Source organism: Phascolarctos cinereus, unplaced genomic scaffold (assembly GCF_003287225.1).
Source record: "Phascolarctos cinereus isolate Bilbo 61053 unplaced genomic scaffold, phaCin_HiC Scaffold_5;HRSCAF=322, whole genome shotgun sequence".
Taxonomy (NCBI): domain Eukaryota; kingdom Metazoa; phylum Chordata; class Mammalia; order Diprotodontia; family Phascolarctidae; genus Phascolarctos; species Phascolarctos cinereus.
Genome location: NW_027555958.1, coordinates 59,062,728 through 59,133,285, shown reverse-complemented (window position 1 = coordinate 59,133,285; position 70,558 = coordinate 59,062,728). Strand labels below are relative to the sequence as shown.

At 44.8% G+C, this 70,558-nt stretch overlaps 3 protein-coding genes across 3 annotated transcripts; 1 reads left to right on the top strand and 2 right to left on the bottom strand.

Moving 5' to 3' along the window:
* Positions 1–17,555: 17,555 nt before the first annotated feature.
* Positions 17,556–25,732, top strand: LOC110218243 (glutathione S-transferase Mu 1-like). Its single transcript, XM_021000822.2, has 8 exons — positions 17,556–17,654; positions 18,022–18,097; positions 18,751–18,815; positions 19,103–19,184; positions 19,539–19,639; positions 22,802–22,897; positions 23,005–23,115; positions 25,499–25,732. The coding sequence occupies exons 1-8, from the start codon at positions 17,619–17,621 to the stop codon at positions 25,586–25,588; spliced, it is 657 nt and encodes a 218-aa protein (XP_020856481.1). The 5' UTR covers positions 17,556–17,618; the 3' UTR covers positions 25,589–25,732.
* A 4,054-nt stretch (positions 25,733–29,786) lies between these two features.
* LOC110218250 (glutathione S-transferase Mu 5) lies at positions 29,787–35,148 on the bottom strand. Its single transcript, XM_021000846.2, has 8 exons — positions 35,039–35,148; positions 34,216–34,291; positions 33,146–33,210; positions 32,894–32,975; positions 32,704–32,804; positions 30,898–30,993; positions 30,704–30,814; positions 29,787–30,207 (listed from the first exon to the last, which is right to left on the bottom strand). Exons 1-8 carry the CDS (start codon positions 35,072–35,074, stop codon positions 30,112–30,114), a joined length of 663 nt encoding a protein of 220 aa, XP_020856505.1. The 5' UTR covers positions 35,075–35,148; the 3' UTR covers positions 29,787–30,111.
* A 9,105-nt stretch (positions 35,149–44,253) lies between these two features.
* LOC110216457 (epidermal growth factor receptor kinase substrate 8-like protein 3) lies at positions 44,254–50,496 on the bottom strand. Its single transcript, XM_078156746.1, has 7 exons — positions 50,361–50,496; positions 49,966–50,050; positions 49,653–49,717; positions 49,218–49,292; positions 48,281–48,432; positions 46,839–46,938; positions 44,254–44,870 (listed from the first exon to the last, which is right to left on the bottom strand). The coding sequence occupies exons 1-7, from the start codon at positions 50,469–50,471 to the stop codon at positions 44,661–44,663; spliced, it is 798 nt and encodes a 265-aa protein (XP_078012872.1). The 5' UTR covers positions 50,472–50,496; the 3' UTR covers positions 44,254–44,660.
* Positions 50,497–70,558: the final 20,062 nt, after the last annotated feature.

Genomic DNA, 70,558 nt, shown 5'->3' with positions numbered 1-70,558 from the left:
GAAGTAGTGCCCTCAAGGAATTTACAGCCTAGTGGAAAGAGACTAAAGAGGTAAAGAACAAGAAAAGGGGGCAGCTAGGTGGCACAGTGGCTAGAGCTCCCGCCTTAGAATCAGGAGGACCTGAGTTCAAATCCGACCCCAGACACTTGACACTTACTAGCTGTGTGACCCTGGGCAAGTCGCACTTAACCCTGATCGCCTCACCAAAAAAAGGAAAAAAAAAAGAACAAGAAAAGGCAAAATATAATCAAGTACAAAATGAATTATAAGGAAAGTCTGTAGGCCAGTAAGGACAGCTAAACCCACCTTTGCCACGTACTAGCTAGGTGACCTTGGGTAAGTTATTCAACGTCTTGGTGCTTTAGGCAGCTCTCCAATACTACACACTGTGTAGGGGGTATTCACCTATATTGGTAAAAGTAGTTTCTTCCTCTGAGAGTTCCCCATACCAAAAATAATAGCCAGCATTTATGTAGGTTTGCAAAGAACTTTACAAATACGATCTCATTTTATCCTCACAACAACAAATAGCAGGTACCATTATCATTTACAAGATGCTAGATGACTTGCCCAGGGTCACACTGCTAGGAAGCATCTGAAGCTGGATTTGAACTCAGGTCTTCCTGACTCCAGGTTCAGCGCTCTACCCACTGAGACACCTAGTTGCCTTAACGAAATCCTCTGTACAGGCCCTGTACCTATCCTTTGGATGGGAAGGAGGTAAAAGGGAAGAACATGCCAGCTGAGGATCTTGCCCAGTGGCATATGATGTCTTGTACACAGTGCTTACTCAATAACAGCATTCTCATGGTTCAGGATCAATAATAATAACAACAATAGTGGGCATTTATGCAACACTTTACAATTTGCGAAGCTCTCGTCATATGCTATTTCACTTGATGACCCTCGACAAACTTGGGAGGTGAATGCTCTTATTAGCCCCATTTTATAGAGAAGGCAACTGAGGCTGAGTGAGGTCATGTATGTGACTTGCCCAGAGTAAAGGCGTGGCACTCAGGTGTTCCTCACTCCAAGTCCAACCGTCGGGGTCACTGGGCCACCTAGCTAGCTGCCTAAGTGTCTGTACGGGGCAGAGGGAAAGGATGTAGAGGCAAGGGGGAAGGGGAGGGAGGAAAGGGTGATGTCAGTCCCACAGGTGTTGGCCAGCGAAGGCTCCTGGCCCCCTTCTTGCCCTCTTCCTTTGCTACCTTCAGATGACTTTTGTGGATTTCTCCGTGTGTCACATTCTTGATCTGAACCAAAAGTTTGTACCCACGTGCCTGGACCCTTTCCCAAACCTGCAGGAATTCCTCACTCGGTTTGAGGTAATAAATGCCTAAACAACCCCTGATTGGGTCTTCCCTCAGGAAGGAAATGGGAATGGGGGACGTAGGGGCTGCATGCAGAACTGTAACTAGGAATTCTTGTGCCAACGGGAAATTCATTTGGGGAAGGGTGGCAGTGCCCGAGGCCACATGTGGCCCTCTAGGTCCTCAAGTTTGGCCCTTTGACTGAATCCAAGTGGATTCCACACCCCTGGTCTAACCAATAGTTTCATCCTGCCAGAGGAGGGCTTGGCTCATCCCACAGAAAGTCTGCCCCTGCAAGGGCTGGGGTGACAACAAGGGCCTAGGACAGAGGAGAAGGGCACCAGAGTGATGGGATGCTGGTGGTGGTAGCCTATTGTCTGCTGGTGGCCAGTGGAGGACAGGGAAATGAAGCTTGGGCATAATAATTGTTTTTGGAAGGAAGCTCCTCCTTCACGGAGGAAATGAGTACTCCTGGAGAGGAAGTGTGCTCCCTCCTCCCCCACTAGGAGTTGGCTGGCATCCTGGGTCAGAGCCCCAGCTGTCTCACACTAGTTATAGCTCTAGGTGGATGTGAAAAACATGGAGGTAGAATGTCAAGGTAGACTTGCAACTGATTGGATGCAGGTAGTGAGGAGAAGGGAAGAGTCAGAGATGACCCAGAGATTGGAAGATGCATAAATGAATACATGAAAAAGCAGTTATTAAGTGCTTCCTTACTATATGCCAGGCACTATATGCTCAGTGCCCGAGACACACATGTAAAAAGCGAGCTATTCTTGCCCTCAGGGAGGTTGAATTCAAATGGGGAGTCTCTCTCTCTCTCTCCTCTCTCTCCTCTGTCTTTCTTTCCCTCTCCTGACTTCCCCTCCCTCCCTTCTCCTCCCCTCCCCTCCCCTCCTTTCCTCTCCTCTCTTCTCTTCCCCTCTCTTCTCCTGTCTTCTCTTCTCTCTCTCCCTTTCTCCTCTTTCCCTCTCTGTTTCTCTCTCTCTTCCTCTCTCCTCTTTTCTCTCTTTGTGTCTCAGTCTCTTTCTCTCTCTCTGTCTCTCTCTTCTCCTCTCCTCCCCTCCTTTCCTCTCCTCTCTTCTCTTCCCCTCTCTTCTCCTGTCTTCTCTTCTCTCTCTCCCTTTCTCCTCTTTCCCTCTCTGTCTTGTCTCTCTGTTTCTCTCTCTCTCTTCCTCTCTCCTCTTTTCTCTCTTTGTGTCTCTGTCTCTTTCTCTCTTTCTGTCTCTCTCTTCTCTTCCCCTGCCTTCCCCTCCTTTCCTCTCCTCTCTTCTCTTCCCCTCTCTTCTCCTGTCTTCTCTTCTCTCTCTCCCTTTCTCCTCTTTCCCTCTCTGTCTTGTCTCTCTGTTTCTCTCTCTCTCTTCCTCTCTCCTCTTTTCTCTCTTTGTGTCTCTGTCTCTTTCTCTCTCTCTCTGTCTCTCTCTTCTCTTCCCCTCCTCTCCCCTCCCCTCTCTCCTCCCTCTTTTCTTTCTCTTTTCCTCTGGGCTTCCAGAGACAACTGGATTGTTGATCCACTGGGCCTACAACTTTTGTGCTGGTGGTTAGCTGTGCTGTTTCTGTGGGTGAGGACAAACTCACCTCCTTTGATCTAGCTAGCTGGCCTCAGGCCATGCTTCACATCCCTTCTAGCCATCCAGAAGGAGACTGAGGCTTGCCTGGGAACCTTGCCATCTACCCCATAGCAGCCCTCCTTCTCTTCCGTCTCTGGGAGCATTAATCAAATTAATACTATCATTGCTAATTGAAAGACTGTGATATATGATCATGAATTTAGAGTTGAAAGGGACCTTAGAGACCATTAAGTCCAAAACTCATTTTTTCAGATGAAAAAGCTAAGATTCAGATAGGTTATATAGTGATTATAATCCAGGATTACACAGCCAGCAAATATGGGAGGTAAAATTTGAACTCAGGTCTTTATGACACCAAGTCCAGCACTTCATAGAGTGCTGGATCTAGAGTCAGGAAGACATGAGTTCAAATCCAGCCCCAGAAATTTATTAGCTGTGACCCTGGGCAAGTCACTTAACCTCTGCTTGCCTCAATTTCCTCAACTATAGAATGGGAATAATAACACTTACCTCCCAGGGTTGCTGTGAAGATCAAATGAAATAATATTTGTAAAAAGCACTTAGCACAGTGCCTGGCACATAGTGGGCGCTCTAGAAATGCTTATTCTCTTCCTTTTCACCTATACTACACTGTCTCTGTGCCCCCCTTTGTCACCCTCCCTATAATTTCTCAGACCTAAACTTAGATCAAAAAGCAGAAGAAAGAGGGCCAGGCACATAGTAGGTGCTTAATAAATACTTTTTCATTCATTCTTTTATTCAACAAACATCTGTGTGCTGGCCCTGGTAATAGACATACAAAAATTAAGCAGTCCCTGACCTTGAGGAGTTTACATTCTAGGGAATGGGGGGAAGGGGGAGGATTGAATTACATATAAATAGAAAACTAAACACAAAACATATCAAAGTAATTTTCTGGACTGAGGACAATGACAGCTAGAAGAATCAGGCTAGATTTCTTGTTTTTTTTTTTTTTTTTAGCTAGGCAATGGGGTTAAGTGACTTGCCCAGGGTCACACAGCTAGTAAGTGTTATGTGTCTGAGGCCAGATTTGAGCTCAGGTCCTCCTGAATCCAGGGCCAGTGCTCTATCCACTGTGTCACCTACCTGCCCCTCAGGCTAGATTTCTTGTAAGACATGGTTCTTGAGCTTTGAAGGAAGCTAGAGATCCCAAGAAGCAGGAGAGTGAGGAAGGGGGTACATTCCACACGTTCTAGGAGACAGCCAGGGCAACGCCTTGAAGATGGGAGATGGAAGATGGGATGTCATGTGTGAGGAAGAACAAGGCAGCCAGTCTGGCTGGAATGTGGAGTTCAAGAGGGCCAGGAATAGGTGATAAGCCTGAGAAGGGAGATTGGAGCCAGTCTGGAGAGGGCTGTAAAGAACTAAGAGAGGAATGTGTATTTTATCTTAGTGCAAAGCAAGAAGGCGCTGTGGAAGCAGCCGTGCCTTCAAGATATCAATCTGGCAGCTGTGTGGAGAGAGGATAGAAAAAGCTGGGGCAGTGAGAGCAGAAGCAGCAGAGCTCGTTAGGAGGCTGTTCCCATAGTCTAGAGGAGAAGAAACGGGGGCCTCCCAGAATCCCATCATCTCAGCATTAGAAGGGAACTTCTGCAGTCACGTAGCCTAGCTGGTCTCCCTTCTACAATATTTCAGCACTTAATACAGTTCCTGGAACATAGTAGGTACTTAATGCAACTTAATGGTGAAGTTAGTTGTGATAGAGCCCTGGGCCTGGAGTCAGGAAGATTCAACTTCATGAGTTCAAATCCAGCCTCAGACGCTTACTAGCTGTGTAACCCTAGGCAAGTCACTCAACCCTGTTTGCCTCAGTTTTCCTTATCTGTAAAATGAGCTGGAGAAAGAAATGGAAAATCTGCCTCTCTTTAGCTTCCATCCGAACTAAAGTGCAACTAGGGTGGCTGCAGGGTAAGTACAGGAAATATTGAGGAGGTAGAGGGCTTGGCAACTGTTTGGTTATTCGGGGCGCCAGAGTTGACAGTCAAAGGCACCTCTGAGGTTTTGAGTGAATGAAAGCTTCCTGAGGGCAGGGACTGGTTCACTTTTATCAGGAAAACCTGAATTCAAGTATGGCCTCAGATGTTTAGCAGCTTTGTTGACCCTGGGTTGTTCACTGAACTTCTGTTTGCCTCCATTTCCTCAACTGAAAATGGGGATAATAATAGCACCTACCTCCCAGGGTTGTGGTGAAGATCATAATAGATGATAATTGTAAAGCACTTAGCACAGTGCTGGGGCACATAGTAAGCACTATATAAATGTTACCTATAGTATTGTTACTACTACTGCTTCTACTACTAGTGTTGCTGCTGCTGCTACTATTATAATCCATAGTGTCTCACACAGGACTGGGCCTGGTATATAGTAGGCACTTAATAAAAGCTTGTTGATTGCCTGATTGAACCCAGGTGACTGGGAGGATTATGGTGCCATCAATAGAAAGAGAAAAGTTAAAGAGAGAAACAGATTTGGGTGTGGGGGCAAACTGAAAGGCATAAGAATTTAACTTTCTGCGTTTAGATTTTAAGGTAACAGTAGTACATCTGGTTAGATACCCAAGGAGGCATATGGAAATGGAGGTAGAGATTAGAGATACAGATTTGGGACTCACTTACAGAGGGGCGGTCACTGAAGCTATGGAAGTAGATGAACTCACTAAAGGAGAAAGTGCAGGGAGAGGAGAGGAAAGAAGGGGAGGGGAAAGGATAAGAGAAGAGAAGAGAAGAGAAGAGAAGAGAAGAGAAGAGAAGAGAAGAGAAGAGAGAGAAGAGAAGAAGAGAAGAGAAGAGAAGAGAAGAAGAGAGAGAAGAGAAGAGAGAGAAGGAAGAGAGAGAGGAGAGGAGAGGAGAGGAGAGGAGAGGAAGGAGAGAGAGGAGAGAAGGGGAGGGGAAAGGAGAAGAGAAGAGAAGAGAAGAGAAGAGAAGAGAAGAGAAGAGAAGAGAAGAGAAGAGAAGAGAAGAGAAGAGAAGAGAAGAGAAGAGGAGGGAAGGGGAGGGGAGGGGAGGGGAGGGGAGGAGAGGGGAGGGGAGGGAGGGGAAGGGAGAAGAGAGGAGAAGAGAGGAGAAGAGAGGAGAAGAGAGGAGAAGAGAGGAGAGAGGAGAGGAGAGGAGAGGAGAGGAGAGGAGAGGAGAGGAGAGGAGAGGAGAGGAGGAGAGAGCACAGAGGGTAAGGAAAGGTCCAAATCTTCTATAAATTGCTCCAGCCATGGGTTGGGGCAAAGCTGGAAACTTTGAGACAAATTGTGAAGCAGATGAGATTGAACTTCCTCCTCCACCTCCCCAGGACAGCTTTCAATACGGAATCCTCCACCCCTACCTCTGCTTTCTGTGCTCTTCCCTGGCCTCCCCTTTATGTCCTCTTACCCAGAGACTCCTAGAACATTAATACTGGAAGACACCTAGAGGTGGTTGTAGCTTCACAGATCTGGAGCCAAATGGGTTCTCCAAGGCTATCTACCTCATTCCCTCATTGTACAGTTAAGGAAATGGATAGAGTGCTGGAGTCAGGAAGACACGGTGTTCACATCTGGCCTCAAACATTTACTAGCTGTGTGACTGTGTAAGTTACTTAACCATTGTCTGCTTCAGTTTCCTTATCTGTAAAACAGGGATAATAGTAGCATCTATCAGGGTTTTTGTGAAGATAAAATAATATTTGTTAAGTGCTTTTCAAGCAGTAAAGTAATAATAGTGAATATTAATAACTATAACAATATAGTATTAATAATAATATTAATACATAATTATTATCATATTAAGTGACTTGCTCCAGGTCAACAGCTCTGAAGTGTCCATTGCTTTCAAGTGCCCAAGCAGAACCTTGTGCGGACCTAAAATAGCTGATAAACCAATTCATAATGAAATTTATATAGAGGTTTTAAGGTAACAGAATGGTTATATACATTATCTTATTTGAAGTTCAAGATAACCCTGTGAGGTAACTACAGGTATTACTCTCCCCATTTTAGAGATGAGAAAACTGAGTCTCAGGGAAGTTAGGTGATTGGTACACAGTTTATACAAGCCAAAAATGGGGGCCAAATCTAGGCAATCTGACTTCAGGTCCAGCACCCCTTTCCTCTACTCTAATATTCATACTCACATTTTAGGGACGTAAGGAGTCCACCTTTCAGGTGTTTTGCATTTTAAAGGTATGGAGCCCCAACTAAATCCAAGGAATTGAATTGTTAATGGCAGATGTCAGGTGACCATGTGGGAGAGTGATTAGTCGGGAGACTTCTCAGTGTCTTTCAGGTCACATCATGGGCCCTGGATCCTGGTTGCTATAAATGGCCAGGGTCAAAATCAGGTACTTTGATGTTGATGGCCTCAGGCCTGGCTCCAAATCTAATCATCAGCCTGGTGACCCTGGGCAAAGTTTGGATGGAGCTCAGGTTTCCTCGTTTGTGAAATGGGAATAACAACACTTTTCACTAACTTGCTTCTACTCTGCTATCATGAGGGAAGAACTTTATCGAGCTTAAAGTCATTATGAATTATTCACATTTATTACGTATGAGAATTAAAAGGATAAGTAAATGAAAAAAGAATTTATTGGGCACTTACTATGTGGTAAGTATTGCTCTAAGTGCTAGAGATACAAATATTCTTTTGGGAAAAAAGGAGAGTCTCTGCTCTCAAGAGACTTATATTCTAACAGGGGAAGACTTAATAGATAATATGTTTAAGGGAGTGGCCAAGGTCTGAATCCATGGACCCTTGCCCCTTCCCCATTCACTCTCTAAAATAAGAGTTTTTAATCTGAGGTCCACAGACCCAGGGATAAATTTCAAGAAGTATATGAACTTGGGTGAAAAAAATACACACATACACATACATATATGTGTATTTCACTAGCCACCAACTGAAATAATCATTTTTAAGAATTATAAAATTAAAAAAAAAACATTCTGGGGCAGCTAAGTGGCACAGTGGATAGAGCACTCAGGAGGACCTGAGTTCAAATCCAGCCTCAGACCAATCACTTGACACTTGACACACTAGCTGTGTGAACCTGGGCAAGTCACTTAACCCCAATTGCCTAAAAAACCAAAAAACAACCCCCCCAAACAAAAAAAAACATTCTGAGAAGGGGTTCATAGTCTTCACCAGATTGCCAAAGGGGTCTATGACCCAGAAAAAGATGGAGGACTTTGCCCTAAGAGGAGATGGGCAAGCCCTATAACTAGGATGCAACACTGAGCCCACCAAGCTCACAGTAGGGCTGCTGGGGTCCTGTGTCTAGGTGGGAAAGATGAGCCAACAGGACCCTGGGCTCAGATCTCTTCTTTCCCCTTGCGTCTCCCTGGGGCCTAAGGAAGATCTCGGCCTACATCGAACTCTCCACGCTATCTCCCCAAACCACTGTTTCTGAAAATGGCCAAGTGGGCATTCAGTAGGACTCAGGAAGGTCCAGAGGCTGGAGGAATGACCCTGATTCTGCTGACTTTCAAAAAGTCAGAGACACCCTGGACTTTCTCCTGGGATCTGCCCAAATCAGACTTCCCCAGTAAAGTGTATTGATCACTGCTCTAGTTCCTTCTTCCTCTCTGTCCTTTTCTCCTCAACATTTTCCCAGGTTCCTGGGTTCTCTGAGGCTCTGATGCTCCTTTCTTACCCCTTTCCGCTTACCTCTCCCCAGGTCCTTTACCCCACTCCTCATCTGCAAGATTCTGCCAGTGTTTCCACCTCTGCCTGACCTCTAGTATCAACCAGGATCAAGCTGCTGAATGGAGCTCTTGAATTAACTCTTCCCATCCCTCAACACTGTCAATGGAGAACCAAGGAGGGAAGGCACATGGCCTGGTATGGAGGCCTACCAACCCCCCAACCTCTCCTCCCTGGACTGGCATCCAAATTCCCTGAGGTAGTCAATCAATCAGCCAATAAATCAACCAACAAACATCTGATGAACTGCTATTCTGCTAAGCTGCAGAGATACAAAGACAAAAATTCAATGGTCCCTGCCCTCAAGGAGCTTATATTCTAACAGGTGAAATAGCACATACAAATATAATTATATTTGGAATAAATAGAAGGCAATCAAATACAAAGTAGTTGGGAGAGGGGGAAGAATCAGGAAAGGCTCCATGTAGAAGGTGGCATTTGGGGGCTTTTCTCTTGTAAGAAATGGGAGCATTTTGGACTCAGCCAATGTGGGAATTTGTTTTGCTTGACTAGGTCTATTTGTTATAAGGGTTTTTCTTTTGTATATGTGCTGGGGAGAGGGGAAGTGAGAAAATTGTTAACTGGAAAATACAATAAAATTTAATTTAAAAAAGAACAAAAGTAACAAGGCCTTCTTGGAGATGGAGGGGAGGGGAAGGGCATTTAAGGTGAGGGGAGATGGCTTACAGGAGCAGAGAGTGTGTCAGGAACAGACAGAAGGCCAATTTGGCCGGCCAGAGTAAAATATAAGAAGGCTAGAAAGATAGGTTGGGGCCAAGCTGTGAAGGGCTGGCTTCCCTTATAGGTTGTGCCAGATCAGATGTGCCTTGTCTCTGTTCTAAGTACTCCCTCCCTCCCTGGCCTGAATCAGTTTGAGAAGGTGTACAGTAACGGGGTGGGCAGTGTGGAGGCCCTAGGAGTCCTTAAGGGAGTCGTTAATTAAGCTTGTGCCTGCATTGATGGATGGATTTCAAATAATAGGAAGCCCTAAGTTGTAGATGTATTTTGGTTTGAACCAGCGGAGGGAGCTACTCTACTGAGAATTCCTTCACTTTTGAAATCCTAGGTCCTTGGCACACTGATCATACCAAGAAAATTCATGCAAGGTAGACAAAATCCATGAGTGCTACCCAAAGCCTATCGATCAGCCACCATCAAAGCCTTCCTTGATGTTTTAGAAAAGAAGTGTGGTATAGAGAGAGTCAGCATGATAGATGTGGAGTCTGGAAGAGGAATCCAAGTCCCGTCTCTGACGCTTGTTAGCTTTGTGATCATGAGCTAGCCAATTACATTTTCTGAACTGGAGAGCTCACCAGACACATACATATGCCTTCTGTTCCAATACTGCAGCTGCGTGAAACTGGGCGAATCATTTGATTTCTCTCACTCTTAGTTTGGTCATCTGTAGAACGGGGCATCAATAGCACAGAGTTGCTGTGCGGATCAAATGTCATGGATATAAAGCACTATATAAATGCAATCTACTCTTATTTTAGTTACTTAGGTCAAGAGAAAATTTTAAATGTGGCACCAAACAGACTGTATTGGTCCTGAAAAGCAGCGCTATAAGACATGTATATCTGTATGGAAATGCATGTTTTGCATGACTTCATATATATAATAGATATAAAATTGCTTTGCCTTTTCAAGGAGGGGGGAAGGGAGGGAGAGAATTTGGATCTCAGAATTTTAAAAAATGAATGTTAATTTCTTCTATATGTAATTGGGAAATATTTAAAAAGACATGTATGTCTGTGTGGGTTGTCCAAATGTATCCATGTAGCTCATAAGTGGTGTGGATAGATATGATCTGAAGTCTGGCCTCCCGTGAAGAAGAGGGGAGCCAGGAGCAGAGCCTATACTGTCAGCCCAGTAATAGCTGGGGAGGAGCTAGCAATCCTCAAGGAATCACTATGGCTGAGCACTTTTTTTTCCTTCCAATTTCCAAGAGGAGTGTTGAGGAAGAATTATATTTATCTGCCACACTTCATATATCTGGCTAGTTTAGAGATAGGAAATTCAGAACAAAAGAGAACAGAAAAAAACCAAAACCAAAACCTACTATATCCCTAATTGCTCTTATGGGGGAGCTTACTCTCATTAGCCACTTACACTCACTCCCACCAAATGCTGGTTATACAAAAGACCATCACAAATAGTGAATAATCCAACTATTCAGGCAAAACAATGAACAGAAATTGAAGTTATTCCTATTAGAATGTATCAAAGAACACACAATAATGAATGAGCTCTTCAGCCGTGAATGAGATAAGATCTCAGCTCAAACCAGGAGAGCCCTGACGTCACCTAAGGGGAGATCCTCTCAAGTCTTCAGGGTGGCAAACTAAAAACCAGGGATGTGTTGAAGAGCCAGCTTCTCCTACATATCTGCAGATTCCAAAATCTTTCTCTCTTCTTTCCCTGGAGTGTCTGTCCTCCATCCACGTGTCTCACATCAAAGAATGTCTGGAACCACTCCAGTAAGTTCCATATGCAGACACCCAGCTTGGAGCTTAGCGCTCTCTCAGTCATTGAGGAGCAACATTTGTCTCCATGAACGGCATACAGTACAGGCTCCCCTTCCCTTCCTTGGTTATTTGGTAGATGGGTTACAGGGCTGACAGAGATAATAATGTGAGACTTCGGCCAGCTACATTCTATAGAAAGCTTTGCCAATTGAAGCCAGTTATCTAGTTACCTAAGTCTTTGGCAAAGGGGTACATAGATTTCTTGCCTCTGGAAAGGAACCAGAAGAGTGTGATCAGCGTCTTGGTAGTGACGAATTACTTTACCCAGAACCAAGAACCATAGGGTTTGCGTGATGAACAGTATTATGGTAGAAATATCACTCTATTTATAACTTCCCTCCCAGGATCTATTCCAGTCAGGGTCAGGCTTATGAAAACAGGTTACTCAGAGAAGTGTTTGTCCTGGCAATAACTGAGAAACCTTTACGAATCTTTACCATACCCAAGGAGATTCCCAGGCAGAATCCTTCAATCACACCTTGTTAAATATCCTTGGAAAAGTCAGGCCAAAGCAGAAGCCTCAGTGAAGCCAGCATCTTCCATTTCTGGTATGTGTTCATAACACCACCAGGAATGATGATGCAGCAATCACCCCATGTTTATTTGTGTCTGGGAAAGAACTTCAGCCATCTTTTCATCTGTGTTTAGGAGTGTCAGAGGATGGAAGAGACCTGGAGACCCATAACCAGTATGCCATATGCTTGATAGGGTAGTTGATAAGGTCCTACTGCCTACTTACAGCTTCAGCATATAAAAGAAAATTGGGAGAAACAGTTATGTGATAGTCAAATTCATTGTTAGGAAGTTCAACTGAATCCTGTTACACAATCTCAGTCACTGGAATGCATGAGATAATTGACTGATAAAAAGCAACTTCATAACAGGTAATTGAGAGATTAGTTAGTCTAGTAGATGACAGTATAGTACCAGACAGTGGCCTTAGATCACCAAAATTCAATGCATTGTCAATGAGTCAACTAGCATTTATTAAGTACCTATTATGTGCCCCACGCTGTGCTAAGTGCTGGGGATATAAAGAAAGAAAAAAAAAGTCTCTGCTTTCAAGGAGTTCACAGCCTAATGGGGGAGACAACATACAAAAAAATTATAGACAAACAAGCTATAGAAAGGAGAAATTATTGGTTGGACCACCAAATGAAGGTGGGATGTTGGTAAGACTGAAACTCAGTTCTTGCTTCAGACACTTACTGGCTTTGTAACTGTGGACAAGTCACTTAACCTCTCTGCACCTCAGTTTACTCATCTGTAAAAATGAAGAAATTGAACATGACAGCATCTTCCATGCCCTCCAGCTCTGACTCTATGATCTTATGAACAGGACCACAAGAAAGCAAGAGCCAATGATGAGGCCAGCAAAGGTGTGATTGCAGCCAGCCACCTATCAACCAATCAACCGATCAACAAGTATTTATTTATTTGGAGGCAATCAGGGTTAAGTGACTTGCCCAGAGTCACATAGCTAGTAAGTATCTGATGCTGGATTTGAATTCAGGTCCTTCTGACTTCAGGGCCAGTGCTCTACCCACTGCACCACCTAACTGCCCTTCAACAAATACTTACTATGTGCCAGGCACTGTGCTAAGCTCCAAGGATATAAAGAATTGCAAAAGACAGTCCCTGCCCTCAGGAACTCAGAGATTAATATGATAGGAGAGACCCTGCAAACAACTATGTCCAAACAAGCTCTATATGGGACAAAATGGAAATGATCAACGGAGGGAAAGCCCTGCCATCAAGGGAGATTGGGAAAGGCTTCTTGTAGCTGGGACTTGAAAGAAGTCAGAGAGGCCAGGAAATCGGGAGGAGGAGGGAGAGAATTCCAGGCATGGATGATGGCCAGTGAAAATGGGAGAGAGAGAGAGAGAGAGAGAGAGAGAGAGAGAGAGAGAGAGAGAGAGAGAGAGAGAGAGACAGAGAGAGACAGAGAGAGAGACAGAGAGAGAGAGAGAGAGAGACAGAGAGAGAGAGACAGAGACAGAGACAGAGAGAGAGAGAGAGAGAGGGAGAGAGAGAGAGAGAGAGAGAGAGAGAGAGAGAGAGAGAGAGAGAGAGAGAGAGAGAGAGAGAGAGAGATTTGGAACTGTGATTTCATGTGTAATCGGAACTCTCTATGTAGAAACTCCCTTCAGATGCATATTGATAACTTATCTGAGACTTAACACTCAGTTCACAGTCTTGGAGAGTTGACTAGGGCCCTGAGTGTTTAAATGACTTATCCACGGTCACATAAGCTGGTATATATCTGAGGTGAGAAGGCAGGACAAGAACCCAGGTCTATCTGAATCCAAGGTCAGTCCTCTAGCCACAATAACACATCGCTTCTCATTGTACCTACTATATGTCATATTAATAGTATTCATGGTATCTAGCCCAATTTTCAAGTAATTAAAGCCCCCCTCCTTTTTTTCTTTTTAACTAGAGGGAGAAATGTAGCAAACCTTGGGATATCTGTCTCTCCTCTTTCCTTCTCCATCTGAATGACTAGGGGAGATAACACATGCTGCCAAAGGCTATGCACAGGGATGATTACTGCTAGGAATTGGAAGGGATTGAAGAAGTCATTGAACAGAAAGGGTCTGAAGCAATGGTAATCTGACATTAAAAAGACTGGAAGTTTTGTCATCATTTTAGGTGAGGTGATGATCAAAAATTTAGAGGGCTAGAGACACTCACTGTCCTAGCCTAAGAAACTAGGACATTCACTGGGTTTCTCCTCTTCAGTCATTAGAGTAGCTAGAAGCTGGAGAGAGTAGAATGAAAGGAGACCTTCTTTACTCCAGCCCCCCATCTTCCCCCCCTCCTAGAGGCCAAGAAGGAATGTGCAGGCAGTAGTTGCAGGTGACAGTTCTCACAGAAAAACGCATATTTAACTCCCTGCCATAAACTGCGTGTTTGGGCACAGGGAGTTGTTCTCAAGGTGGCTGTTGCTTGTCCTTCGTTCTCGAAGAGGACCATGGCATCAGGGAGGTGATGCCACGACGTGGAAGTGAATTGGATTGAAGCGAGGCAGGGCTGTGCAAAGTCACCAGCCTCACTTTCTTCTCCAGAGCCAGTCCAGTGCCAAGATCTAGATCAGAACAACTATAAGAAGACATAGAAGGTCAATGCCCATTCATGGAAAGGGAATCTACCAGCATTCCTTTCCTCAATCCTTAGGGAATTAGCTATGACCTAGACAGAGGGAGCCACCCCTGACTGACAAGCTTACCCTCCTACCAGAAGAAAAGGAAAAGGAAAAGCCACACCCCAATGAGCTGGTGGCTGGGACGTGGGTGAGCGCCATGAGAGCAGGCACCACCATGGACCCAACACCACAGACTCCTCAAATCCTGGGACTCAGTTGTTCCTCCATCTTCCTTTTATTTTTTTCCCTGAATCTTCCTCCGTGACCAGCAGCTGCCAGACATGCCAGACTACAGGGACTGTATATTCAGAATGGGTTGTACGGAAGCCAGTCTAAGCAAGTAGAGCTGATTGTTAAATTTTTAGCGAGCATTTTCACCTTGTAAATTGGTGAAGGCTACAGTAAATCAGGGTTTGATTTGTTGTTTTGTGGATTGTTCTAGACTTAAGAACATGACAGTGAAAGTGCTAATAAAGCAGATAAAACTTAAAAGTGTGTTGTACCTAGAGCATTGTATTTTTCCTCTCCAGAGAGCTGGTTGTTAGAACTTTTACCAGCACATCCTTGGGTATGCATCAGTGTAACAGAACCGACACTGGGTTTGTAGAAACTGTTCCAAGTGCTGAGCTCGAGCTTGGTGATTCCTCACCCTCTTTCATCCTTTCCCTTTGCCTCTCTCTTCCCAGGAGAGTATACCTATCTCCAGTATCTCCATTTTTTAAGAGTTTGCTTGATTTCTGTTTCCATTTTTGTTTGAAAATTGGCTAAGGTCAGGCATTACTGACCTGAGTGTGTCTTTGTGTAAATGCAGTGGAGAAAAACAATAGAGGGAGAAATGAGAGAAACAAATAGATTTGATTACTTCAATATTCATATTTACCACGGCAATTTTCCTAGCTAGGAACACCAGAATAACAAGAGTTTTTAATTCATTTGTGGGTAACTTTTCAAAGCAGGGAGAGAAACAAAAATGTAGACCCAGATTTTTCTTGATAATAAGCCAGCAATTTTGGTGGAGGGAAGGCTGTGACAAGCTGGAACTGGTATAAATGTTCGTGGGTAGCTAGCTCATTATTCCTTTCCATTGTCTGGTTTGAAAGGAAAACCATTTTTCCAGAGGGATGGAGCTGAGGGAGTTACCCAAGAGAAAGTCATGGTGATGAGGAGGAATTAGGAAGTAGGAACTCAACCCACATGAAGGTGTTCACCTCTGAGAAGGAGTGACCAGCCTTCTAGCTCAGTTTAGCTGTACCAACATTGCCCTAGGGCTGGGTGGGGTGTTGATGGTTTTTTTGGGTGAGATCATAGCAAAAGATCATAGATTCAGAGCTGGAAAGGATTTCACAGGCCATCTAGTTCTACCCTGTCATTTTACAGATGAGGAAACTGAGGTCCAAAGAGATTAAGTGAGTTGGCCAAGGTCACATCGATAGTAAGAGTTACAGGCAGGATTTGGAACTAGGTCATCTGACCCTCGAGGGTAGGAAGCTCCTGCAAATGTACTCCCCTGGGGCCTTCATTTCATGAAAGTGTCTGATGTAAGGATTATAGTCTGAAGTACTCTCCCTGACCTCAATGGCTTTGTTATGTAAGCAAGTATGTGAGTATATAGAGATCTTTCAGATACATGAAAACACACACACACACACACATGCACACACACACACATGCACACACACACACAGAGGCTTATAAGTGTTGGCATTGAGTCAGTGTAGTAGAGCGGAAAGAACACTAGATTTGGAACTAGACCTTCTAGATTAAAATCTCAGCTCTGCTACTTACTACCTGTGTGAGCTGGACAAGTCACTTCCCTTTTCACAGCTTCCAGTTTCCTCCCCAGGAAAATGAGGAGATTGGATTAGATGACCTCTAGGACCCCTGCCAGTTCTAAATCTAGGGACAGCCAGGTATCTTGATGCATAAAGAGTTGGGCTTAGAATCAGGAAGACTCATCTTCATGAGTTCAAATCTCCTCAGACACTGTGTGACCCTGGGCAAGCCACTTAACTCTGTTTCCTTATTTGTAAAATGAACTGGAGAAGGAAATCGCAAGCCACTCTGTTATCTTTGCCAAGAAAACTCCAAATGCGGTCATGATCAGACATGACTTATGGACACACATGTTTTATTACTGTTATTAACAGACTATAAATGCTCTGACTCTTCACTGCTACTAAGAAATTTTGTCATTTATCTCTTAGGATTTCTCTATTGCTTCCCCCCCCCCGGGATAGTTTAAAAATTCCCTATTTTTTCCCCAAAATTCTCAATACTACATCTACCCCTGGGAAGATTCTGTTAAGAGATAGGTTCACAGACTGTCTGAGCTTCCCCATCTCAGGACCTTTACATCTCCACCCATTCTTTTCTTCCCTCTAGTCTCTCTCCCAAGATAAAACATGTAATGTGGGGCTGACCTCACTCGGGCTCTCCAGAATGTTTTTAAGCACCCCCAGGGAAGCTGCTGGTCACTGGAGAAAGCTCCAGGGGTCTTGTGCCCGTATTCTGGGGCTATATCAGGTGGTACCACTTAGGAGGAAAAGGACCCGTAGCTTTGGCAAACAAAACAAGGCTAACAATTGCTAATGCTGGCTGCCCTTCACATATACCATCCCATTAGCTCCTGTTGAGCCCCACAGTAAGGACCTTCCACGGTCCCTGCTGAGACCAGGCCACGTCCCTCCCCTCTCTAGGCTTCCGACCTAGATCGGCTCTTCTTTCATCTCCGATGCCCCATGTAACTACAAGTCCCAGCAGAAGGCCTTTATCTCTTTAACGGTTCAAGGACTCAGCTTTTTGTTCCCTCCGGGGGCTGAGAGAGGCCACAAACAGACGTCCCTTTATTTCTTGGTGTTCCTAGTTTAGAGTGGGGGAAGGAGGAGGGAGTAGCCGCCCTTAGGGAGCCCTGCTAGAGCTGAGCCGCAGCAGGGGCTGGCGGGGGTGGGGTGGGGTGGGGGTGAATGTGAGTATGTGTATATGTGGGGGGGAGGAGCTCTGTGTGAACGAGTGTGTCTGGGGAAGGAGATGGGTGTGTGTGACTCGGGGTAGAAGCTGGGGGTATGAGTGAGTGTCGAAGGGGAGGGCTGGGGGTGTGTGTGTATCTGCGGGGTAGAGCTGGGAGTGAGCCAGACCGTAAAGCGGTTGCAGCTGGGGGGGTGTGTATGAGAGATTGTTGTCTGCGGGGAGGAATTGGGGGTGTGTGTCCCTGTGCACGCCCTGCGGCAGGGCGCAACAGAGAGGAGGTTGCCCAGTCCCGGCCCCACCCTGCCCCGCCCCGCCCCGCCCCGCCCCACCCCTCTGATCGCGGTATAAAAGCCTCTCCTTTGGGGCGCGCTCGGAGATCCGGCTCCTTGCCAGCCACAAGAGCACCCAACATGCCTATCATCCTGGGCTATTGGGACATCCGCGGGGTGAGCTTCCCGCCCTAGGCCTCTGGAGAAGCCCAGCCACCCTTTCCCTCTCTGTCCAGCCCTGAACCCGCAGCAGGGGCTGGGTAGCCTGGTGGATCAGACCTGCCCCCATCCCCCTTAGGCTGCCTCTTCCGGCGCCCCTTGGGGGAGGGGGACAGACCCTCCTCTGTGGTGTAGTTCTTGAGTCCAATTCTCTTCCTCGAATCCCGGATCCAGCTCCATTCCTCTTCCCTGCCTCTCTATAGCAGTCCCCCACCATGGGCAGGGGTCCCAGAGCTCAGTGAGGACTGTGGGGAGGGGGTTCTGGGTTTTCCCCAGGAGCCCCCCTGCCTCGGCTTACTTCCTTGCCCTGGCTTCCGCCCTGCAGCTTGCCCACGCCATCCGCCTGCTCCTCGAGTACACCGGCGCAAACTATGAAGAGAAGGTGTATCATTTTGGGGATGGTAATGGAGAGCTGGGGAAAGGGGGGCCGTATCTGTCCAGGTGTGCCAAGTCAAGTCTGGGCCCTCCCGGCTGGCCCTTGGCCAGCACTGGCATCATACAGCAGGGCCTGCTGCCCCTTCCAGCTCTAAATCTGTGATCTTGGTTTTCTGATCCAGGTGGAGCTCAGGGCTGACATAGGCAACAGGGAGAAGACTGGGGGGAGGGAACATTCACTGATCTGGGGCTGATAATTCCCAAGTCCCCTTTCTGAGGGACAGTGGATAGAGCTCTGGGCTGGCCTCTTGACAACTTATTAGCAGTCTGACCTGGAACAAATCTCTGGACCTCAGTTTGCCTCAGTTTCCTCAGTTGTAAAATAGGGCTCCCAGGGTTGTTAGGAAGATCAATGAAATATTTGAAAAGCACTTAGCACAGTGCCTACTGTATGCCATATAATGCTAGCCATAACTTATTATTATTAACTAGTACCCTTTTATTCCCAAGATATCTCCAAAGGAGGGGGCCCCAGGGGCTTCTTTGTCTTTCCTGGGACTCTACCAGGCCCAAGGAACCTAATGTTGTTGCCACTCCATGTGGGGTCTTGCTGAGAAAGGAATAGGACTCTGGTTGGGAGGAGTTCTGGGTGGGGGTTACTGCCTCTTCTTCTCTGCAGCTCCTGACTTTGACAAAAGCCAATGGCTGGATGTGAAGTTCTCGCTGGGCCTGGACTTCCCTAACGTAGGTGTTTGCATTAGGGAAGATGCCTCCATCTCTCTGTTTCTTTCCTCTTCCCTTGGCTTAAATACAACCCTCCATTCAACTCCCTCTACTCCCCATCAATTTCTTGCCTTCTTTCTGCTTCCTCTCTCTTTGTCTCTTGATAGTGTTTATAAATTGCTTTTCCCCAGGGTCTGTAAGTAGCATCCTCAGCCTCATGGGGGGGGGGGGAGGAGAGGAAGAGGTGCTAGGGCCCAGGGACCTTCATCAGTTATTGTTTGGCTGACCTGTCCCTATTGTTATTCCAGCTACCCTACCTGATTGACGGGGACCATAAGATCACCCAGAGCAATGCCATCTTGCGCTACATTGCCCGACAGTACAACCTGTGTGAGTGAGAGTGGGGGGTGGGGCACGTTGGGATGGTGAGGAGACGCCTGACTTTTATGAGCTGCTCTCCTGGACCCAAGTTGCTGACTCACTCATGTTTAAAGGCTGAACAAAAGGCCCCTTCCTTCCAAAATGCTGTGAGGTATTACAAGTAGGGGCAAATAGCACGTACTCTCCCATTTTACAGATGACAACATCTTGGGGCCCAGTAAGGTTAAATAATATACCCAGGTTCACATACATAGTAGGTGTTGGAGCCAGCATCTGAAGATCCCAGGTGTCTCCTGATTTCCGGTGTTAGAGATCCTGGGACCATCTTAAGATAATGAATTTATTCATCCTCCCCTCCTGTAGGTGGTGAGACTGAGGAAGAATGCATTCGAGTGGACATGCTTGAGAACCATGTCATGGATGTCCGCTTGCAGCTGTCCCGGGTTTGCCACAACCCAGACTTTGTGAGTTTCTCTTGCAAGGATTGGGCTGGTCTTAGGGGCTGAGAGGGGAACAGGAAAAGAGGATGTGTTAGGGCTAAGATATCTAGCCCTGAGGGGCAGCTAGGTGGCGGGAACTCAGGAGGACCTGAGTTCAAATTTGGCCTCAGATCAAGCACTTGACACTTACTAGTTGTGTGACCCTGGGCAAGTCACTTAGCCCCAATAGCCTAAAAAGCAAAAAAAGGGGCATGGGGTGAAGGAGTGGGGGGCGGGGCTGTGCTTGGAAGCCTTCCTGTACTATCTTCCTAACCCTTGTCTGTCAGTGTAACAGAGTAGCTGAACTAGAAGTGAGGTCCTGGCCAAAAGGGCTTAAAGCTGTCATAAAGTCAGCTATGATAACTGACATTTTCAGAGTACTTAAGAGTTTCCAGAGTGCCTAGTGTACATTACCTCATTTGATTAGCACCTCAAAACGACCATGTAAAAATAAGGTATTTTTAGGCTCTGTTATACCCCCATTTTACAGATAAGAAAACTGAGGCTCAGGCTAAGTAAATGCCCCGGTTACACAGCTAATAAGGGCTGGAGGCAGAATTTGAGTGTAGGGTTCTCTCAGATCCTCACCTCAGATTCCAAGTGTTCTTTCCAGAGGCAACTGGGTAAGACAGTGAATAGAGTGCTGGGCCTGGAGACAGAGAGGCAGAGTTCAAATGTAGCATTAGACACTTAGTAGCTATGTGGCTCTGGCCAGGCAAGTCCTGAGTTTGCCTCAGTTACCTCACCTATAAAATGGGGATACCTACCTCCCAGGGTGGTTGTGAGGATCAAATGAGATCATATTTGCAAAGCATTTAACATGTTCCAGGCGTGTTACTAGGTGCTTAATAAATGCTTGTTTTCCTTCAAGCCTGCTGATCTTATTGTATTTATTCATCATTACATTCATTGTTCTTCCTAGTAATAATAATAATGTTAGCTGACTCGGCAGCTTGTAGACTATCACTGCTGCTACATCACTTCTATTCTCCCTCCTTTCTTCCACATTCTCTCCAGCCAGCAAATCAGTAAAGAAGCATTTACTAAATGTTTACTCTAGGCCAAACATTGTATACTAAGTGCTATACAAAGGCAAAGAAAAGCATGAGCAACTAATTGCCTCTTCCCTCAAGAAACTCTCATTTCAGTGGAAGAGGCCACGTGTAAATAACTGGGTGAGAGCAAAGAGTGGCAGAGTGGCTGAAAGATGATCTGTGAGGAGAAGGCTAAGCAGCTGGGGAAGGGGGAGCAGGAAAGCCTCCACTCTGCTCCAACCCTCTTGAGCGCTTTGGGATTCCATCCAGCCTGGATGGTGCCAGGCATTATAGCCACTCCCTAACTAATCCTCCTTGCCTTTTAACCAGTCTGCCCCTCCACTGCATCTTCCCAGTCAAGAGTCAGAATGGACCAAAGCCCTCCTTCACAAACTGGCCCCCCTTCCTACCTACTTTCCAAGGCTTCTTAAACTGCTTCCCTCCACACACTCCACAATCCAGCTACAGGCCCACCTTCTGCTTCTCAAAAACACTTTCTTCATTCCCCCACCTTTGTGCTGGCCTTCCTGGTGGTCTTCCTTCCTCACCTCCAGCATAATGTAGAATCCTTTAAGACTCAGCTCAGACACCACCAGCAGCAGTCCTTCCCCAGAGGTATACTAAGGTTCTCTTTGGGATGATCCACATGGTAAACAGTTAAATAAGTCCTTTCGTATTTCCTTCCTTCTTTCCTTCCTTCCTCCCTCCCTTCCTTTGAAGCTTCCTTCCTTCCTTCCTTCCTTCCTTCCTTCCTTCCTTCCTTCCTTCCTTCCTTCCTGCCTCCCTCCCTTCCTTTGAAGCTTCCTCCCTCCCTCCCTCCCTTCCTTCCTTCCTTCCTTCCTTCCTCCTTCCTTCCTTCCTTCCTTCTTTCCTGTCTCCTCCTTTCCTTCCACAATTCTTCCATGTCATATCAGTGACAAAACTGTTACTGTAATGACAGAAAATTGTTGATTACTGATTGTAATGTTGGACTGCTTGAATACCTTAGTCACCTTCACAATGTTAAAATCCCAGTGGCAGCTAGGTGGCTCAGTGAATAATCGAGCGCCAGCCCTACAGTCAGGAGGACCTGAGTTCAAATTCTGCCTCAGATACTTGACACTTACTAGCTGTGTGATCCTGGGCAAGTCACTTAACCCCATTAATGGCCTAGCCAAAAAAAAAAAATCCCAGTATTGTCCTTACATTCCTACCCTTAAGATAATGAGATTAGGTTGAGCTGAGCCACATTTGCTTCCCCCCCCCCCCCCCCGCCCCCACGCAGGGATGTTGCCTTGTGGTGAGCCCAGCTCTAGCTATCTCAGCTTCTAGTGTCCTTGTCCACTTCCATTGGGATTCGTGGCATGAAAGGCAAAACAGCCAGAATGAAGTCGATTTCCTTGTCCAGTTTGCCAGGGGTCACTGAGGTCTCCTGAACAGGCTCACTTACTACCTCACCTATCTCCTCCCCGCTCCTAAAACTATAAAAACTTCTCCATGGGTCTCTGTGGTTGGGAAATCCACTGAAGTGCCAGGGTACACCAGGTTTGCTGCCTTGTTATCTCAATTAAAGATGCTTGATTCCTCAACTCATGGCTTTGATTTATTTCAGGCCTCAACACTTAGCATTGTGTGAGTCCAGAGGTGTTAAACTGGACACTGGCCCAGTGCAGCCCAAACCAGATTAAAATATAATTGGGAAATGTTTAACAAAAATAAATAACAATACAGTACATTTGAGTTGGATTGCCGCCGGTGCAGTAGAACGACCGTTGAATCTGTGGGTTCAGATCCCGCCTCTAGAATATTTATTCCCTGAGTGATTTAGGGGCAAGTTCCCTGAGCCATCTGAGATATGAAGGTGTGGGATTAAATGAACTCTGAGAACCCTTCTAGCTTTAAATCTGTGAGATCTGGGATTAGTGGGTCTGAGCCTCTCCCACTTGTCACCAGGGCCCTAATTTCCTCATGGGAGGGAAAGGAATAGCCCTTTTGGAGAAGTTGCTAGGAGTCAGGTATATATGCTTTGGCCTGGGCCCATGCAGAGATCTAGAGGAAAGGCCATACCTGGCCGCAGGGGAAGCTTCCTCCTTATCAGTTGATGGCAAATGTTTCTTTTTATTTTCTTTCCCAGGAAGTTCTGAAAATTGAGTACCTGGAGCAGCTCCCAGGGCAATTGAAGCTCTTCTCCCTGTTTCTGGGGAAGTGGACATGGTTTGCAGGGGACAAGGTAAGTCAGAAGAAAGAGAAGAAAGTTGGGTATTTTTTTCTCATTAGGAGTTATGCAAGGAGCATAAGAATCTCACTGACCTGACTCTTGGCTTCTCCATCTGCCAGATCACTTATGTGGATTTTCTTGTGTATGACGTCCTTGACCAGAACCGAAAGTTTGACCCTTGTTGCTTGGACGACTTCACAAACCTCAAGGCTTTCTTAGATCGATTCGAGGTGATGCCTCCGCCCTTCTACCATCTGAGAACGTATTCTTCCTCTGATGTGTTTCTGGGGCCTGGAGGGGGGTGGAGTGGACAGACTGTGCTGGGCTACTTTGCCAGGCTCCCAACTCTTAGGCAAATCCACCAGTCGCCAAGTGTGCTCATTCCCAGGTTCATTTCCTTGACTTGGGTTCCCCAGCCTAGTAACTGACTGCCTGGGGCCAGGCAGATCTTGAGTTCAGTTTTCTGGGTGGGAGGGTCATTGAATGAGTTAGTGTGGGATGAGGCAGGCAGGGTTTAGGGAGCAGCATGGAGCCTAGGGGTTAGGGTTACTTTATTCCTGGAGGGGAGTGGCCGTTAGTGGCTTGTGGGTGGGTTTTCAGTGGAGGGGAGGGAGTTAGGCTGAGCTAGTCTGAGTAGGGACAGAGGATAGCTGAATCCTGGTTTCAGTATCTGTACAGTTGCTAAAGTTATAGGAATCACTGTTAAGAGTTAGGGTTTGTGGGTGAGTATGGCTTGTAATTCAGTGTGTGCTGAACTCAGATTTTTGATGGAGTTCTGAATTTCTCTTCTACTGCATAAATTTTTAGCTGGTTGGTTGGTATTTCCAGTGTTAGAGCTTACATTGTTTCTTTTAGGTCTGGAAGAAAACTTGAGGTCCACATGTCCATCCAGTGATTGTTTTTCAGGGAGGTAGTTAGCCGAGAATCCAGGTTTTCCAACTCCTAGTTAAGATTTAAATGTCTTTGGGCAGGTAAGTTGTGATAGGCTAACTTAAGTCATCTTCAGCAGACTTTCAGGCAAGAGACGCGTATTCACTCCATCACTTTAATTACAAATATGAGGACATCAGGACAGTGATCCCTATCCTAAGGCATAGAGACTGAACCTGTGATTTCCCTGGTATTATTGGAAACTCCCTGGTGGTCCCTTCCAACCCAGGTGTCAGCACTTCTTTGTAACTTGCGGACTTATAGGGTTCAGTGGGGCCATGAGGCAGATATATGTGTGATGTGAGTTCAAACCCAGGTCTTCTTGGCTTGTAGACCAGCTCCCTGATTATTATATCATAGTGCCTCATAGTGTTTTGGATTTTTTTTTTTTGCCTTTCTTTGTATCTGTGGTGCTCAGCACACAGTAAACACTTAACAAATATTTGTTGACTTTTTTTTGCCTTTCTTTGTATCTGTGGTGCTCAGCACATATAAACACTTAACAAATCTATCTATCTGTACCCCTTTTGAAGTAGAGAACCATCTCTGCCTGTTAAATGTCAAAGGGAAGGCTTATAGATGCTCATTTGTGAAAGACTAGAGCCGGATTATTGCAAGATAACAGAGGAAATTTGTCCTTGCTGGGTAATCTTGGGGAGGGGAAAAACATAAAATATCTATGGAAACATCGTGGTGCAAGAAGAAACAGTTCAAGAAACAGTTCAGTCCTTTCTTTAAAGCGATACCTGGTAGGGAAACTTGAGTTAATCTGGGCCACTTGCCAAGGACATCTGGTTGAGGGAAACCTTCTGTGAGCATGGGGCCTGAAAGAAGCCTGGCAGAAGGTTCCTTGTTTATTTCAAGGCTTCCCAGAAGGAAGAGTTCAAAGACTTTGAGATAGAAGCCTGCTAGAAAAACTCTTTAAGAGTCTGTTTGTTTGTTTGTTTGGTTGGTTTTTTTTTGGACAGCCAAACCGTGGCTAGGGTTGGAAGGAGCTGGGCTTCTTAGTTATGCAAATGTCTTGGTGTAGAATGAATACTGGCTTTGAATTCCATTTGGTGCTTGGTAACTGTGTAACCTTGGGAAACTCACTTGATATTTCTGGGCCTTATTGGTTCAATATCTGAAAAAATGAGGTGCAGCAATTGGCCTGGATGATTGCTTAACAGCTCCCAATCCTGTATGCTATGAAAGGAGGACGTGCAGGGAGGGTTCCCTTTCTGAAGAGGGAGGTTGGTAGCGGCGGCGGCTGTGACAAGCATTGAAGGGTGTAGAGGTCTCCTGAGCTCTTGCTTGTGTGGCATGTAAATTGGCAGAGGAGAAGGGGGCTAGGCTATTGGAAATCAGTGTTTCTATCTAGACAGAGGGGGGTTCTGGCCTTGATTCCATGAGTTCCTGGTGGGCACAGATGTCAGTGACTGTTGTTAAAATCAAGAACCATATTATAGGTGACTCTCCTTCCTGTTCCAGCAGCCAACCAGTGTGTCTCAGCTTGGCTTTCAGGATCTGGCGTCTTTTCCCCTGCCCACTCCAGGTCCTGGGCTTGCAAGCCCGGGACCTGGGTAGTGGGTCTGCTGAGCTTTTATGCCATGGCTGCTTGGCTCTTACTTATCTCAAGGTGGTAAGGGTGAGAGAGGTCAGGACTGGGAGACTGAGCCTTTTCTTTTCTCTCCCTCCCACCAGAGTCTGAGTAGAATTGCTGCCTACTTAGCCTCTGACCGCTGCCAGCCCTATCCAATCTTTGCAAAGATAGCCTGCTGGGGTAATAAGTAGGGACCCACAAGGACCAAAGACCTGGGAGGGAGGAACAGTCATCGCTGGCTGATCCAGCTGCAGTAGAGGGCTGCTAAGAAGATTCCTGGCCCTCACCCTGGAGCCCAGGGTTTCTAATAAAGTGCTGTAACTTTATTCCTCTGTTTTTCCTTTTGATTCTGGATTTCTACTCTTCGGCCATCTAACCCATCTGCTACTAGTCCTTTACTTCTCTCCAGGGGTCGCTTCACCCTTATCTCTGCCAAGTCTTCTTCACTCCACGGTGCAAAGAGGGGTGCAGAGCTTGGAGTAAGGAGAGACCGGAGTTCAAATCCAGCCTCAGACACTTAGTAACTCTACAACCCTGGGCAAGTCACTTAATCTCTGCTTGTCTCAGTTTCCTCAACTGTAAAATGAGGAAAATAACAGCACCTAACCTTCCAGGGTTGTTGTGAGGATCAAATGAGTTCATATTTGTACAGTGCTTAGCACAGTGCCCTAGCATATAGTAGAGGCTTTTTATAAATGCATATATTCCCTTCCCTCCCTCCCTTGAAAAAGGAGCAACATGGGAGACCAGGACTCTCCTGAATTCAATTTCTAGCTCCCTTGGCCCTGAGGGGGTGACTTGATGCTCTCGGGCTTTCCCTGTTTCTTGGGTTGACTCAATAAAGGGTAAGGTACACTGGTGTGTGGACTCCCCCTTTTTCCTACTCCTTTCCCTGTTCAATGCTGGGTGCCACGTTTTAGGAAGACTGTCAACAAGCTGGAATGTTGACAGGGGTCAGTGTGGGTAGGTGGGGTAACCAAGATGATGAATATTCTCGAGTTCATTTTATATGAGGACCGATGATGGGAAGGAACTGGGACTGTTGATTTTGGAGAAGAGAAAGCATGGGGAGATGAGAGGGAGCCATGATAGCTCTTCTTTAGTACGTGCAAGAGAGATATAGATCATGCTGGCCCCTGTGAAGGCTCCTGCCCTGAACCTTACTCATCCAAGGTCAGCTTCTGGGTTCCATTCTTTACTCTAGGGGACTTTGAGTTCATCCCTATTAAAAATAGAATAATTGTACCTGATGTCACAAATGAGACCTGTTCCTCCCTCTTACCTAGCTGGGGGCAGAGTATGGACGACCTCTTTGAGTGAGCCTCTCTTTTGGGGCCCCTTCCCTTGTACCAGCACACTGAAGTGGATGGGAAAGGGTTGGATAGTCTTCTCATCTTCATTGTCTCTACAGAATTGTAAACTGAGCCCCAGGCACCTGTGAGGACAAGGGGAGCAGGGATAGGGAGGTGCACCTGGGTAGTTTTAGGTGGTTTCAGACAGTGGTCTCTCCCACAACTATTCATCTTCATCCCCACTTCCGTGTTTACCACTTCCTCTAATCCCAGCAACTCATTCCAGTGAATGACCCCATCATATATACCCACATGTAAATCCAGAATCCTCTTAAGGGCCCTTGTCCTCTTGGACTGAGCCTGATTTCTTGCTGTCCTAGGGATTTTGTTTAGGGAACAGATGTGGAAGGGAGAAGGCACATGAAGAGGCACATGGTGGGTGTGGGTGAGCAGAACACATCACCAACCAAGAACTGCATGGGGATGAGGAAAGAGGTGGCATCAGAGATATGTGACTGGAATCTGTGGACAGTCTATGTGTTCCACTGATATCCACACAGCGACAAGAAAGGAGGAAGGGCCCTGGGACATTGCGGGGGGGGCCCTGTGGAGATCTTCTAGGGGGGATGAGAACAAAAACGGTGCACAAGATGAGAGGAGATGAATTATAATAGCTGCATTGTTGAAGAAAGTAACCACATCGATGGACGGAATATTAGAGTGGGAAAGGCAAGAGCATCTCATCCTACAGTGGGAAGAACTTTGGCAGAGCCAGACCCAATAATTTTTGCATCTGGGGAAAAAGGGTGGGAGGTGGAGAGGATGAAGGAGGCTCATTTGGGTTGCAACCATCAGTGGGGAGGCAGCTTGTTCTGGGACCTTGCAAAATTTCCAAGCCCATAGAATGGCTCCTGGTGGGGAGATAGGTTCAGTCAATCACCAAGCATCTATTAAGTGCCTACTATATGATAGACATTGTTCCAGGCGAGGCAAAAAGGACCACAAGGAGCTCACAAACTAATGGGGGAGACAATATGCAAACAGTTACGTACAAAGAAGCCACCGGGTAAATGGGAAATATTTAACAGAGATAAGGCACTGGAATTCAGAGGGATTGGGAAAGGTTTCTATAGAAGTTTGGGACTTGAAGGAATCCAGGGAAACCAGGAGGTGGTAATGACGGGGGAGAGCATTCCAGGCATGGGGGACAGCCTGAGAAAATGCCTGGAGCTGAAAGATATCTGGTCAGTTCATGGAACAGTCAGGAGGATAATGTCATAGGATCAAAGAGTATGTCGGGGGGTAGGAGGGTATAAGGTATAAGAAGAGTGGGAAGGAGTGTGTGGGAGGCTAGGTTATGAAGGGCTTTGAATGACAAACAAGATTTTGTATTTGATCCTGGAGGCCACATGGAGCCACTGGTGTTTATTAGGGGAAGTGACCTGAGGTTTAGGAAAATCATTGTAGTGGTGAATGGAGGATGGAGTGGAGTGGGGAGAGACTTGAAGTGGGCAGACCCACCAGCAGCTATTGCAATAATCCATGTGTGAGGTGATAAGGGTCTGCACCAGAATGGTGGTGGCGGAGTCAGAGGAGGGAAGGGGGCAAATCTGAGAGATGAAATCTCTCCAAGAGGCCTTGGCAGTAGATTGGATATGGGGGTGAAAGGGAATGGTAATGAGGGGTGCTCAAAGCCCAGGGATGATGCTATTAGCGCTCCTTAAAATTTCCACCCTGGGTAAAAGTGAATCCTGGAGTTAGAGTTGAGTTTGTATGTTTGCAAACAGCTGTCACTTCCTAGCTATGTGGCTTATGGGCCTCAGTTCCTTTTGTAAAATGGGGGTGGGGGTAGTGGTGGGGGTGGGGCTAGAGGATCTCTAAGGTAGCTTCCTGCTTTGGAATCCTATGCTTCTATGGAGAGTAGGAATGGCTCCTCTCTCCCAGCAGGGGAGGGCAGAAGCCAGAGGGTCTGGGACAGGAAGACCCTCCCGGGGGCCAGCTGTTCTACCCTCCCCCTTTATACAAAAAGCCTTTCTTCCCCTCTGAATCCTCTTTGCCCTCAGCCTGCTCTCCCTAATTATAAGCCCTAGCCTAGTTTCTTCTTTCTTTTGTAGTTTTCCTTCCTTCTTTGAATGCTGCTGTTGCCAGGCTGTGAGGCCCCTAGAAACAGAGGGGAAGGCGGTGAGAGAACAATGGGGCCGGGAGGTGGGACTGGAACATGGGGTCAGGACTATTCCTGAATAATTCAGTAAAAATGGAAGGATTTCAGGGTGTTAGCCTGCGAAAGCCTATCAGAACTCAGGAATTAATTATGTTGACTATAAAGTTCAAATTTCTCAGCCTATCTGAAGGTTCTCTACACTGGTCCCAGTCCAGTTTTATCATGCATATAAACCCATTATTCTAGCCAAACTAGTCTATTCTCTTCTCTGAATACACTTTACTGAACCCTGTTGCATCATTTTCCCCTTGCTTAGAATGTCCTCCTCTCTCCTTCTTTGCTTATTGAAATCCTATCCATTCTTTTCTTTAAGGCCCAGCTGAAATCCTCGGTCCTCTTACCAAGTCAGCTGGTTGCCAGCTAATCTCTCCCCCCATCCCCCTCGTCCCTTTGGCTGTTGGTGGGTAGGAGGTAAGACTTTAAAACCTGAAGGAACGTCATCAGTTCTGGGATTTCAGGTACTGCCAATAACTACTGCCCAAGCCTAAGCGGTCTGAGCAGGGAGAGCTAGAAGACCAGGGCAGTGAGACTTCAGACCACTGCCTTCCCTTGTTTCCTATTTCTCCTGCATATAACTTGTTTGCACATATTTTGCTCATTGTCTCCCCTATCAGATCATAAGCTCCTTGAGGGCAGGGCTTATCTTTTATTTTTATTTTTTATCCCCAGTGCTTAGCATAGTGCCTGGCGCATAGCAGGTGTTTCATAAATGTTTACTGACTGACCGAAGGAAAGGCAGGCAGCAGCCACCACTGGATAAGGGTCGCAGGGGAAGAAGTCTCCAGAGCATCCAGTTTAACTGCTGCAGTCCCATCTCCTCTTCATCCCACCTCATCCTGGGGTGCCTTTCACCACAATCACTGAGATGGACACAGCTCACACAGATTCATGTTTATTTTTCATTTCCAGAGCAAGTTCACAAGGTTACAGGAAGAGATGAGAGAGATGGGGGAGGTAGGGAGGCCCTTCTTCTAGCCCCATTGGATCTACGTGTCTTCCCTGCCCTCAGGCCCTTCCCCTACCTCAGTGACCATACCTCCCCCTAAACCATCACTAGAACAGTGGGGAGCAGGCTGGAGGGAGACAAGTGCGTCTCAGAAACAGCAAAGGCGGGCCCAGGGGAACCTGGCGAGCAGACCAGGTCTCTTGGAGCAGAGGAGGGCACGTGGCAAGCCCCTCTGCTGCTTGGGTCTTGGCACAGCTAAGCTCTTTTGTTGGCCCATTTGGCCATCTTGTTATTGATGGGTAGCTTGTAGAATCTGTCAGAGCGCATGTAGGCTGCGATCTTCTCCAGAGCCTCAGGAGGAACAAGGAGAAAAAAAAACCAGTCAAGACCCTAACCTCGACACAGAGTGCATGCTCCCTCAACACGGTAATCAACACCTCCTATCGATAGAGCACTTTTCAGGCCACACAACACTCTAGAGTAGGTAGTACAAGTATTATTCCCATTTTACAGGTAAGACCGAGGCTCAAGTATTCAGCCTACAAGTCAGACCAGCTTTGTCCTTCACTGTTACCTCATCTCTCCAAAAAAGAAAAAAAAGACTACCACATACCCTTACCTCCTCAATCCCCCTAGAGTAACTCGCCTCCCTCACCTTGTGCAGACTACTGGTAGTCTACAGAACCCTAGTTTAGAGAAAGGGAACCTTTTGTACAAGTTATGTCCAAGGACAAGAACAAATATTGGCAATTGAGGACAAGGGCTGGCTCCCCTCTGGCCTCAGGGTCCCAGGCTGAATAACAGGAGGGAGCTTGGCATGGGAGGACAGGAAAAGCTGGATCTTTACCTCAAAGTGGGCAAGGAAATCCTTCAGATTTGGGAATTCATCCAGGCACTTGGGTTCAAGCATTCGGTTCTGGTCTAGGACATCATACATGAGGAAGTCCGCAAAAGTGATCTGAGGTGAGAAAATGGCCATCGATTGAAAGGACCTGAAGTTCCTAAGCAGCAAGATCCCTCCCTTCCTTCCCCGGCTCCTACCTTGTCCCCTGCAAACCAGGTCCGCTTTCCCAGGAACTGGGAGAAGAGCTTCAGCTGCTCTGGGAGCTGCTCCAGGTAGCCAGGTTTCATTTTCTCCTGGATCAGAGGGAAATAAACAGTCACCACCCTCACCACGTTTTTCCCCTGGATCTCCTCTCAGGGACTAGGACCATGTGCCTCTCCTAAAACTGGCTCCCTTTGCATCCTCTGCCCTAAGGAGGAATGAGAACCTAACCGATCCCCGTCTTTGATAGCAAATTGCCTTTTCCTATTACCACACGGCCACATTTTGTTTTTTCATCATGAAACCAATTATAGGGTTATGGTAAGAACATTCCCTTAGGGTTACCTGAAGGAAGGATGACTTAGCAAAATGAATCTGGGGATGTGGGTGGTGCTCATCACTGGAGCCAGGAAATAGCTTGGTTTACTTACTCTACAAAAGGAGTTGGGAACTTAAGTGTCCCTCAGACACACCCTGGGCAAGTCACTTAAGTCACTAGGGCAGCTATCATAGGTGGTATAGGGAAGAGTCCAGGACTTGGAGACAGGAAGATCTGGGTTTGAAACTCTATCTCAGACACTTACTGTCTGGCCAAGTCACTGATGCACTCTCAGACTCAGTTTCTTCAAAGGTAAAATGGGGCTAATAACAGTACCTTGTTATGAGGATCCAGTGAGATAACACGTAGGTTCCAACCCACCATGACGGTGCAGAAATGACTGCCCCACATTCTTACCCACTCTACTCTAAAATGTACCCCACCTCCAGAGTAACTAATCTACCCCATCCCCTGAAGACCGCTATTGTGGGCTGGGCAGCGCTTTGAATAGTGCTCAGCACACAACAGGTGCTTAATAAAAGCTCAATGACCTGGGATTCCCAGATTAGGAGAAAGGGTACCTTAAAATGCTATGTGATACTAGCTATTATTATAACTGCTCTGGGCTTCAGACCCTTATTTATAAAACAAAGGTCTCTTATAAGATCTCTTCCACCTATGATCCTATGATAGTATGGCCAGCCAGCTGGAGGGTTCTGGCTTTTAAGGAAAAAAAGACAGCTGATGCTAAGCAGATAGGCTCCAGGGATGATGATGATGATGATGATGAGAAGTGAATAAGCTGGGCCTCACAGGAGGACCTGGTTAGTGGCTATGAGTCAGGCAACTAAACTGGATAGGGGAGGATGCCCACTGGTTAAAACCACTGGGACCTCCAGGGAAAGGGCTGGAAGGTCAAAGGATGTAACTGTTCCATTAGTGCAAAAAAAGCCTGAATTCTATCCAAACTTTAAAGAAGCATTGCAATTTTATAAGACTATCCCATGTTTCTTCTTTGAAACCTATGCCTTTCCTATAGTTTAGAGCACTAAAAATCCTTAGATTCCCCCCAGTATTGTGTGCTTGTTTCCCAGATAACAGGAAATCCCCTTCCTCAGTGGATGTAAGGGAAGAGTCCTGGTAGGACAATGGAGTTTTCTTGTGGGAGCAAAGAGCTAGGACAGGGAAAGTAAGCTGATTATTGGGTCACCTTCCTCCTCGAAGGTGTTCTCTCTCCACAATGATGAGGGACCTGAAGCCTGAGTGCAGGCCTGGACATCCCAGAGTTACCTCAGAGTGATTTATCATCACAACACCTAAGAGTCACAACTCCTGGGCCAGGCCCTTGGGTTTGAAAGCCCCTGAAACGCAGGGATCAGGGAGACAAATCCAGGAAGAAGGAAGCCTTTGGGATCCATAGACCCTACTTCCTGTCTTCACCCCTTGTCTCTCCCCCATTCCAACCTATGTAGGAGAAACTCACGAAATCTGGGTTGTAGGAGATCTGAACCAGCTTTATACGGAAGTCCATGACCTGGTTCTCCAGCACGTCCACACGAATCTTTTCCTCCTCAGTCTCACCACCTGCAGATGCACAGGAGGAGGACTCACCCTCATTATCCCAGCCTTGGAGACCATGGGACTTCCTTTACTACCCCTCTACAACAACTTACACATATTGTGCTTTCGGCTAATGTAACGCAAGATGGCATTGCTCTGGGTGAGCTTATGTTCTCCGTCAATCAGGTACGGCAGCTGGAAGAAGAATAGGGACAGGTCAAAGAGTCAGTGATGGTACCCAGCCCCTCTACTCCCCTCTAGTTCAGGGCCCTGAATCTCCACAGGGTCCCACCAAGCCCCATCCAAGCCAAGGCAGAAAAAGACAAGAAGCATTTGGAAGCACCTCCTCTGATGCAGACACCTACATTAGGGAAGTCCAGGCCCAGCTTGAACTTCACATCCAGCCACTGGCTTCGGTCATAGTCAGGAGCTGTGGGGAAGAAAAAGCAGTAACCCCAGACCTCCTCAAAATTCTGCCCTTTTCTCAGTAAGACACCATGTGAGAAGGCTCTCTAGGCCTGCTGGAGGCCAAGTAATGAGAGAGAAACCCAGGACTTAAAGGGATAATAACCTGGGAAAGATGAGCTAGCCCATCTCAGTTTAGGGAATTAGTAACATTGTCCCCTATATTTCTGGTGCCCCCTCCCCCAACTTCTTCCTGTTGCATGTGAAGGCAGGACTGAGTTCCAAACTAGGTAGAGGGCAGGATCACAGATTTAGAAGTGGAAGGGGCAGGCCCCACAGGGGGCATACCAATGTTGGCAGAGGGCCAGTGGGGCCCAGTCATGAATCTGCACAGCCAGCCATACCCCACTCCCCCCTCAACATATATACACAACCACCACAAGCTCTAGGGGAACCATTATCATCCCTGAAATGGTACCTCTCCACAAGAATTGAGGCGAGGTATCCCAGTCAAAAAGGAGTAACTCTAGACCAGGGGTGGGGAACCTAGGCCATAAGGCTACATGTGGCCCTCTAGATCCTTAAGTGCGGCCCTTTGACTGAATCAAACTTCACAGTTTGTTTGGTAAAACTTGGACTCAGTCAAAAGGCTGCACCCAAAGACCAAAGGCCTGGAGGCTATAGGTTTCCCACCCCTAGCAGACCCTCCCCTGTGTCTTACCCATCCTCACCAAGACTCCGACAGAGAAGCTTCTGCTAGGTCCAAGGAGGGAGAACAAAGGCAGAGGCTGGAACTCCATAGACCCAGATTTCTAATCCTGCCCTCTCAGTAGGAATCACAGATCAGAGTTGCAAAGAGCCATTTTTAACTTGGGCACCTTTGCCAGTCTCCAATCATGGATGGCCTTTTTTCCCGGCCCCCTTAGGAGAAATCCAGAACTCCCTCCTAACTGTAGCGCAGGCAAGGGGCAGGAAGGTCCTGGCAATGACTGGCACATTTCACTGAGAGCTCCCTTCTCCCTTAACTCACCTTCCCCACAACGGTACAGTTTCTCCTCATAATTTGAATCCGTGTATTCCAGGAGCAGGCGGATGGCATGGGCCAGCTGTGAAGGAGCCAGACAGTCCGGGTAGGGAGTGGAGACTCCCCCTCAGTGAACTTGTTTCATCTCTTGGCACATCCCCCAAACCTCATTAGGCAGCTTTCATTTACCACTACTCTGAGGATCAAGTTTTGGGGGCCTTAACTTTTGTGGATATAGCAAAGGACCTCGACTCCCCCACGCTGCAGCATTTACATTCTCTCTTCCCTCTACTGGGACACAAGCTGAGCCAACGAATAAACAGCGAGCCCCCAAAGTCTCAGGCAGTTTTAAGCTACTGAAAGTGTGGTAAAAGTCTGCGTAAAGGGAATGGTAGCAAATGGGGGCTCGGAAGTGCTGGAGGTTAACTGGGAGGGAGTGTAGGAAGGTGCTCCTCCAAGAAAAGGCCAAGGATGACAAAAGGGATGGGGAGGGGAGAAATGCACTCGGTAAGAGAGGCCATCTTCTGAGCCCCCGTCTCTTCAGACCTTCCCCAATCCGATTTTGGCCCCCACCCCGAACCCCGAAATTGCATGCTGCAGGAGAGGGCCGGGGAAGCCCCCCCCCCAACTCCCTCAGTCACTCGCAGGACTGGAAGTTTGGGGAGTGGTTTCGGGGTGGGTGGCGCAGCAGACCGCCGCGTACCCTCCTCAAGTTCCGCCCCCGCACTAGACAAAAGGGGGACCGGGGCTCAGCTGAGGGCCCCGGGAAAAGACCAGGCCGTTTGGTTCCCCCTCCCCGTTCCTACCCCCGGGCTGGGAGAGCGCTCACCCCGCGGATGTCCCAGTATCCGAAGATCATAGGCATATTGTCAGCAGGGTGGATCAGGTAACTGAATTCAGGATGGACGCGGGGGGGGCATTTATCTCCAGCTCGAAGGGGGCAGGCCCAGTGGGAGGTGGGCAGATCTAGGTTCCTCCCTTCTCCATCCCCCGCCTCCTGCCCCAAGCTCCAGGCCTAGTCCAAGAACAGAGCTTGGGGACGCCGGAGTGTGTGGGCTAGGAGCGGCTCAAGTCCTGGAACCACTTAGACACTTAGAAGTTTCCTTCGCGACGCGTAGAACGTGCGCCTCGGTGCGCCTCGGTGCGCCTCGGTGCGCCTCGGTGCAAATGTTTGTGCAAACCCTGAATTTGAGCCTCCAATCCTACCTCCTTGGCGGAAAGCTGCTCCCTGGGCGAGTATATTGTATCCTCCTTAAGACGTGTTGAGTCCTGGGAGGGAAAAGGGGAAAGAAAAGGGAGGGGGGGAAAGAAGGGAGGGAAGCAGCAGTAAGACTAAAGGGAAAGGGGTAATAAAAGGGGGAAGGGACTGAAGGAGGCGGTGGTCAAAAGCAAAACACTAGTGAAGGGGAGAGAAAGGAAAAAGGAGAAAGAAAAGCATAAATAGGGGGAAAAGAGGATGGAGAAAAAGACACAGATTGATTGTAATCATAACTGTGAATGTGAATGGGATGAACTCTCCCATAATACGAAACGGATTGCAGAATGGATTAAAAACCATAATCCTACAATATGTTGTTTACAGGAAACACATTTGAAAAAGAGTGACACATAGAGGGTAAAGGTAAAAGGCTGGAGCAGAATATATTATATGTCAGCTGAAGTAAAAAAAGCAGGGGTAGCAATCTTGATCTCTGATAAAGCAAAAGCAAAAATAGATCTAATCAAAAGAGATAAGGAAGGAAACTACATCCTGCTAAAAGGCACCATAGACAATGAAATAATATTACATTAAATTGAAAAGTTTTTGCACAAACAAAGCCAATGCAACTAAGATTGAAGGAAGGTAGAAAATTGGGAAAGAATTTTTACAACCAGTCTTTCTGATAAAGGCCTCATTTCTAAAATATATAGATAATTAAGACAAATTTATAAGAACACAAGCCATTCCCCAATTGATAAATGGTCAAAGGATATGAACAGACAGTTCTCAGATGAAGAAATTAAAGCCATCTATAGTCATATGAAAAAATGCTCTAAATCGTTATTGATTAGAGAAATGCAAATCAAAACAACTCTGAGGTACCACATCACACCTATCAGATTGGCCAACATGACAGAGCAGAGCAGGAAAATGATAAATGTTGGAGAGGATGTGGGAAAACTGGAACGCTAATACATTGTTGGTGGAGTTGTGAAATGATCCAACCATTTTGGAGAACAATTTGGAACTATGCCCAAAGGGATACAAAAATGTGCATACCCTTTGATCTAGCAATAGCACTTCTAGGGCTATATCCCAAAGAGATCAAACAAATGGGAAAAGGACCCACATGTACAAAAATATACATAGCAGCTCTTTTTGTGGTGGGCTGAGCAAGTTGTGGTATATGAATGTAATGGAATACTATTGTGCTATAAGAAATGATGAACAGGCTGACTTCAGAAAAATCTGGGAAGACTTATATGGTCTGATGCTGAGTGTAGTGAGCAGAACCAACAGGACTTTGTACACAATAGCAGCCACATTATGCAATGACTAAGAATGTTAAACTGAACCCTTCTCAGCATTACAAGTATCTAAGACATCTCCAGAGGCCTCGGGAAGGAAAATGCTGTCCACATCCAAAGAAAGAACTGTGGAAGTCTAATCACTCTCACTTATTTTTACCTTCTGTTGAGTTTTGTTTCATCTTTCTGATGGTTCCTCCTATTGGTTTTAATTTTTACTTACAACTTCACTAATGTGAAAATATGTTTAATGGGTATGTAAATGTAAAGCCTATGTCAGATTGTGCCCGTCTTGGGGAGGGTGGGGGGGAGAAAAAGGGAGAAAAATTTTCAACTCAAAAGCATATGGAAAAAAAAAAAAGACGTGTTTGGTCCTAGAGTCCTGAGCTGGGGGAAATTGGATCGGTCAGTCCACAAGCACATATCAAGCGCTGTGTCTATGCCAGGCACTATGCAAAGGGCTGGGGATGCAAAAAAAAAAAAAGGTTGGGCGGGGGAACCTCCTTTAGGAGTTCACCTTCTAATAGAGGAGACAACGTGTAAAAAGCTATTAACATACGAGGGTGTATATATAGTGTAAATGGGAGGAAGTCACAGAGAGAAGGCAATGGAAACCTTGTGCACCGATGGGGTTTGGCCTGAGTCTTGAAAGAAGCCGGGAGGCAAAGGCAGAGAGAACAAGCATTTCAGTAACCCGGACACAGTTCATGAAAAATCAAGGAATGGGGAGTTCAGTTGTGGGTGTGGGAGGAACAGCCAGAAGGTCAGAATCATTAGATCGTGGCGTCCGAGGAGGGGAATAAGGTATAAAAAGCCTGGAAGGGTAGGAAGGAGCCAGGTAATGAAGGGTTTTGAAAACCAAAGGACTTTATATCTGATACAAGAGGTCATAAGGAACGACTGGAATTTGCCGAGTAAGGGAGTGATACAATAAGAGCTCAGTTGAGGAAAATCACTTTGGCAAGTGGGGTGGAGGATGGGGAGCAGGGACTCAATGAAGATGACCATAACCGAGCTATGCCTCCCGGAGTGTTTCTCACCCAGAGCCTCTAAAAAGTTTGCCAAAAGACACCAACATAGCTCCTGGGTAATTAATAATAGCTGGCATTTATAGAGGGCTTTAAGGTCTGCAAAGTACTTCATGTATATTATCTCATTTGATTTCCACAACAACCCTGTGGGTTGTTAACGCTATTATCCCCATTTTACAGAAGAGGATACTAAGGCTGAAAAAAAGTTAAGCGACTTATCCAGTGCCTGAGTTGAGATTCAAAGTCAGGTCTCCCTGATAACTAAGTCTAGCATTTCCCATGGATATTACAGGAACAATACTGTCTCTCAGATAGACAGAAGAAAGAAGGGCAGAAGGGTGAGGATTGAGCTTTGAGGAACACCAACATTTAGGGGCAGTAGGAAGGAAAGGAGCTAGTGAAGGAGAAGGAATATTCAGGGAAGCCAGAGGAGAACCCAGATAATACAGTGTCACAGAATACAATGAAAGAATTTCAAGAAAGGAGGATAGCAAGTGCATTAGACATCTTTATAGTGCTTTACAATTTCCAGACTGCTTTAATTCACTAGACATTTATTAAACACCTACTATGTTCAAGGTAGGTTTGAGTCATAGAATCATAGACCCACAGCTTGGAAAGGACCTTAAAAGGCATTTAGTTCAACTCTTTTATTCTACAAACAAAGGAATACATGACCCAGGGAAGCTGTGACTCAGGTATTCAGCGTCAGAGGCAGGATTCCAACCAGAGGTTCTTTCCTTTGTACCACACTGCCTCTATAGTCTTTTCCAGCTATAACGTATAATGTTAGGTAGCATTATCCTTATTTTAAAGATGAGGAAAATAAAATAATGTGGTTAAATGATCTGTGTAAGGTTATACAAGGTTACCACGTGGTTAATAAGTGGTAGAGTTAAGATTAGAACTCAGATTCCATAAATATTTCTTCCCTTGAACCCCCATTTCCCATCTCCATACCTTTACACTGGCTCTCTGCCATGCCTGGAATGCTTTTCCTCCTCATCTTTGCCTCCCAGAATCCTTAATTCCCTTTGAGACTCTTCTCCAACCCCACCTTCTTCATGAAGCCTTTCCTGATCCCTCCAGCTGCTAGTGCCTTCCCTCTCAAAACTAACATTTATTCATCGAGTGTGTGCATATGCATGTGTTTACATAGACATACATAATACAGATAGGTAGATAGGTAGATAGGTAGACAGAGAGATAAATAGATAGAGTCCCTGTTAGAATGTACGTTTCTAGAGGGCTGAGGCTGTCTCATCCGCAGCTCTTAGCACAGTGCCTGGGGCATGGTAGATACCCAGTAATACTTGTGGATTGATTGATTAGCTCACTGGTTGACTAGTTCGAATGCCACAGAAAGGATGAGGAGGATAGAGGTCTAAATGATTTTTTCATCAGGAATTCATTGATCCGGGGTGGGCTACAAGAAGTATGTGGTTTCTATTTATTTATTTATAATTGATGGACTAAAACAAGCATTTCCATGACATAGTATAGTTAAAAAAAAAGATGATTGCATGTGCAATCATTATGTACAACTTGCTATTTCTTTTAAATATGTAATAAAGTTATGTACATTTCTGTTTTTTCCTTTTCTCCCCTTTCCTCAGCCCCAGAGATGGGTACCATTACACACAAATATATATGTAAAAATCATTCTATACATACTTCTATTTATTAATTCTTTCTCTGCATGCAGGTAGCATCTTCCTTTATAGGTCCTTTGTAATTAATTTGAATATTAATAATAGTAAAAATTACTTAGTTGCTCAAAGTTGTTCTTAAAACAATGCTGCTGTTATTGCATGCAGCATTCTCTTGTTTCTGTTTATTTCACTCTGTTATTTTGTGCAAGTCTATCCATGCTTTTTTAAGATCACTGAGCTCATAATTTCTTATAGCATAGTAATATTCTTCTTCTTTTTTTTTTGGCTGGGCAATGGGGTTAAGTGACTTGTCCAGGGTCACACAGCTAGTAAGTGTTATGTGTCTAAGGCTGGATTTGAACTCAGGTCCTCCTAAATCCAGGGCTGGTGCTCTATCCACTGTGCCACCTAGCAGCCCCTACAGTAATATTCCATCACAATCATATACCACAGCTTGTTCAGCTGTTCCCCAACTGATCAGCATTGCTGCAATTTCCATTTCTTTGCCATTACAAAGAGAGCTGCTAGAAATATTTTAGAACATATGGGTTCTTTCCCTTTTTCCCTAATCATCTTGGGAAACAGACCTAGTAGAGATATTACTGGGTCAGAGAGTATAGGCAGTTAAATAACTCTTGGAGTATAATTCCAGATTGTTCTCCAAAATGGTTGGATCAGTTCACAATTCTACCAACAATGAATTAGTGTCCCAATTTTTCCACATTACTTGCAACATTTGTTGTTTTCCCCCTTCAATCATTTTAGCCAATCTGATAGGTGTAAAATGATATCTCAAGGTTGTTTTAATTTGCATTTCTCTAATCAATAATGATTTAGAGCATTTTTTTCATATGACTATAAATTGTTTTGATTTCTTTATGTAAAAACTGCCTGTTCATATCCTTTGACCATTTATCAGTTGGGGGATGACTTGCATTCTTATAGATTTTACAGAGTTCTGTATATATTTGAGATGAGACCTCTATCTGAGAAACTCTATACATTTCCCTCCCAAAATTTACTGCTTTCCTTCTGATCTTGGCTATATTTGTTTTAGAAATAGAAAAAAAACCCACTGGAACCCTGGCAGGGGTGTGCTGGAGCCAGCTTGTATAAGCTCCTGAGAATAGTTGTTAAATTTTCAGTATGAGCATTTACACCTCAGAAATTGGCAAACACTAAAAATCAGGGCTTGATTTACTGTTTCGTTCATTGTCTAGACTTAAGAAAGTGATGGAGAAAATGTTAATAGTGCGTATTAAATTTCAGTGTGTATGCTTTTCAGAAAGCTGATTGTTAAACATTTACCAGCAGACCCCTACTTGAAGATGATTGTGGGACAAGACATTATGGGCAAGCATGAGGACTTCAGTTTAGAGGCAAGATGGCAGACCAAAACATGTGGCACTTGGGAAACCATGGCTGGGATTAGAGCCCCCAAGATAGGTTGGAAAGACTGAATAGCAATACTAGCATATATATGTTGTCAACCATTTACCAAAAGTTTGGTCCAAAGTAACAAACAGAATCAGTTTCCTCCTTTACCAAAGGCTTGCTCAATAAACAAACAGAATGAGGTTTACCTTAAACAAAAGTCTGATCAAGGAACAAACAGAATCAGGCTGTATATGTGTTTGTACGAGCTTATTTATTCTCACTGAGCCAGAGAATGTGCAAGCATGGGAGTCAGAAAATAATTCTGAACTCAGAGGTAAACAAGATGAAGGAGACTCTTCAGACACTTAGAGCAATCTCAACTCAAGGTGCCTGTGTCAACGAAAATTACAGTCTCCAAATGTGTTAACCATAATATGAGAAAGGAATCTTTGAATAAGATAGATTATAAGCAATAAGATAAGTGTCAAAGTGTCAATTGAAATTATAGATTCAGGATGTCTGTGTTTCTTCTATCATTAACATGACATACCATACCATACCATACCATACCATACCATACCATACCATACCATACCATACCATACCATACCATACCATACCATACCATACCATGTGTCCAAGATAAGGAAAGTCCCATTATTTAAGATGTCCGGTTCAAAGCATCTTGTCCTTGACAATTACAAACAGAAGAATGTTCCTGGTCAGCTTCATCTGGCCCTGTAGTTGCTGACACAAGAAGGGGCATTTTGAGTTCACTCAGAGAGCAAAACAAAGCATGTCTGTTGTGCCAGAGCATGCAAAGCATGTCTGTTAGGCCAGGGTGCTTCTTCTAGCTGATTACTTCAGGTTTTGGTCCTTATTGGGGCTCAAATGATCTTGAATGATTATCAGTGTATATATGTATATATGCACACATATGTATGTATATATATATATATATGCATATGCACACATCTATACATATACACAAGTCACTTAACCCTCTTTGCCTTGGTTTCCTCATCTGTAAAATGAGCTGGAGGAGGAAATGGCAAACCACTCCAGTATCTTTGCCAAGAAATCCCCAAATGAGGTCACGAAGAGTCAGACATGACTGAAAGCAACTGAACAACAACAACAATATATATGTATATATAATACACACATACCAACATATGTAGTTTGTACATGTATGCACACGCATACACACCCCACCCCCACATATACACACACATGCACATATCTATGTATTATATATCATTTGAAGGTTTGTACATGCTTCCTTCATTTGATGCTCATGAGAATCCTGTGAGATAGGTGCTATGTTATCAAATTCCTTTTACGCATGAGGAAACTGAGTCTGAGGCTGTGACTTGACCAGGGGTTACATGGTTAATAAAGTCTCTGAGGCAGAATTTGAACTCAGGACTTTCTGAGTTCAATTCAGGCAGTATATCTGATATGTTTCTTAGTTGCCTCAGAATCAGAAAGAGAGGAACAGAAAGCAATCATCTCTCTTTCTGTCCCACTGAGGTTTGGGGAGTAGGAGCAGGAGTCTGTCATTCAGAAAGGAAGACTTTAATTTTACTTAAAACAAAGAGGGGAGAGAGAGAGAGTGTGGTGAAAATATTGAGGAGCTAAATGCCAAAGTCCCAGCTGCACACGTGACTCGTGGCTCCTTTAAAACTTATTCAAGCAGCTAGAAGCCTGTATCATCATCTTCCTTCCCCATTCCTTGCCCATATCCTTTTTTTTTTTTTTATTTCCAACAGCCTGTTAGGGCTGTTTCTTAGATTGAGAAAAGACAATAAGTTTCTGGTGGCTGTTCTTTGTGTTTCTGAGGTTTGACAGTTTTATGTAAGCTGTGATCTTCTGATTGTCTAGCCATGTTTTTAAAGACTGGTCTTACTTAGGTCCTTAGCTTCGGCTGTGTTGCATCTCAAATTCTACTGTTTTATCAACATCGTTAGTCCCGCCTTGGGCTTTGTGGGGTGCATGGGAATTTGGAATCAGAGGGCTGGATTTGCATTCTGGATCTGCCATTCACTGGCCATGTGACCGTGGGCAGGTTGCTTAACCTCTCTGGGCCCCAGGATCCTCCCCCCCAAAAGGGGTGCTTGGGTTAGTTGATCCCACCTAACTTCCTTTCCAGATTTAAATTCATGATCTTGTTGGCTTTCTTCCTTTTATTGATGCCTTCTGTTTTTAAATCACGATCATTTTAAAATATCATTCCCCACTTCTACTCTGTTGAGTCCTTCCTTGTAACAAAGATCAGTTTAGCAAAATAGTGACTGAATCGGACTGAGTATCTGACAGTCTGTACCTGGGGTTCTTCCCTCCTCTACCAATAGGAGGGAGATGTGACTGGGGCCAAGGTTGTTGATTTGCTTTTAAAAAACATTATTGATGCTCTTTGTTTTTAATATCATACTCGTTTCTGGCTATACTCCTACTTTATTTTTTTTTTGAGGGAGAGGAGGAAAACATTGACCTTATGAAAAATGATTATTAATAACCAATATCTTAGAGATTCAGAGCTTCCCCCAGCCCCCTTCTTCCAAAATCTTCACTTTTAAGTTCAGTTTTTCTTCAGAAGGACATTACTGATAATGAGATTGCATTGACTGTCCTTATCTTGGTCAGCCCCCACCCAAGCTTGCAAGTAATTTAGTCTAAGGTAGGAAAACCCATTGTCTTTTACTCATCCTTGGCTGGAGACAGATTCTCTCCTCTAGATAGCTCAAATCCAGGGGGGCGATCTGATAAAAGAAGTATTTCCTCTATCTAAAGGTGAAATGATAATGGAATGACTTCAGTCCCCATTGAAAGGGTATATAAACTGTGCACCCTGACCCCAAAGGGAGCTCAATTCCAACCTGGCCCCCATGCATGGGCGCTCTCATGCTGCTGGCTTTGAGAGAAGTAAACACTGATAGAACCTAATCCTGTTTGTCTTTCTTAGACTGAACTCTGAAGGTTGACAACCTACTTTCAAAAAAGAGTGAATGGAAAAAAAAAAGTCTTATTTCAGATTGAATAGACTTATTAGATCCTGTCAGGAAGTTGGACTGGTCAGTATTTTGCCTTGGGTCACTTAAATGAGTCACTTAAGCTCCTTAATTCTGACTTTTCTCATCTGCAAAATGGGAGAGATGAACTACTTTATCCTAAAATCTCTCCCTGTTCCGTGGGACCAGGATCAGGGGTATCTCTGCAGGCTTCTTGGTGGCATATTCTTGATCTGGGATTATTTTAGAATCCAGTGTAAGGACTGTAAGGACTGCAGATTCCCGGTTCTGACCCGCCACTCTTAGATCCAGACTGTAAAGGGAATTCTTACACAAATCTTAAAAGTACACTGCCATTGGCCTGAAAGGGGCAGGGAATTTGCCTCTTTGGTGTCCTTGGGGCTGCTGAAAAGGAAAGGTCCAGACCCAGTTGAGTTGATTAGGAACATTGGTTTATTGGGATAAGTGAGGTCAGGGAAGAAGCCCAACAAAGGCTCAGGATTTGGGAGTTGGACACAGGTGAGAAGAAAAGATAAATATGTAGGATTGAGAAATGGCTCTGGGCTTTAGTAAGAGGCAAGAATGAAGACTGTCATCTCTCACCTTAACCAGAATGGTGAAGGTGCTCCATTTGATTTCATGGCGTGATGAGTCAAAGGGGATGGGAAGGTGTACACAGGAAAGGAAGGTATGGTTTGGCCCTACAGAGCAGAACGAGGAACAAGAGGTCTAAGTTGCAAAGAAGCAGATTTAGGCTGATGTCAGGAAGAGCTTCCTCACAAAAAACAGAGGGAGCCGCCTGGAGAGGCAGTGGGCCCCCCCTCACAGCCGGAGGACCAGCGGGTGGGGCACGTCATCGAAGGCATTCTTCTTTAGGCATAGGCTGGATTACAAAGCCCCTGAGGTCTCTTCTGACTCTGAAATCCTAGAGGTTTTGTAACCTCGCCTTTCTTCTCTGGGACAAAGTACAAAATGTGGGGGGTAGATTCTGGAGGAGAAGAATGGACATACACACGTGGGAAAAGGAGGTGGGATGACTGAGGCCCTCCAATCCGCTGCTCCACTTGGTCCTTAGCATCTGTCTGGAAAGGAAAGGGAATGTGAAGAAGGAGCCCTCATGGTGATACTTCTATGGGTGGTTTGGGGTGTGTTTGTGAGTGTGTGTATGTGCACCTGATGTTACACACTTGTATCCAGTGTTACTCTCAGAGCCTGTGCCACCAATTCCCCCTTCCCACCGAAGATCCCCAGGGGCTTATGGTTGCGGCTGACCCCCACAGGAGAACAATCTTACACTGGCATGGGGGGCACACATAACCACACTCCTGTATGCACACTCTCATAGCAATAGACCTAGGTCCTGTCCCCCAAGGGCTGGCTCACTGTTTTCCTGAGGATCTTGTCTTGCTGGATTGGTGGGGATTGGGATGGACTGGGAGTTTACACAGGGGTCTGGGTTAGCCAATTATCCACGATGAGTAGCTGACCTCTAGCACCCAACCTTGTGCCATTTTCAGTACAGTTCATGGCTACTATGAAACTTAAACAGGACTCATGTTTGTGGGAACATTTAGAAGGGCCTGGGCCTGAAGGGTACAGGTGTGAGAAAGTCAGGAAGAGCTCTTGGGCTTCCAAGTGAAGGGCCAAGGTAATAGGTGGGAGAGGGGTGTGTATCTCTACCTGATGGCCAAGTGCATGGGGCTCCCTAGCCTGGGACAGTCTCTCCCCAAGGTCAGTGGAGGCAGGAGAATAGGGCCTCAGAGTTCTGGTGTCCCTGCTTCAGTCTTCTCAGCACCTGAGGGACTCGGGGTGGGGGGGAGGGAGGCCTCTACCCTCTGCCTCATTCCTCCCCTCCACCCCCATGTATAATGATGGGACTCAGGAAAAGGACAGAGAGAAGTCTAAGGGTTGGAGGCCCTTAATGTTGGAGGCCTGAGTTATTGATGATTTCCAAAGTCCCTCTGATTTTAAAATTTCAGAAACCTTTGTGCCTGTCCTACAGCTGGGAACCTGGCTTCTTCCCCCTTGCCAATAGCTCAGCAGGGCAGGCAGATGAGGCTCTTCATGTCTCAGTTGCTAGATTGTGGGGGCAAGGGGCAACAGCTGAGGGTCAGGATGTATGTGGCAAGAGACAGCTTGTTCCAGCTCTGAGAACACCATCTGCTTCTCTCCCAGGAGCATGTTACTTATTGTCCTTGGTGCACAATGGTGCCTCATTCAAGGAAGGAGAGATGTAGGAAGGGAGGGCCGGGGCCAGAGAGGAAGAAAGTGAGAAAGAAGATAGGTGGGAGAGAGGGAGAGATGGGGGAGGGAGGGAGAGCAGTCACAGGATTCTAGATTCTAGCTAGAAAGCACCTGAGTGGTCATTTGAGTCCAACACTATCATTTTACAAATGAAGGAAACTGAGGTACAGAGATGTTATAACTAGGAAGTGGAAGAACTAGGATTTGAACCCAAGTTTTCTGATTCTAAAACCAATGCTTTGCTCTACAACCACAGTGACTCCCAGTGCTTTAGGGATTCAGGCTCCAAGTGACTAGTCCAATACCATTTTCTCCAGGCCAATGAAAGACCTGTCCCCCCTGTCCCGAATTCTTGAGGAGATAGTTTCCTAGAGGGAGGTTGAGTTGTGGGCCTGTAATGGATGTAAATGGGACCAGGGGAGCAGGCCTGGGTTGTGGCTAGGTGGTGGACCCTTGTGACCCAAAGCACAGGCTTGTTCACAAAGCCATCTATATCCTCCTTCCCTGGTATTCAGCCTCTTTTCTCTCCACCAATAAGCAGATAGAGAAATAAGCAGACAGAACCAGACTCATACATACATACAAACACAAAGGTTAATATGTAGTAGCCAGAGGGTTTGACCCAGGAGAGTAGAAATCTGGTCAGCATTTGTATGTGACAGAAATCTGGAGAACCTGTGCTGAGGCCTTGGGTAAGAAGGACCTTATGTAAGGTCCTGTCCTTGTGCTCCTATTCCTTTCTCCAGGCATGAGGGGCTTCCTCCCTGCCCCACCCTAACCCCCTGTAATGCTGAACTCTTGCTTACCTTGACTGACTCAAGATGGGTGACTTCGGGGAGCTGCCAGCCATCATAAAAAGTGGGTATATAGGCTGGAGGTACCAGTTCGTCTTTTGGCCAAGAATCCCTGCAGAAAGAGGCTGATCTTAGTAATCATGCTACTAAACTGGCCTCACACTAGAGAGTCCTTGGGAAGATGTCGGTTCCCTATTTAATGGGGGACCCAGAACACTCCCCCCCCAACCCCCAGAACAGAGAAATGCGTTGAAGATGCACAACAAAGCACCAGGGGAGAATCAACAAATAGGGAGAGATGATGGAGTACAGGGGAAAGAATTCTGATTTGGAGTGAGTGGATCCAAGTCTGAGTCTCATCCCCTGCATTTGCTGCCTGTATGACCATGGGCTAGCTGCTGAAAGTCTCTGGACTTTGGTTTCCTCCTCTATAAAATGAAGGACTCAGTCTAGATCAAGAGTTCTCTACTTTTTTGTGTGTCCTGGCCTCTGATGGCAGTCTGGCAAAACCTATGGACCCCTTCTCAGAAGAATGTCTTTAAACGCACAAAATAAAATATATAAGATTATAAAGGAAACCAATGATATTGAAAAATTGTCAAAATATGAAAAAAACCCAAACCCAAATTCACAGACTCTAGACTTAAGAACCCCTAGATCATCTATGATGTTCCTTTCAACTCCAAATCTGTAATTCCACATAAACAAAGATGTTTATTTCTAAGGCAATATTTGCCTATAATCAATGCATTTCTTTTTTATTTTTGGAGAAAATCGGGGATAATTGACTTGCCTAGAGTCACACAGCTAGTAAGTGTCATTTAAACTCAGGTCCTCCTGACACCAGGGCCCGTATTCTATCCAATCTATTCATTTCTAAATGCCCTCATTCCTGTGTCCGATTATGTATTACTCCCAGTTTCTACAAGAGAAAGATGGCAACATTTTCATCCTTGTTTCTGAGATAAGATATTGTGAAGATGGATATTTCTACATGCCTCCTCCACATACCCAGCAGAAAATAATGTGGCAAAAATTATCTTAAGTCTCACTTTGTACCTAATTCTTTGAGAAAAAGTTGGTGCTTTTCTGCCCTTGGAGAGGGTGGGAGCGGGTAGGGTGGGGTGAGAGAAAGTGGTGCTAGCTAATGCCCAGGATCTCTTTTCAGCTGTGAGATTCTATGATTCTAGCAAGATAAGATTTAGGTTCCTATGTAAGTTCCCCAGGGAGGAATTTGAGAGTAGCAATATAGTGAGTGCATTATGGGAGAAAGAGTCAGGAGAACTGGCTGCCACTAATTAGAAGTATAATTTCATTTCTGTGGACCTGTGTTTCTTAATCTGAAAAATAGGACTCGGGGTAAGGAGGTGGCCTAAATTATGCCTAAAGTTCTGTCCAGGTCGAAAATTCTGCAGCGTTGTGGTCAGAATAGAACGACTGGGCCTGGATCTCACCGTGTTGCAGTCCAAGCAGTTCCAAGTTCCTTCCAATAATTAATGTGGTTTTCTTCCAGATTCGTATTCATCAGTTTTATGGCCTTGTCTGTCAGCAGAGGACAGTTTACCAGTCTTGGTAGGGTTTTGTAGTTAGGGCAATAATAAATGACCTAGGGGGTGGAAGAAGGTGTGGGAGAAAGCATTAGAAATACCACCTCCCCCCATATCCCCCAAATTAGATTTCATCGAGCTTGTCCCTGTTTCAAAGGCCTGTGCTTGCATACAGATGGGGAGTTAGCATGCTTTTGGGTCAAGTGGGCACAAGCGTGAGGTCTGCCTTCCATAGGTCCGAGTCCGTTTCCTCCTTTGTAAGATGAGGAGGTCACTCTTTCTACAACTGCCTCATAAGGTCATTGTAAGTAAGGCACTATATAAATGCAAGGTTCTCCTATGTGTAAGCATGTTGAGAGGTTCTTGCTCTCCATTTTCTACCAGCCTGTGACCACTTTCTTCCTGGGTCTACCCATGAATCCTGTTCACCTTATCAAAGTCCTCTCTCACCCTTAGGGGTTCTTAGGATCAAAGATGATGGCTTGGTTCTGTAACTCTGTCCAGCAGTGTGGATCATATGTTTTTTCCCCCAAACCAAGAATTGGCGTGACAAAGGATACTCCCTTTGCAAAGATTCCTTAAATGACAGTTTCTTTTCTCAAAATCAATATTGTCCTGGAAAGCTCAAGGTGTGCAGGCAAGAAGCAGGAGAGCATGGAGAGGGATAGTATTGTCTCTGTCCTTGACCTCCATCTTCTACGCTTGCTCATCATCTTCTAGCCCCAACTGCTTAGATTTGTTCAAATTAGTCTTCTTTCCTCTTTTCTTGGACTTCAGTCCTTCTCCTGCCTCCTTCTATCACACTCACTGCCCACTGCTTGCCCCCCCCCACCTTCCTACTCACATATTCCAGAGACTGAAAGAGGTTGAAGACTAATTCTCGGACAATTGACTCTTCCAGGCAGCTGCTTATCTTCCCCTGGGGACACAAAAGGGTATTTTTCTCCCCTTCCACCTATAGGTAAATACTCCAGAGAGGGAATGGAGTAGCTTGAGCACCATTCTGTATTTGTGAATGGCTAACTCACTGAAAACCCAGCCAACAGAGAGGGGGTACTCTGGATGACTTTGGAGTGGAAAGGGCTAAGAGGTAGAAGTTAATTTTGGAAAGAGGGTTAGGACTTGTAATGGAGGTGGAGGTTGAGATGGAGTTGGATCTGGAAGGAGGAGGGTTAGGATTCATAATGGAGGTGGAGGTTGAGAAGGAGTTGGGTTTGGAAGGGAGGAGCCTGGAGGAGAAGGTGGCCTCCAGGACTCTTCCCCCCAGGGGCTGACATACCAAGAGGTTGAAGGCATACTTGATCTTCTGGAAGTAGTCTATGTACTGGGGGGCTGGGAGCCATACTGTGAGTGGAGAGATAATAAGTGATAGATCACACAGACCAGTTCCCAGACACCCCTTTCCCCATTTCTGAGTGTACATTTCTCACCTCTAAACCCTTACATTCAGTCCACACTTCTGTGCCTACTTATTGTTAGAAACAAATAAAATCATGCATGCAAGGAGCTTCACATATCTTAAAGTGTTCCATAATTTCCAGTGATAATCACCATTCCTAAGTGCCCCCACCATCCAAGACCTCAGTGCTCACCCTTTGACTCTTTTTCCTTGTTGACTTTTTCTTTCACCTTTCCCACAAATGTGATGATATCATCCTTGACATGCATCAGGATCTCCTGTACCCAGGGACAAGCCCAATAGATGAGAACCCTTGATTTTGAACAGCTAGTTCGTCCCAGCCCTGCCCTTTGTCTCCAGGATCTTCCCAGTCTTGGAAACTTCCAGTTTGGCTCCCCAGCCAGCCCTAGTTCAACCTAAGGCCAATCAATGCCTTTCCATGCCTTCCCAGCCTAAACCCCTCTTGCCATCCCAGGAAAGCAGGAAAAGATCCCAGGTAAGCTAGAGTCCTTTCTTCATTATCCTTCCTTACTCCACCCTTTCCAGTTAGTTTGCCCCAATTTTGAGAATCCTCCTTTGGGTTGTTACCATATCTTCAGTTGGGTACTGGTTCTCTCTCCAATAGGGGGTCTTAATCATCTGGTGCTCAGTATTCCTATTCATGTTGAAAGATTGGTGCCTGCAAAGCTCAGAGTCCATTGAGGGGGTCACCAAAGTACTGGCACGGTTCTGGTTCCAAGCAGGGTGCTGAAACACAGGAAGCTTTAAAACACTACCTTCCCCTTGTTCCTTGACTATTATTATTCTTCTCATTTTACAGTTAAGGAAACTGAGGCAGACAGAGACTTGTCTAGGGTCACACAATTTCTGAGGCAGGATTTGAACACAGGTCTTCCTGATTCCAAGCCCAACTTACTATTCACTATGCCCCCTAGCAGCCCCTTGTTGACTCAGGTCCAGAAGTATAAACTGAGAAGACTCGCTCCCATATAGTTTTCTCTTGTTATTTAACATTTCATTTGAGTGATCTGAGCTGAGGCCTAGGTTAAATCATTTGCCTAAGGTTGGTAAGTGACCAAGCTGGACATCAAGCCCATGCTCTTCTGCACGATCTCATTTGTGCCACCTTCAGAATTAGGGGAGTGTGTTAGATGTAGGGCAGAAAGAGGAAGAAGGTGAGTAGCTAGAGTTGAGCTTATGAAGCAGAAAAGTAAAAAGAGTTATTAGAAGTTGGTTAGGGGGCAGCTAGGTGGTGCAGTGGATAGAGCACTGGCCCTGGAGTCAGGAGGACCTGGGTTCAAATCTGGTCTCAGATACTTGACACTTACTAGCTGTGTGACTCTGGGCAAGTTGCATACTCTGGTTGCCTTGGGGGGGGGAAGAGAGAGAGAGAGAGAGAGAGAGAGAGAGAGAGAGAGATTGAAAGTTGGTTGAGAAACCAAGATACTCATTTGTGAAATGTTCAATAATAATAGAAGACTGTTCTTAGTCCAAGATGCAGTTGAGAGGTCAAGACCTCCTAGTCCAAATCTCTCATGTGTTTGGATTAGATGGCCTCTTAGGTCTCTTCCAATCCTAGGACTCCCACCCCAATGCTTTCATTATCTTTCATCCATTCTGAGCATGAATGTCTTACCCTGGAAACCTCATATCCATTTCACCCTTGCCCATCCAATTCAACCCACCTCTACTTTCTTCTGACACCCCCTTTTGCACTGTGCTCTATGGAACCTCTTCCCCATTCTGCCCTCTTCCCACTTATCCCAAAGTTATAACCTTCTCTTCCCTCTATATCCTGGTTCTAAATAAAATCGGGTTCTTCCTAAATTCCCAATACCAGCTCCCCTGCTCTTTTCCTATCCAAACCTCCCTTAAAAGCTGCATTTTCACTCATTCCCCACAATTCAATTCAGGGTGGTGCCACCCTGCTCCTCCTGTAACTTCTGACCCACTCTGGCTCTGATTTCATCACTCAAGTGAGGAAACTGCTCTCTCAAAAGGCACCAGAAGATTTCACGCCAAATCCAATAGTCTTTTCTCATTTTTGGTTCTTTTTGATCTCTCTGGGACATTTCCTGTCCAGTCCAGCAAAACATTTATTAAGTTGCTACTAGGTACAAGGCACTATGCCATGCCCTGAGGGCAAAAGGAAAACAAAAGTCCAGTGCCTGTTCTCAAGGAAGTTTGCATTCGATTTATAACTTCCTTCATCTGTTCTGAAATTTTACTTTTGCACTTTTCCTCCAATTTTACCAGCTGTCTCCTTTCTATCCTCCTTGTCAGTCCCTCTCCTCCTCCTTCAACTCTCTGCCTGGTAATATCTCAAATTTCTGTGCCTAGTCATAGGCCGAGACCCTTTCTATGTTCCTTTTGGGAGTGTACCCATCACTAGAACTGCAACTACTCAGCTCTGTGATGATGACTTGCAAAACTGCGTCTCTATCTTTGACCTCCCAACTACATTTTCAGCTAGGAAAAGACAATTCCATTTAAAAGTCCTGGTTGTTTCTCTTTAATTTACTTTTTTCCAACTACATGTAAAACTTTTTAACATTTGTTTTTAAAAATTTTGAGTTCCAAATTATCTCCCTTCCTCCCTCCCCCTCCCAACCCTAATGAGAAGGCAAGCAATTTGATATAGGTCACACATGTGCAGTCATGCAAAACGTATTTCTCATATCAATCAAGTCGTGAAAGAAAACATAGACCAAAAAAACAAAAACAAAAATAAAGTTAAAAAAGTATGCATTTAGATTCCATCAGTTCTATCTCTGGAAGTGGATAGCATTTTTTAATCGAGTCCTTTGGAATTGTCTTAGATATTGTATTGCTAATTTTTCACTGTACAATATTGCTGTTACTGTGTACAGTGTTCTCCTGGTTCTGCTCACCTCACTTTGCATCAGTTCATGTATTCCATGACAATCATATACCACAACTTGTACAGCCACTCCCCAGTAGATGGGCATCCCTTCAATTTCCAATTTTTTGCCACCACAAAAAGAGCTGACAAATATTTTTGTACATATAGGCCCTTCCCTCATCAACCCTCCCTTTTTAAAAAGTCTCTTTGGGCTATAGCTCTAGGAGTACTATTGCTGGATCAAAGAGTATGGATGATTTTATGTCCTTTAGGGCATAGTTCCACCTTGCTGTCCAGAATGGTTGAGTCAGTTCACAACTCCATCAACAGTGCATTAATGTCCCAGTTTTCCTGCAGCCCCTCCAACAGTTATTATTTTCCTTTTCTGTCATACTAGTCAATTTGATAGGTGTGAGATGGTACCTCAGAGTTACTTTAATTTGCATTTCTCTAATCCATAGTGATTTAGAGCATTTTTTTCATATGATTATAGATAGTTTTGATTTCTTCATCTGAGAACTGCCTAGTCATAGAGCATTTCTCAATTGGGGAGTGACTTGTATTCTTATAAACTTGACTCAGTTCTCTATATATCTGAGAAAGGTGGAAAGGCTTGGATACTTGTTCCAACTCTGCCACTAACTAGCTGTGTGACCTTTTACACAGGTCAAGGGCCTCTGGGGCCCTTGATTTCTTCATCTATGACGTATTAGATAATCTCAGAAATCTCTTTAGAGTCCTGAGATTCTGTAATCCCATCCTTCTACTGGTTGTTCAAACTATAATCACGATACTCACCCCTACACTGACTTCCCAAATAAGTTTACTTTTGTTGCTGTGACCGCCATTCTCACAGGTTTCCGGGCTGGAAACTCTGCCGCCATCGTTGACGCCTCCCTCTCCTTCATCCTTTATATACAATCTGTGACCAAATCCAATCTTTTTTTTTTTTTGTATTTGTCTCTTTGATTCCATCCTCTACTCTTTCACAGCCATCACCTTAGTGCACGCAGGCTTTCATGATCTCATCTCTAGATTATTACAACAGCCTCCTAATCTATCCCTTTGCTCCTGATTTCTCCTTCTTCATTTTATCCTGAACACTTGCTTCAAATTAATCTCCCTAAACTTGTTAAGACATCACTAACCAATTTAGAAGCCTATAATGTATAATACATTCATTGCAACTTCTTTATCAAGTCTCAGCTCCTTTACTTCCATTGTCTGGAGAAGACCTGCCACCCCACCTATTCAACCTTATTTTCCATTGTTTAGGGAAAGGGAAAAAATATTATTAATTGCCTATGTGCCAGACACTGTGCTAAGTACTTTTACAAAGATTATCTGCACAACAACTTTGAGATATGGGTGCAATTACTATCCCCATTTTGCAGTTAAGGAAACTGAGGCAGATATAGGTTAAGTGACTTGCCCAGGGTCACACAGCTAGTGAGAGTTATGTGTCTGAGACCACATTTGAGCTCAGGTCCTCCTGAATCCAGGGCTCTATGCACTGTGCCACCTAGCTGCCCCTACCCTGCTTCAGTGTTCACTACCTCAGTGTTCTTTCCCATCTCTGCACTTATGTTTATACTGTTCCTCCTTACACTGACTTAAAGCTGATCTACTTGTTAAGGCACAGTGCAAATTCTGATTCCTTCATGAAAGCCCTTCTGTTGCTGCTCTAGCTCACATCTCTCTCTCTCTCTCTCTCTCTCTCTCTCTCTCTCTCTCTCTCTCTCTCTCTCTCTCTTCTCTCTCTCTCTCTCCGTCCCTCCCTCCCTCCCTCCTTCCCACCCTCTGTCTTTCTCTTTTTTCTCTTCTCTCTCTCTCTCTCTTCTCTTCTTTCTCTCTCTCTCTCTCCCTCTCCCCCCTCTCTCCCTCCCTTCCTGTCTCTCTCATTCGCCCCATCTCTCTCTCCACCACTGCACTTGCCCTTGGTTTTTCAGTCTTTGATTGCTCTTGAATCACTTTTAGTCTGTCAGTGTGATTTCCCAGTTGGATTGTGAGCTCCGTGGAGATAGGGACTTCTCTCGAGTTCTTAGCCTGGGGCTGTGACCTGGTATTCACCGAATACTTATTGATTAATTGAATTGAAAGCCTGACTGGGAACACTGGGATAAGGCATAGGGCATAGTGGAAATGTACAGATTGGAAGAGATGACTTTCGTGGTCTTGTCCTAGTCTAAGATTCTGTGATTTGGGGAAATAATCACCTTCACATTATTTACTTTGATTTCTTTGTGGTAGTTCAGTGACTGTGTTGTTAGGGCTGCTGAACCTGGCACCCAAAATGAATACAAAGGGAGACATGATTAGAAACTGGGAGAGTTGGGGACTGGGAGAGCTGCCAGAGCATAGGGGGGATGGAGGAACAGGCTGGTGCTGCCTGAGGGCAGAAGGGGCCCAGTAAGGAGAGGAGTGCAAGGGAGAAAGCAGGAACAGAAAAGATGGCTGGGAAGAGGAAAAGAAAAGGTAGGGCTCTGGGTGGGAGGAAGGGATTTGGGGGAGGTAGAAGCCAGGCCTAGAGACTCTGGCACATGTAGGATTTACTGATGTATATTATCACAATTCCTCTTCTGTGCTGGTTGTGAGAACCTGAAACCAAGAGAAAAATCATGTCTTGGCCTTACTGCTCAGGCCCTGGAAGCCCTAAGCCTCCTGTGACCTCTCAACTCCCTGACCTTTACCCCTTGTGTCTTTTCCACAGGACCCCTCACCTCGGTTCTTATGGGCCAGAGAGCAGAAAGTAAGGAGCCAAGGCCTGGAGGATAAGGGTGAAGGGTGGGGGCTGGGAGGTCAAGGGCAGTGGCAGGGCAAAAATGCAAGGAGATAGAATTCCTAGGAATTCCTGGATAGAATTCCTTTTGTTTTCCAAATTCATTCAAGAACTCTTCGGCTGCCTTTGATGAGTCCATTTGGGACAGGAACCATGGAGCCAGGATGGATATGTTAGAGATCAAAGTTCTAAGTCGCTAACCTTGGTCTAGAGTCAACAGTGTGCAGCTGGCACTGTTTAACAATAGTTTACCAAATACACACATGCAATATGTAGATGTGTAGATATACACATGCAGATATACACACATGCATCTATACGCATAGGTATATACACATCTATACACATAAGGCACAAACACACAACACACAGGTATATACAGGCACATAAGGCATAAACACTCAACACACATGTATATACACACAATACGCATATGTATGCATATACCTATACACACATACATATATGTATATACATACCCCCATATATATACACACACATGCATACATAGATGCATACACCCTTAACGTACTTTTAAGTTTAATCTTGATTAACATTTTCTCCATCACTTTCCTAAGTCTAGAGACAATAAACAAAGCAATAAATCAAGCTCTGACTTGCAGTCTGCCCATTACAGAGCTGTAAATGCTCACATTAAAAATTTGACAGTAGATTCTTCCGATCAAGTTCAAGCTAGCTGCAGCACACCCCTGCCTAAAGTCCAGATTTACAATCTAAGAATCAGTGATTAAGGAACTGATTGTGACTAAGGAGGTCATGAAATTCAGAAGCATTGGGGAAGGGGTACAGCAGGCTTGGGAACTAAGGCATTGAAGTTATTTTTTAATCTGGATAATGGAGATTCAGTGGTGGACTTCTTAGAGGGAAAGAACCTGCAGGGATACGAGTGAGTGAGTGTGTGTGAGTGAATATGGGTGTGTGGTCTCATCATGGCATAGAGGTGGCCCTGAGTTCTCAAAGGACTTGCCAGCAGAGCTCAAGCTCGGTTGGGTCATACCAAGCTGATAGGTCCCATAATGGACCAAGACCCAGTCTAGCTAAGTTTAGAAAGGCTCATCATCAGGTCACCCAAAGGGGGGTGACTTTTTCGGCCCCAACAATTCTTGAAGACAATCTACAAAGTCATAGGGAAGTTTCAATCTAGGTTGGCTGAGGAAATGCCCGCACGGCAAAGATTCTAGATAGATCGTAGTCAGATCACTGACAGATCCTAACATTATTGAGAGATAGAGCAAGCAGAAACAAGGAGAGAAGTCTTTGGACTTCGTTTTCCATGATTCTTGGGGCACAGAGACCTTGCTCATTGAAAGAAATTCCCTGGACCCCATGTCTCAGCAGCTGTGTGTGCCTGAGCACAGAGAGGTTGCATACTGAGGTAAGGACTCTGAAGTATGAACCCAGATGCCATGCGTTCAAACCCCACCTAGGATATTTAATTATGTATGACATTGGGCAAGTCCCTGAAATGAATTTCCTGATCTAGAAAATGAGGGGGTTGAATTAGATGTCCTCTGAGGTGCCTTCCTGTTCTAGATCTGTGATCTGATAACTTGGATTGATAGGGACTCTTCTGAAAGGTGGGAGGTTTAATAAGGGAATGTGCACAGGGCTGGGAATAGGGTGAGCAGAGATGAAGAGAACAAGTTGGTTCTGCAGTCAGAATGAGGAAGAATAGGGGCTATGTGGGCTGAGATTGCTGTAGTAGACTTGAACCCAGGAATTCTGGAAGAATTCCAACGACCCTCGAGCTACCAGAGTGTTTTAGCAGCTCTTTTTATGCCTGGCGCAGAAAGCAGGGAGGGAGAGGTAGGAGAAGAAGCAAGTGCTGGCCCAGAGCCCCATCTCTTCTCCCTCAAGACTTTCTAGTCACCCCAAGGCGCCTCAGAAAGGAAGGCTCACTGGAGGAGGAGGAGGAGTGAGGAAAAAGGGAGAAAGTTAGGCAGAGCTGTGACCAAAGCCTTGGACATTGAACCCTAAGATTCTTTCTCTAGTGGGTAGTTAAATTTCAAGATTATTCCTTCTCCTCATATGCTAGGAGATTAAAGGAGGATGAAATCATAATCTCTCAGGAACCTGTAGGAGGAGTTGCACCCCTTTGGGTATGGACTTGTGGTCATAGCAATGTAGATTTAGAGCTGGAAAGGACCTTATGGGCTAACGAGTCCCACCCTGTCATTTTACAGATGAGGAAACTGAGGCAAACAGAAGTTAAGTGACTTGATCAGGGTCATTCAGCAGGTAAAGTGTCTGAGATGGGATTTGAACTCAGGTCTTCCTAATCCAAGTCTAGCACCCTGTGATGAGAATGATTCTGCTGCTTGATTTTTCCTATTATGTCTCAGTTAAAGGTTTTGCTATTTGATTTAAAATTCACACATGATCTATGTATAGAACGTACGCTAGAATGGGGGCCCCTCCTTTATTTGTGTGATTGTGGTTATCTAAAACACTCCACACTGAATGCAGGTGGTTAGGAGTTGTTGAATGCAGTTGGACCCCTGTTACACAGTAATTTAAAAATCAAAGAGTGGAGGAAGGAAAATGCAGGGTCCCTATTTCTTGTCTTGGAAACTGGATTGTTCAACCCAAACCAAAGACTGTTAGGAACTCAGAGCCCCCTTTCTTCTGTTACAGTGCTTCTGAATCTGATATCTGTGGAACTTGGTTTTTATTTTTAAAATTTCTTTTGGATTTCGCTATAATTGGAGTGCCTTGGAATCCCATGCATTTTATTGTATACATTTAAAAATCTTCTGAGAAGGCTTCCATAGGCTTCCCCAGGCTGCCAAGAGGTGAAGGCCCCCTGCTCTAGTAGATGGAAGGCAGCTAATGTAGGTGCTTAATAAATGCTGTTGCTTGAGTGACTGGCTCCCTTTTTCCTCACTCCTCCACCTTCTCCTCCAGTGAGCCTTCCTCCCTGAGGCACCTTGGGATGACTAGAAAGTCTTGAGGGAGAAGAGATGGGGCTCTGGGCCAGCACTTGCTTCTTCTCCTACCTCTCCCTCCCGCTTTCTGTGCCAGGCATCCCTAGTGACCTGCTTCCTTCATCACGCGTGTTTTATCTAAACGTAGGAAGATGCTAGGATGGATAAAGGGCTAGTCTTAGAGTAAGAGAGACTTGGGTTCGAGTTCAGCTTCTACTTGCTGACTGTGTGACCCTGGACAAGTCACTTAACCTTTCAGTGCCCTCAGAGAACTCTCTAAAGCTTGAAATTGTAGAGTAGGTGCTGATCTGCACTGGCAGAGTTTTATTATACTATTATATTAATTAATATTATAATTAACTCATTATATTAATATAAATTGATTATTATATATTATAATAATTAATAATTATAGCTTTCTGTTTGGGTGTTCCCTATACTAATAAAATCTCAGGCTGAGTCCCAAAAGCAAATATAAAACAGCAGCTATGAAACAGGTGTTCATAAAGATCCCAAGAACCTGCGAACAGATGAGCGAATGGGGGACTCTTTCATCACCTGGTAAAGCTTTCTGATCTCATATTGGCCTGATCAGCTGCAGTCTGATACGCAGTACCTCGATTCCAATGTGATGATGTCATTTTAGTCCTCTTTGAGAACAAAAGACAATCGACTCGTAACCCTGGGAAATGATTGCTCCGAGGAAGGGGCAAAGGATTGCGGAAGAAGAGAGCTGGAGAAGGAGTCAGACTGCTTTCTCCTCCTTTCCCTTTCCTTTCTCCCATTTACTCCCTCCACCTTCTTTCTTCTCCTCTCTCTCTTCCTTTCTCCCTTCTCTCCTTCCTTCCTTCCTTCTTCTTCTCTTCCCCTCTCCCTCAATCTCTTTATCACAGAAACACTAAAGAACGAGTCTTCCAACCCAAATCCTTACCCACTCAAAGTATCCAGCCCTGATAAACCAAGGCCTCTCTTGACTCTCATCTAGAAAAAAGTCTGAGGGACCTATAGTCAGTCCTTGCCATCAAGCCAATCTGAACCCAGATGTACCATCCCAAAGCCTAGCAGATTGGAAATGTCCCCCATAGCTAAATGGGTAGTGCCTACTATGGGGCCAGTTCAAATTTGTCTTTTAGAGTTAAGGTTCCCCTAGTGGAGCTGTCTCCTTCAGCTGAAGGCCAGGGATCCCTGGTGTCTGGGGCACAGTGCTTTTGTTATTTTGGGGTATTATTTGGTTCAAGGCATACTGAGCTTCTTCTTCCTCTCTTTGCTAATTCAAATGGCAGTGCAAACCTGGAAACTTTATCTCAGTCCTTGGGACAAAGAATAACCCACATCTGATCCAGATCCTTGATGACCTTGATCCATGAGAGTGGTGGGGGAGCCCTTGGCCCTATCCTGAGCCAGATCACAGGGGTCACTCAAAAGTGGCAGGCCGTGAAACCAGAAAGATGGACACTGATAGCCTTGCTCAAAATGTCTGGCTCCATGATCAACCTCCTTCTCTTCTAATATCCAGGTGTCCTCTGTACTCCTTCCCCTCATGGCCCCGGGGGAGCTGTGTTACCTGGAGTCTAGTTTCTTGGAGTTCTTGGGCCTTGGTATGTCAGACAGATCTGATGAGTTGGATATGATGACAGATTGGAGCCTTTGGCAGCGACTGGGAGCAGGGGCTTCAGGGACGGGGATGAAAGATGTAAATGAAACCACAGCTTGTGATCTTTGGACTCTCCTAGGGTGCAGAGTACCAGAAGTCTCAGGCTCTCTATAATCCCTCTCTACTTCCTCTTAGCCTCTTCCCCCCGCCCTTTTCCTTCTGGCTGGGAAGGGAACCCAGTGTGAATCACCTGTCCTCATCCCCTTCTTTTATACTTTCCCTTCACCTCTCTATGGTCTCAGAACGCTATCCCCTGGAACTGAGAGAGAAAGAGGATGGGGCATGGGAAGGTTCCCGATTCTACGGAAAAAGCAGGGGGCCTGTGATCTGGGTGCTGCAGGGTTGATCCCAATCAGGAAGTAGAGCCAAACGTATGTGACTAGGTACATAGGTATAGCAATAGGGTGATATGTAGATTAGAGGGCTGGTCTCATAGTCCAGAAGACTTCTGGTACTCGCTGACTGTGTGATCCTGGGTGAATCACTTAATTTGCCTTCAGGAAACACAGTACCTGCCCTCTTGGAGATTAACAATCTTGTGATCTGGGAACACAGTGAACAAAAGGCAACAGGAAGGGGCTGGGGAAAGAACGGGTGGCATGATGGAGAAGTCCAAGGAGGACAGCCTGGTGAGAAATGAAGAGATGGCTGGCCGGGGCGTCCTCCTAAAGGGAGGTCTGGGGAGCAGCACTTTGAGCCGCCTTTCAATCAGAAGGGTCCCAGGGTCTGAGGCTACTGATGAGACGTGAGTGCCAATTACTGATGTGACATTGTGGGATGATGAAATTGTGCTAGGCATTGTACAAGGCACCAGAGACACACACACAAAAAAAACATGTCCTCCCTTCAAAAAGCTTACATCCTACCAGGATCTGCTAGGCAGTGCAAGAATAGGTTTTGGATATTTTGCAAATGGATATAGAAGCATGAGATAACACAGATAATATACCTCCTGGGCAAAGACTCCCACTTGAGCCTCTGGGCTCCTTCACCAGTAGGAATATGGGCATTATCCAACTCATTCAGTTCTAGCCTCAATCCTCTCTGTACATCCATGTCATACCCTGTGGGAGATGCCCTAATCCCTGGCTGAGATCTGGGCACTGTTAAGCAGAGGTGGAAACCTTCACCTTTCTTTCTCTATCCAACCTAGATCCACCCATGTAATTTCTTTTTTAAAAAAAATCTTATTTTTATTTATATATTGTTCTTACCTCACCTTTATTTCCAAATATATCCCTCTCTCCCCTCCATCTGATAAGTAATCTCTTGTAACAAACATTAAAAAAAGAAAGGGAAAAAAAATCAGTCCAGCAAAACCAACATATTAACTGTGTCAGTCTGTCTAGGCAACATTTTACACCCATAGTCCCTCACTTCTTCCAAAAAAGGAGAAAGGTACATTTTGTTCACCTCGTCTCTGGAGCATAATTTGGTTATTATAATCATGCAGCATTCAGTTTTGTTTTATGCTCTTTCCATTTACAATGTTGTAGTCATTATGTTTATCATTTTCCTGGTTCTGCTTACTTCATTCTGTATCAATTCAAATAAGTCTTCCTTTGTATAGTAGGGTGACACTTCAACTGCTTCTCTGAATTATTTGTAATATTTATGGTACAATCATGTTTTATTACATTCAGATACTGCAATTTATTTAGCTGTTCCCCAACAGAAGTCATCTACTTTACTTCTAATTATTTCTTACCCCAAACAGTGCTGCTATGAATATTTTGATAACTATGGGACTTTTCTTTCTGTGTTTGATCTTCTTGGGTAAAATATCTAGCAGTAGGATAGTTATAAACCCTTTAATCACTTTTTTTAAAAGTACAATTTTGTTCATTTATTCATAGAGCCAATCAGGGTTAAGAAACTTGCCTAGGGTCACACAGCTAGTAAGTATCTCAGGTCAGATTTGAACTCAGGTCCTCCTGACTCCAGGGCCGGTACTCTATCCACTGCTCCACCTAGCTGCCCCTTTTTTCATGTAATTTAAAACAGTTTTCCAGAATGGTTGCACTAATTCACAGCTCTATTGCCCTAGCATGCTGGTTTTTCTGAAGCTTCTTCAATACTGGCTGTTTCAGACTTTTATCATCTTAAACCAATTTGCGACAAACCATTTAATTCCAACACCTGTTCATCAAATGCAAGCTGCATTGTATACTGTGCTAAGCACTGGGGATATAAGGAATAATAAAGACTGTGCCCTTGAGGGTAAGTTTTTCTTGCTATTGTTCAGTTGTGTAATCCTCTTCAAGACCCCATTTGGGGTTTTCTTGGCAAAGCTACTAGAGTGGTTTGCCATTTCCTTCTCCAGATCATTTTACAGATGGGGAAACTGAGGCAAACAGGGTTAAGTGACTTGTCCAGGTTCACCTAGCTAGTAAGTGTCTGAGGCCGGACTTGAACTCAGGAAGATGAGTCTTCCTGACTCCAGCCCAGTTGCTCTCTCCACTGGGCCACCTAGCTAACTGAGGGTACCAGCTCAATTTTTGTTGTTACTACCTTCCCAGCATTTGTTCTCCCAGGAGACTCTCACCACCCTCCCCTGTGCCCCTTCCTCTTCCCTCCCAGACACCCTCTCCTCAGTAACTTTTCCTTTGGAATTCAGAAGCTTGCCTTTTGTTCTAGGGCCCCTCCCATATAGACTGGGCTAGAGGCTTCTGGGAAGGACCGAGAAGAATCAGAAGTGTTGAAGAATTGTGAGCATTCCTCTGGTCTCTAGGAAGCCAGTCTACTTCTTATCCCCTTCACTTTGCCTCAGCTTTGTAGGATCTGGGTAACTAAATCCTCTCCTCTCTCTTCATCTCAGACTCATCTCTGTGGAAAAGCTGTAGCAGACGGGAATCAGCAGTCACCGCTGACTCTAGGCTTCCCTATCCTTAGCTTTCACCATTAGCTCTGCCAGCTTTGTCTAGGGAACTGGGATAGGCGCTGCAAACTACCACCTCTGTTCCCTAGGGGGTAATCTATTTATTCTTTCCAGTTATTTTGGCCTAGAGGTGACTAAACACATTTCTCCCTCAGTTCCAATGAAGTAAGATTGGAAAAATTACTAGGGCCTTCGTTGGAAGACAAAGCAGAAGAAATTAGAAAGGCATAAGAATCTTTAGGAACAAAACAAAACTTCAAACTAACTTAAAACAGGGATTCAGTAACAACCTACAACTGCTGTTATAATGAATTGGTAGGCTGATACATAAATCTCATCAGAATACGGAGCAGATTCTAATTGGGCATTTTACATTTCACCTTAAATTTGCACTGCCCAACTCTCGGTACATTTCTGCTGATAAAGTTGCCAGTCTTGCGCCAGTCTTGTTGGGAGCTGTCCTCTCTGATGAAGCTTTCCCTGCTGTCTGCTAGTTCCAGTTCAAATCTGGCCTCACACACCTACTAGTTGTATGACCCTGAGCAAGTCACTTAGCCCTGTTTGTCTCAGTTTCTTCACATGTAAAATGAAATGGCAAGCCACTGCAGTATCTTTGCCAAAGAAACACCAAATGGAGTCATGAAGAGTCGGAAACAGGTGAAATAATTGATCAACAAATTTTATTCTGAAATACCACTCTACCATGTTGGGAAGAGCTGGGGACTGAGAGTCAGAAAAACTGCATTCAAGTTTCAGGACTGCTATTTATTACCTGTGTGACCCCAGGCCAGTCACTCAATCCACTTTGACTCTCTGAGCCTCAGTTTCCTCATCTCTAAAATGAGAGGTTTGCACTAGAGGGATCTCTAAGGTCCCCTCCAGCTCTAAATTCCTACAATCCCATGAACTAGGCTAGAAATTGAGTTTTAGGAAAGGATTAAAGCTGTCTTAGGAACCAACTAGTTAGTGTGGCAATGGGATAGAAATAGGAAGAAATAAATAGATTGAAGGAGAAGGTAAGATTTCAAGGGGCTAAAGCCACAGAGATTTCAGAAGATGTGAGAGAGGAAAATTTTAGGTTAAGTAAAGATGGCTTGAAACTCAGGGAAAGCCTTTAGGGTCTTGATAGGAAGTATCTTTCCCTGATAGGGACAGGGACCAAGGCAAGATAGAAAAGGACTAGGAAGAGGAAGTTTATTCCAGAGTCCAAGGAAATGGCCCATTCTAGGAGGTATTGCAAAACCAAGAAACACATTATGCAAGGGACTGAAATTCCCACCCAACCAATAGTTTTAGATGCCAACACAGACTATATTTCATTTGTTTAGTTTGAGGTCAACTAGAGAAAAAGGACTTGGGGACTGGTTGGTCTATAAACCATGTTGCCCTAGCCAGTCTGTGGCTAGACTTGAGTTCATTCAACTTGGTAGTCACGCTTCACCAGTACCTTCTGTTTCTTTGATTGGAGAGTGGAGCCATGACCTACAAAGCCTCCATTTAAGGACAGAAGACATTGGATAGTGACTCTTCCTTTCCCATACAGAAACATACCTTGTCTTGCTTTCTCATATGTGTGCTCCTTACCAGCACTTATCACATACCTGGCACACGGGGAGGTGCTTAAGGGGAAGGAGGAAGAGAATAAGCATTTATATAGCACCTACTATGTTCCAGACACTGTCCTATGCATTTTACAAATATTATCTCATTTGAGCTGCACAATTATCCCCATGGTATAGTTGAGGAAACTGAAGCAAACAGAAGTTAAGTGACTTGACCAAGATCACATAGCTAGTAAGTACCTGAGGGCAGATTTGAACTCAGGTCTTCCTGACTCTAGACTCAGCTCTCTATCTCCTTTGACATTTAGCTGCCTTAATAAATGTTTATGGATTGACTCAGCAACTCAAGAAACTTTTATTAGACACTAGTGCAAAATTTGAGCAAACATGGCATAGGGGATAGAAAGCTGGTGTTGGAGTCATGAAGACTTAGGTTCAATTCACCTCTGATACAGTACTATCTATCCTCTGAGAATGCTGGCTGCGTGACCCTAATTAAGTCATTTAATCTCTCAGGCACCAGGCAGATTTCCTGAGACTATAAATGCAGAGCTATCATCATCATCATCATCATCATCATCATCATCATCATCATCATCATTACAGGGAAAAGGAAAGTTATTACAAGGCAAAGGAAAGAAATTGGAAGAAGCTAAGATCTCTTTCAGCAGGAGAAATATGGGATGATTTTAAGAGGGATGGAACACTTGAGCTGGAACTTGAAAAAATAGAATTTCATCAGGTAGACATGTGGAGTGAGTGCATTCCAGGCAGATGGGGTGGAAGGTAAAGGCCTATGCAAATAAACAGATGAAGAAGAGGACAGGACAAGTTTGGGGATCAGCTGAATACATAAAAGGAAGAAACATGCTATAGTTGAAAACGTAGGATCATAGGATTTAGAGCTAATGTATATATATGTGTGTGTGTGTGTGTGTGTGTGTGTGTGTGTGTGTGTGTATGCACACATGTATATGTATTTAGAGCTAAAAGATGACCATTAAGATCATCTAGTCCAACCTCCTAATTTTACAGGTGGTTGGATCCTGACCCTGGAAAACTTGAATGAGAAGATGAGTTTATTTTCAGCCTTGGAAGCAATAGAGGGCCATTGAAGGGGTCATGGTCAAACAGACCTATGAACTAGAAAGATATTCAGGTCTGTGTAAATTATGTATGAATTATATATATGTATATATACATATGATATATTACATGCAGGTATAGGAAGATCAGCAGGTATGTGGCAGATAGGAAAGGGGAGAAACTGGAAACAAGGAAACTAGTTAAGAATCTATTTACAATAAATAGTTCAAGAGAGAGATGATGAGGGCCTGCATTAGACTTGTAGCAGTGAGAGTGGAGAAGACCGTGAGAGTAGGCTAATAGCAGAGAATCAACAAGATTTGTCAACTGAGTGGATGTGGGAGAGGGAGTAAGGGAGAAGGAGGAGCCAAAGAGGACTGAGGTTTCAGTGCTGGGTAACTGGGAAGATAGTGGTGCCATTAGTAGAAATAAGGAAGTTAGATCTTATACCATATGATACAAGTTCAAAATACACATGTCACCTAAATATCAAAGGTTATACCATAAACACATTAGAAGAGAACAAGGTCTGTGGCTAGGGGGAGAATTCTTAAGCAAAGAGACAAAGACAGTCATGAAAGATAAAACTAATTTCAGGTATATGATATTGAAAAGCTTCTGCACAAACAAAATTAATGCAGCTAGGAAGAGAAGGGAAGCAGTCAACTGGGGGAAAAATCTCTACATTAAATATCTTTGATGTGAAGCTATATAAAGAACTAGCACAAATATGTGTCATTCTTTTTTTTTTTTTGGCTGGGCAATGGGGTTAAGTGACTTGCCCAGCGTCACACAGCTAGTAAGTGTTATGTGTCTGAGGCTGGATTTGAACTCAGGTCCTCCTGAATCCAGGGCCGGTGCTCTATCCACTGTGCCACCTAACTGCCCCCTATGTAATTCTTCAAAAGATGTGAACACAATTTTCAATTGATAGGAACAAATAGTTGTCAAAAGACTAATTGAAGACCATTAATAACAATGTGAACCATTATTCAAGAATTCTAATAATAAGAGAAATACAAATTAAAACAACTGTCAGGTTTCACATCCTATCTAGCAAAGATGACAAAAGATTGGAATAGTAAGTGTGGGAGGTAATGGGGAAAGATAGGCACACTAATGCATTGTTGGTTATAAAATGTTCATAGCTTCTGACTTCAGATCTCACTATTAGACATATACCCCAGGGAGGTGAAAAGTCAGAAAGAAACATCCCATATACACCACAATATTCGTAACAGAATTTTTATGGTAGCAAACAACTAGAAAGAAAGCAAATGCCTATCCATTGGTGAAAGGCTAAATAATTTGTGATACATGAATACAATGGAATATTATTACACGTAAATAATGATGAATGATGAATACAGAGAAGCAGAGGAAGATTTATATGAATTGACACAAAGTGAACAGAACTAGGAAAACGCTATAAACAATGATTACAACAATGTAAGTAGAAGAAGAGCAGAACAAATGAAACAATGTTCTGAAGTATAATAACCAAGCCTGGCCTCAAAGGAGAGAATGGACCTCTCTGCCTTCTTTGCCCTGAGCAGCGAGGTTATGGGTGGGACACCATATACAATGTCAGATTTGGGTGATTTTTTGGGCTAGTTTTGCTTTTCATTTTTTGCTCTTTGTCATTCTATTATTAGGGATAATCCTCTGGGAGGGATAGAGGGAAGGCTATATCAGGAAATTATCAGGAAATCAAAATAAAGAGTAATTTGCCATTTCTTTCTCCATTTCATTTTACATGTGAGGAAACTGAGACAAACAGGGCTAAGTGACCTGCTCAGGGTTATACAGCTAGTAAGTGTCTGAGGACAGATTTGAACTCTGGTCTTCCTGACTCCAAGCCTGGTACTCTATCCACTATGCCACCCAACTTCTCTTCAGCATCGAATATAGTAAGATATAGTAAGAGGCGTGCTTACATGATTTGGAGTCAGAGGACTTAGGTTTAAATTCTGACTCTGCCATTTATTATCTATATGACATTAGGTGAAGTAACTTAATCTTAATCTCTCTGGGCCTCAGTTTCTCCAACTGTAAAGTGAAGCATTTGGACTAAGTAATCATCCTTATCATCCTACAAATTCCTAGGCCAGGCCCTTAAGGCCCTCTTACATGCCGGCCCTAATCTCCCTCCCTAGACTTACTTCACATTCTCCCCTTCTCAGACTCTGGATTCCTTGGTCTTTTCCTTCATTCCCCCACCTATGTCCTTTAAGCTAGTCCTTGGTGCTACTCTCAGTGTCCCCATGCTTGATGGGTGTCATATTTGGAATTCAGCAAGACCTCAGTTTGAATTCGGCCTCAGACCCATACTAACTGTGTGATCTTGAACTAGTCATTTACTCTTTTCAACCTCAGTTTCTTCATTTGTGAAATGAGGGCATTGGACTTGATGGTCTCTAAGGATCCTTTCAAATCTAAATTTATGATTCTGTGATCTTTCCTGGAAACTGACCTTTTTGAGAAAAGCACCCTCTTTCACTTACAGGTTCAAAACTCCTGCCCACTCATTGAGTCTCCTGCTAAATTTCTGTTTCTACTCTGAGAGAAACCTCCAGCTCTTAGCTCATTTGTTGGGTATAGATAACAGAGAGAAATTGCAATAATCTGGCTTGTTCAGCCTATTTTCCCAGCTCAGCCCACTGCCCTGTGTTCTCTTTAGTTAGGGATTCAAGGTCTCCCTCCCTTACCTAAGGAAGCAACTTTTAAAGACTTTTTTTTTAAACTTTTTAAGACTTTATCTTCTTAGGTTTACAATAGAAAGACGCTTCTCTTATACGATGATGCTAGTTGCTATCAACAGTAAGAGAAAGGCTATTTTCTCACTCTGTCCTTTCCCATCCTCCACCTTCATTCCAGGACTGAGTAGACTAAGTTTAGATTCTTCCTCAGTCCCCTCCCCACCCTTAGCTTCCTCAGAGGCATATGGCCATAGCTTCACTTTCAGTTTTAACCTTTGCATTTTTCCCATTTCTGTTCTTGTCAAGCTCTGACCCTTCCCTCTATCAGTGGCCATGTTAGATTAGATGATCTCTTAGGTCCCTCTTAGCTATAACGTTAGATGATTATCTGATTTATTGAAGAACACCAGGACTTGGGGCCTCACCTTGAATGAGCGTGTGTTTGTTTGCCTAAACACATTGACAGCAATATTTAAGGAAGATTCATGAGCTAGCTTATGCAGGGTTGATAAAGCTGCTGTCCTTGCCAACATCTTTCCTGATTAGCATGCAAATAAAATCAAGGAAAGAACAAAAGACTAGACCATCTATCTCTAATGGGAACACATACTTTCTTTATTATGCTTTTATCTACCAGCAACATAATTTAATTTTTTATGATCTATACTAGTTAGCACAAACCTCTCTGGTCTCCTTGCAAAGAGAAATTTTGGTAGCTTATCAAGTTTTGAAGAATGCCCATTTGGTCAGAACACACAACACCTGGTTGCTTTGAGGAAAAAAGGACATTAGGCACTGGAGTAACCATGTTCCAAAATGGTGTTGGCAAGAGAAACTCACTTGGGGTTTAGAGGGGCAAGCCTGAAAAACATTTTGTTGTAGTGGATAGAATGGTGGCCTCTGACACTTTTAGTTGTATGAGCAACAATGAGTAATTTAGCCTCTCTGGACCACAGTTTCCTGGGTGTAATAATGAATATAATCTACTGTGTTACTGTATTACTTTCCTCACAAGGTGGTCATGAGCTTTAAATGAAATAATATGTGTGAAGTGTAAGCCTTAAAGCATTGTATAAATGTTAGATATTATTATTAGTCCTAACTCTTGGGCAAACTTCAGTTGACAATGGTTGGTGGAAACTGTAGTTCAAGGGAGAGGCTCCAGGTTTCTTAGGAGGTGGAGGTTCCATAGTTTGGCACTACATTTAAATTTTAAGGCAGGGAGAATTATGTCTCTTTAAAATAAACACAGGGAAATTCTGGAGTATTACCCCTTTGCAATATGGGGAAAGGGAGCAATGATGGGAAGCAGCATCAGCATCATTTGCTGGTATCTGCAGAGAACTGTAGGAGGACCAACAAAAAAAAAGTGACAGCTGTCTACAGGATGAGCCACACTATGAGGGGTACAAGAAACAATGCTTTCTAGGGGCCCTGCCTGGTGCCTGGCTTTAAATGATTGAGGAACGGGTTGTGAGCTCTCTGATGAGTTCTGTTTGTTTTATTTAAACAACATTTGCCTTCTTTGAGCTTTGTGAAATATGTGCTTGTAAGGGGAGTTGGTGACAGGTTACTGGGTAATGTCATATAGATGGTTTTCCAGATTTTTTTGCATGAGTAAAGAGCCTGAGTGGTGAGAAATCCTCCCAAGAGAGACTGACAAAAGGGCTCTTGCTTTCTTTCTGTTATTTCCTATTTATCTTGTGTAGAGCTTGCTTGTACCTAGTTGTTTGTGTGTTCTCCCCCCCCCCATTAAATTGTCAGCTCTTTGACAGTAGGGACTGTCTTTTGTTTTTCTTAGTATCCCCAGTGCTTATCCCATTGTCTAACACATAGTAGGCACATTGCCTAACTAAGCAGGTGCTTAATAAATGCTTATTGACTAATGTGTGCCATCCCCAGAACTTGGTGACAGTTTTAATGTGCAGAAAAAGGAAATGGAAGGGCCAATGATAATTCCACCAGAGTGATTCAGCAAATAGTACCTTTGACAGATATTAGGGCTTATTACTTGCTATGGGAAGAGGATAGTAGAGGTACCTCATCGTTTTCTGCAGAATCAGATCCAGACTTCTTAGCTTGGCATATCTGGGCACATCTTTGTTGTCTGTGACTTATTCATGAGAGTAGGAATACCAGACAATTCTATTTCAGCCATTCAAGCGTCCAGAGAAAATGTATAGTTTCCTGACCTACGATGATGAGGTATGACGGTGACTGTCCCTGCTAAGATATTCACAAATGCCTTAAACTCAACTCATCAGTACAGACTTATTATCAGGAAAGATGTCTCATAACTTGCTTGTTGCCAACAACCGGC

Coding starts and splice junctions, on each gene's coding strand:
- LOC110218243 (XM_021000822.2), top strand. CDS start 17,619: ATGCCTATCATCCTGGGCTATTGGGACATCCGCGGG. Junction 17,655..18,021: donor GCTATTGGGACATCCGCGGG/GTGAGCTTCCCG, acceptor TCCGCCCTGCAG/CTTGCCCACGCCATCCGCCT. Junction 18,098..18,750: donor GGTGTATCATTTTGGGGATG/GTAATGGAGAGC, acceptor TCTTCTCTGCAG/CTCCTGACTTTGACAAAAGC.
- LOC110218250 (XM_021000846.2), bottom strand. CDS start 35,074: ATGCCTATGATCTTCGGATACTGGGACATCCGCGGG. Junction 33,211..34,215: donor ACTGTACCGTTGTGGGGAAG/GTGAGTTAAGGG, acceptor TCTTCCCCACAG/CTCCTGACTATGACCGAAGC. Junction 30,815..30,897: donor CCTGGTTTGCAGGGGACAAG/GTAGGAGCCGGG, acceptor TTCTCACCTCAG/ATCACTTTTGCGGACTTCCT.
- LOC110216457 (XM_078156746.1), bottom strand. CDS start 50,471: ATGGACTCTGAGCTTTGCAGGCACCAATCTTTCAACATGAATAGGAAT. Junction 49,293..49,652: donor AGTATGCCTTCAACCTCTTG/GTATGTCAGCCC, acceptor TTGTGTCCCCAG/GGGAAGATAAGCAGCTGCCT. Junction 44,871..46,838: donor CCCATCTTGAGTCAGTCAAG/GTAAGCAAGAGT, acceptor TTTCCTTTCCAG/ACAGATGCTAAGGACCAAGT.